The sequence below is a fragment of the Lolium perenne genome, chromosome 5 (assembly GCF_019359855.2).
Source record: "Lolium perenne isolate Kyuss_39 chromosome 5, Kyuss_2.0, whole genome shotgun sequence".
NCBI lineage: Eukaryota > Viridiplantae > Streptophyta > Magnoliopsida > Poales > Poaceae > Lolium > Lolium perenne.
The window spans coordinates 57,039,881-57,111,969 of NC_067248.2; the positions used below are offsets into that span (position 1 = coordinate 57,039,881).

The 72,089-nt window shown below is 44.4% G+C and overlaps 2 protein-coding genes across 2 annotated transcripts; one reads left to right on the plus strand and one right to left on the minus strand.

Annotated features, from left to right (window-relative positions):
- Positions 1–486: 486 nt before the first annotated feature.
- Positions 487–8,422, minus strand: LOC127299230 (protein MODIFIER OF SNC1 1). The gene is made up of 8 exons (XM_051329167.2): positions 8,296–8,422; positions 7,130–7,207; positions 7,005–7,049; positions 6,515–6,878; positions 6,340–6,430; positions 6,031–6,111; positions 4,368–5,935; positions 487–3,322 (listed from the first exon to the last, which is right to left on the minus strand). Exons 1-8 carry the CDS (start codon positions 8,325–8,327, stop codon positions 1,046–1,048), a joined length of 4,536 nt encoding a protein of 1,511 aa, XP_051185127.1. The 5' UTR covers positions 8,328–8,422; the 3' UTR covers positions 487–1,045.
- Positions 8,423–23,763: 15,341 nt separating this feature from the next.
- Positions 23,764–25,290, plus strand: LOC127299231 (tryptamine hydroxycinnamoyltransferase 1-like). Its single transcript, XM_051329168.2, has 2 exons — positions 23,764–24,135; positions 24,358–25,290. The coding sequence occupies exons 1-2, from the start codon at positions 23,764–23,766 to the stop codon at positions 25,288–25,290; spliced, it is 1,305 nt and encodes a 434-aa protein (XP_051185128.1).
- Positions 25,291–72,089: the final 46,799 nt, after the last annotated feature.

The window sequence follows — 72,089 nt, forward strand, 5'->3', positions numbered from 1 at the left end:
GAACCTCCACGACATAACGCCATTCTTGACATGGAAAAAGCACCTAGAATTACACCTACCACTACACTTACCTATACAAAGAGGACGGCTTCCCCTCACCTACCCACTCTCAGACATGGAAAAATCACCTAGAATTACACCTACCACTACACTTATATATACAAAGAGGACGGCCTCCCCTCCCCTACCCATTCCAGCAGGCGAGGCCACCGGAGGAGAGGGGGAGAGGAGCCAGGGCGACTCTCTCAAGGTAGAGAGAGAAAGGGGACGGGAAAAATGAGCCGGCTCACCCTGGGTTGTTAACCTGTCACCATCTTCTACGGTGAGTCCATGATCATGCGAGGTCAGATGGAATGTTGTGTCGGAACAGTTGGTCACATATAAACAAGCAAGCACTGCCCACTCTATCAATTAAAAGATTGAGCGCGCCCAGCACAAGACACTATTCTTTACTTGTGCAGGGAATTGTCAACTGCATCAAGATCATCAGGGATCGCTCCATAAAATCAGGAGCTCAGATTTGATTAAAAATAAGTACTAATATATATTGTACAAGGGCTTCATACCCATAGGATACCGAGCATGTAACCCACAAAAAAGAGTGAATTATTCCTGGCAAACCTAAGATCGCTGTCACCGCAAATACAACATGACACTAACTTTCATCTTCAGTAGACACCACAAACAACAAAAGCAAAATACTTCCGTTGCCATTAGCACATACTACTACTAGCGTTTAATCCAAGTACGTAATCAACTCCGTTAGTACAAATTCCAGCATCACATCTCACCGAAGCAAGGGATGTTCTTCGCAACAATTAACAATCACACGTGATGGCCCAACGGCCCTGGTAACCAAAAACAACCTACTACTGACCTCCAACCGACCATCTTGCCAATCACATTCGACCTGTAAGCCTCTCAACATGTTGGGCATGAGGGTATCAGATCACAGATGCTCCCTGTGCAGGTAGTACACTTGAGTGCAGACATATTTCATTCGAGCGAGTTCCTCAAGCTCAAAGAACGTGGGGTTACTTGAAGATCATTCGTCTTGGTAAGAATTAGGAGCTGGGGCTGATGGAGGGTTCCGCTTGACAAAGTGACCACCAGGGCGGTGGCTCTTGCTGTGGCCACGCTCCCTGTACACCGGCCCAGGGGCTGGATGTCCCGTGTTCTGTTCATCAACACTTGGGTTCTGCTGGAAGTCTGCAGGTTTACTGTGGGAACCGACTGGCTGGTATTCAAGATGAGTGCCACCCCTCCGCCTTTCTGCATTCACGTTGTGGCTTGGCTGCCCAGCATCATAACCCCTTCCCCTCTGATACCTCCCGTTGTGATGTCCCTGGCGACGGGCTGCATGATTAAGCTGCTGCTGTTCTGCATTTTCCTGGCTCTCGCTCTTCTGGTTATCATCTACATGCACCGCGTTGCCTTTACCTTGATTTTGTTCATCCTTCTCACCATTTCTGGAACTGTTCCCAGCAAGATTTTGATTGTTGCTGTCTTGCAGGGTAGTGCTATCAACTTGACCTTCCACATTATTATTGCCCTGTGAGTTGTTCTGGGACTGTGAAGATTTTGGTTTCCAGTGTGCTCTGGCATGTGTAACTGCTGCGCTGCTCTTCACCTCAGATTTCGACATATTCCTATGTTCAGAAGAGTTCGAATCAATTCCCCGTGTTGACATGTGATTCACATCTTTCCTGCCTTGCCTATCTCTGTTCTCATTTGAATGGTTACTTGCCTCGTTTTTGGGGGCCTTGACATGCTGCCTCCTTTGCCTGTTAGCTGCCGTGTGTTCCTTAGGGGCACTGACAGGTAACTCAACTATTTGAGTTGGAGCCAAACTGTTCCCAGCAGTATGATCTGCTTGCTTGTCATGTTCAAGCTGCTGATGCTTGTCAGAAGGCCTCTGAACTTGGTGTGATTCTTGACAGCTGTCTAGTCGCTCAGAAGGATCTGGTACCACCAAAGCTGATTCATCTGTATTCCTCTTGCGCCAAGAAGGATGCGACTTCCCATTCCCATGCCCTCTACTAGTTTTCTTGTCCTCCCATTTCTTGTGCTCAGTTGCAGCATCAGATTTATCATTACTCTTGTTCTCCACAGAGGATTTCTCTGAAGGTAAAGTTTGTTCTGTATTCTGCTGTTGAAGCTCTTTGGACAGTGGCTTTGGCACATACCTTTCCATTTCGGCTCTCTTGGTTCTTGTAACATTGTCCCCGTCGTTCGCACACTTACCAATTGGTTTAGGCCGCGCTGCCACAGCCACATCGGCTTCCTCAGATACTTCATTCCACCCTGATGGCTTAACTGGTGCCCACACAACACCCTCATTCCCATGTGGCTTCTCAACAGGTCGGACAGCATGATTAGTCTTTCTTGATCCTTTTGCTTGCTGAGGTCTTGGGCGGCTGTTTGTAGTATTTTGAACTTCCTCTGGTGATTTCAGGCGCTCCTGGTTGAAAGATCCAAATGAAATACCACCCACAGTTATACTTCCCACAGTGAGCACAGTATTTGCAGTAGGAAGTATAGAACTACTGATAATAACACCAGCTGTTTTTGGTTTTGGCTCACTGGATAAGCTCGGTATATTCTGCTGATTAAGCACCTCGGGTAGATTTTTAGAAGTAGCTGGAGCATCATCTAGTTTTTTCTTATTTCTCGAGTTCCTGGCACTCTTCTTGTTGTGGGCTGGGGGATCATCATACGATCTAACAACAGCAGTTGATGTGTCCAAGGAAGCTTCAGCAGTTTTCTTCAGATTTTCAGTGCTTACTACCAAACTAGACTTCTCACCAGGAGTTTTATCCTCTGGAACCGCGTGCCTTTTTCTGTAGCCCTGCTTAGACTTGGGAACACCAGCATCATGTGACTGTGACACACTTCTATGTGCTACATGCTCCACTGTGCTGCTCTGTGCGTTCCTGCCTGAGGATGATGTGTTACGAACAGCAAGATCTTTCGCTATACCTGCAGTATGTGGTAGAGTAGACATGGGCTGTGCAGGAACCGCAGTATCCTTGGGATCAATTGGTGGCTGAAGAATACTAACATTACCCATTGCAGTAACATTGCGCGATTCAGCAGTTGAAACCGCAGGATCAGCAGTCCCATCAAGTCCAGCCTTTTGCTTATTCTGCACATCTGCATTTTCTGGTTGTGGATCACTGGAGTTCTTCTGATGTACTGATGAACGCTTGTTCAGTTCCTCCAATTTTGCAAGAGCTTTTGCCTTTTGTCGCTTTGTCCGTTCTTCTTCCTCAGCTTGCAGCTGTTTGGCACGTTGCACAGCCAACTCCTTCATTTTTACACGCTGAATAGAAAATGCAACAAAAAAAAACTAGTTAGTGACCAACATGCTTTTGTATACCTGGGAATCAAGCTGCAGATGTGCTGCCTTTTAATCATGCATAATAGAAGATTAAGAAAAGTAACTAGATGAAGCAAAGCTGCTTGATCTGTTCTGGTATAATTAAGGTAAACATGATGTGCCTATCTAACAGCATAAGACTAGTGAGCAGACAACATATGACACAACCTAATGTCGGGCTAAAGAACTTTAGGGCATAAAATGGTGTGAACCTACAATAGAAAATCATGTGACAGGCACAACAGCAACAGTATATGGTACAAAACTTTGTGTTGTTTGCAATATTTACACTTGCAAGGTTTGAAACTTTGGATTAAACCTGGGTTCACAACAATATTGAAAATACACACCAGCATGTTATGTGGTAACAAACAGCACTAACCCTGACCTAACAACTATTTTACAGAAAAAATTGTGAAGTGAAATGGAGTCCAAACAATACCTATGATACAAATATACACAATAGGACAATCTATCATATACACTAACAATGCCAGCATGACCAATTACAGCCTCTGGTGAAATGCACTTGATAAATGTGTAAATGATTCATTCAGGGTATTAATGACATGTTTGGTTGACAACCACTAGTTCGTTGCAAATTGCAACCTTTCAAGTTTTCACAAAAGCACGAGTTACACATGGGCTGCACGGCCCAACTGGTGTCAATTAACGGATATGTGAAGAGAAATTACTGCAAGAGCTCACAGCTTCGAACCCCTCTTAAGCATAGGTTGCTGTGGGACAATTGCAGTCAAACTTTTCAAGTACTGACCATCTATATGCATAAAGCTACATAGATTATCTACATGGAAATAATTTCACTGGATTTTTCTAGCAGAAAATACTTTCCTACCATGCATAGTTGATTCCCTTTGCTAGTATTAGTATATCCCAAAATACATAACCGAAGTATTGCAATGGAGGTGGCACTATGTTTACTACATGAAACAGAAAGTATTATCAGAAGAAATCTGCAAACACATACCTGAAATTCATAATCGGGTGAAGCTGGCATATCATCAGTGATTGTCACAGGTGGCAGCTGTGAAGCATGCTCAGGAGGCTGGTCATGCTGAATATTCCTCAATTGAACTACTGATGAAGATTCAGTTGTAGAATTTTCTCCCCGCCCATGTACTGCAGAGTTGTTGGTTGGCATGTCTTTAGCAGGACCATGGTGGCTGTTTCTTGAAGAATCACCCCTCCTACGTGTGCGATCATGAGTTGATCCAACCAGCTTTCCAGCTTTGCTTGCTTCAGCAACATGCGAGTGTAGCGGCCCAACAACCGCACCATCACTGGGCTCTGTCGACAATTTCTGTACCACGGGAGAAATAGGAGAAACACACGCTGCCTGGCTAGATGCAGAAGCAAAACCAGTGATGACAGGAGTAGATGAAACACCTTTTACCACCTGATCTGCTTTTGAATCAGCACTTTTTAGCTGCTTCTCTTTAATGTCCTTATTACTTGGAAATGGTTCTACAACATTGTGTGCATCAAGATTTCGCGCTTTGTTGTTCAAACTCCCTATTTTCTCTATCAAAGCTGCATTCTTCTTTATGATAGGTTGCTGATCAAGCGGAAGATTATCATCCTTGATCTTTTTACGGAGGGCAACATCATCAGTTCCCCTGGGATGGGAATGTGCATTTTCCGAAACAGATGAATGACTTAAACGATCTGGGCCTCTCTCTCTCTGGTCATGCACTGACTTCATAAGCACCATGTTCCTTTCACTAGAGGTACTCCTTGTATCCGCCCTCAAGTTCACATCGTTCCGATTTCCATCTGGATGTGGAAGAAGTGGTGGTGCAGGTTGAATCTTCCTTTCAACTTCACCGGGACCTACTCTATCAGGATTATCATGCAAAATCCTAGTCTGTCCTCGAGGAACCAAATGTACTCTATCAGATTCCAAGAGCTCCTTGGAAACTGCTTCATGTTTTACTGGTCTGCTCTGAGAATTTCCAGGCTGGAACTTGTCGTTATGATTTGGGAATTGATTCAATATTCCTGGTTGATGAGAGCCTCCAATGAATGGCACATCTCTTACATTGGCATTATTGAAATTTGCTCGTGGAGGGCCATAATATCCATCGTAAGGCATTGGGCCCTGGTAAACTGGTCTGACTGGAATAACAGGTTGATTCATAACATAAGAATTAGGGCGCATAGAATGATATGCATCTCCATTTTTAGAGTGATATCCACCATGTCCTGAGCCCTGCCTTGCAGCAGCTTCTGAGTTGGGTGGGAACTGACCATAGTAAGGGAATGGTTCAACAGGGAAACTGCTCGGGGGTCCTACTTGTCTGTATGGGCCACCTGGTCCTCTATGCCACATTCCCTCAGGGGGGTGACCAGGAGGTGCACGCCATGAATCAAACTGCGGAGGGGGCATACCATAGTTAGGAGGGTATGGCTGTGGCTGCTGAGCTTCGCTTGGTGGAGCAGTGGCAGGAAAGGGAGCACCTCCATCATGTGCATGCTGATCTGTCTTCAAGATATCCGCAGGTTGATTATTAGGTGATCGAATTACCTCGCCAGATCCTAACACACAGAAACAGCATCCCATTACATGGTAAGGAAATAGCAAAGGGAGTAGAGGCAATAGCAACTACAAAACGATGTGGAATTAGTAATACCAGCAGTTGGGCTCTTCCCCTGATCATTTTGGGTTCCATCTTTACCAGAGCTAGAAGTTGGGCGCCCTTTTGAACTGTGGCCTAGAATAAAAGGCTGAACTGTCAGACGAATCATCTTGTATAAGAACTGATCATGTAACATTCGAATTTGTAGCATCAGAGCAGTCTGAACAGAGAACTAAGGTTTGCCAAAAATAGGTCTAACAGCTATAGCATTGATCCGCATTTGCAGTTAAGAATTCCAAATGTTAAGTTAGAAGTTGTGCCCATGTAACAAAAATCATAAAGTAAATTTTATTTGCACATTACCTCGTTGACTGTTTGAGTCAGAGGTTTTCTCAGCACCAAGTGTTGGGAAATCACCAGTACTTAGAGTAAACCCATGCCCATGTGAAGATCCCTACATAGTTGAGACCAATGATATTAATAAATAGGCTCAGATTGCTGACCCGCAAGCCATCTAAAATCTGGTGTGGTGCATTACCGGTTTCTCGAGGGTCCTTACTGATACATTCATATGCTCTGAGGGATTATCCGCAAACCGAGAAAGTTGTGAGCTTCCTGGTCTTGTCTCTGCACTTCGAGGACGATTTGTGACCACTGGTAAATGTTGTGACGGTAATGTGCCAGATGATGAAGACGGTCGAGAATTTGGACCCCAAGCATTGGGAGAGTCAAGGGATTCACTTCCAGCTGTCGAGGGTCTTGAACCTCCCCCAGAAGAGGGACGACCATTGAATTGGCTCGGAGCACCAATACTTCCGTCCTTCTTGGGAGAGAGAAGTGAAGATGAATTCCATGCATTTGGTGTCGTGGGTCCCGGTTTGCTACCCCATGTGTGGGTGCCCCTAAAATCCAAATCATAAACCTTGGTCACACCGCAATTATTGAAAATATAGAGAACTCTGAATGAGTAGCATCATGCATATCTAGAACGTTGAACAAAAAAATTGTGCATGAGAGTAAGGGCTCACTTTGGAACAATTTCCACGTTGGGGTCAAGACCTTGATTTTCCAACCTTCAAGACAAATAATAAATCAATTTACATAGAAGTATATAGAGTTTGTCTTTATATAAATATAGTAAGAGAAGTGTTACCTTTGACTTGGCAAATTAATGGGCTTTGGGATTTTTCCAAGAACAGTCATGCCAGATTTCCTTGTAGGAGCAGCCCATCTGCACAGAATAGTAAAGTAGACACATGATACATCATCAAAAGCGTTGTCCGGATATACATGAAAAATATCTATATACAATATTTATGACGTCCGGATATACACGACAAATGTCTATATACGTTATTTATGACACAGAATGTTGTTCTTTAGCAATGCTATAGATACTGTTTAAAAAAAGCAATGCCATAGCTATGTAACAATTATTAAGAGCGCTAACGTGACAGTGTTTGTTGAAATACCAGTTGCCCAATGCAAAAAGGGCTGACAGAGAAAAGTGAAAACAAGTGCACCCAAAAGGCTGGACACTAGTATTGAACATGATATGAAACTGAGCTTGCATCTTGATAAACACCGTTTTCAAAGCACTCAAAGCATACTGCTGAATATGATTAACTAACTAGGGTCCAGTGAGTGAAACAACACACAGACCCGAGCAGAGCAGCCTGCCCTTGGACAAAAAAGGCAACTCTTTTTTATTACATAATATACCAGGTAACTGACATTTGTAACCTTGAGAAACAGATAAATACTACGAAGGGGGTGAAGATGCAGTTTAGAGCTATAATTAAAACAACCCAACAAGAGGCAGTTGCTGTGTGCTACACTTGAAACGGGGCACCAAAGCTTTTGATGCCTGAAGCTCCTCATTCACAAATCGCAAATGAACACATAGTACAATTCACTTGGTCGATCAAACAGCACAGGCTAATTTTGCAAGCATCGCAGAAATACAATTACCACACAACTGGATTGCCTACCCTTGGAACAAAACATAATTGAACGAAACAAACCCCGCTATGGAGATACAGGTGTCTTGGGTCATACTTCCGATCCGTAAACTACCGACCGAGAACGAGACGAAAGGTAATACTGCCGTACGCCATCGATGACAAGAAAAAAAAAGTGGTGGTTTTTTTTCGATGAAATAAGAATCAGCAGGCGTCACCAGAATCAGCGCACGGGGCAATGCACGGGCTCTCCTACGCATCCGGCCGAGAATCGCGAGCGGAATTGCAAACGACGAGGGAGGGAGGGAGAGGAAGCCGCATCGCGCGGGCGAGGGGGGTATAGGGGGTTGTGTCGAACCTCTTGTCCGTGGTGAGCAGGCTGGAGGCCATGGCCCCCCTCCTCCCGGGCGAGCTCGCGTTCCTTGTGCCGAATCGGGCGTCGCCGATCGACGGGGCGGAGGAGATCGGGATCTTTCGGGCGGCCTCGGAGGGGCCTCGGAGGGTGAAACCCTAGAGCCGGACGGACGGACGGACGGAGACGCGATCGGCCGTGGGGACCAGCCGGCCCGGATCGGCGGCCGGCGGCGGCGGAGGGCGATGCGGGGAGACTGGCGGCGGGGGGGTCCTGCCGTCCGGCGAGCGGCGGCGGCGAGGGGAGGCTGGCAGGTGGGCCCGGCGCGTCAGACGGAGGAGGCGGGGGAGGACGGGAGAGAGAAGAGAGAGAAGGCTGGAGAGGCGCTCGTGAGAGCGATATAAAGGGGAAGGTGGCGGGGACGCGTGGCGGTGCTGCGATTGGTCGGCTCGTCAGGGACGCGTGGCGCCGTGCCAGTGGCGGGCTGCTGCGTGTGTCCGTCTGCCGCAGAGGATCCGGTCCAGGACTTGCGTGCTTGGATTTGGTGGCTTTTTCGTGGGAGCCAAGATTGCCACAACTGACGGTTCCATGAGGTGGACAGACATGTCCCGCGCCTATCCGCTCTTGGTAAAGTGGTGTACGCTGACATGCGAGTTGAGATTGATTGTGTGTAGGAGAGTAAACTTGAATGGTGTTAAGAGGGCAGTGATATCTTAGTTACTCCATAGTTCAATGCTAAGATTCAGGCTTGGTATCTTATAAAGGTGAAAATATTTTTTAGTGGCAGGCGACGTTTTCGTCGATTGCGAGACGCAAACGTTTGCTTCTGTATAAACGTTTCAGCGCACATTAGCTGAAACAACATACATATGCCTTTTCTACTATCTTAAAAAATTGAGCGGGTTATGTGTTTCACTTGTAGACCAAGGACTTTGTCATGCAATGTGGTGTTTTGTATTTTAGTCCCTCGATCCTCTCCCCGCACTATTCTCTCTTATATTGTCTCGTGCATCATCGACTCCACACCACCATCGGCTCCTCCATGAAAGTCGCAACCGCCTTCATCTTGGCCTCCATGAAAGGAGTGGCCTCCATCAATGGTCACCGATGACATCGGATGTCTGTGTCAAGTAGCAAGCGATGATGTCAACCGCACCCGCCACAAATCTGATTTAGGTTTCCACTAATGTGCGCTGACAACTACGCTGCCATACAACTTGAGATTCATCTATATCCATGCCAACATAAAAAAGAGCAAAGGGGGCATTTCAAATCCTAGCCATGAAATTATCATACAACACTTCAAAGACCACCCGTCATTTCGACAATCCAATCGCTAATCAAACCCCTTATTTTTTCGAATCTCATAGCCTCACAAGACGAACCTAGCGCCACCGCCGACTCAGCCACCCATCCCCGTCCCCGTCCCCAACATCGTTGCAGCCTGTCCCCAACTCCGCCGCCCGTCAGCAACGTCGCCGACCTGCCTCAAATGCTGCCGCATTTCCTGCACGATGCCATGTTAAAGGGGCCTCCTCCCCGCATCTAATGCCACCGCCCGTCCCCAATGCTGCCGCCCTGCCTCCAAGTCGCCTCGCTACCACGACGCCATCTTCCAAGATGATGCCATCCTCTACTATGTCGCCTTCCAGGACGTCGCCACATGTCCGTCACGAGGACGTTGCCGCCATGCAACTGTTGTCCGGCGACAGATCCACGACACCCGCCCGTCCCTGCACCGAGGTCGACGGCGTATTTCTCCTCCAAGGCGGCGGGATCCTTGACAAAGGGCCCCGAATCCCTACACACAGATTCGACACAGAAATTTGAAGGTATGATCATGACATGATGTTTTCTTACCAAATCGGTTCATGCTCCTCCATGGCGTGGTTTTATTAAAATCGTTTTTTAATGAAGCATTTGCGACCACGGAACCAATGATCATGACATGATGCCTACCAAATCGGTTTTACTACAACTTATTTTATGTGTAGGAACTGAGGCACGGAAGGAAGTAAGATATGACCTCATATGTGATTCCCAAAAAGAAAAAGAAACTGTTTCCGGAAGGAATTGGTACGATTATTGAAAAGGCTGGAGCACCTTTATTTTACTTTCCTTTTATTGTTTGACCAATAGTGTTGTGCGATGCTTTTTAATCTCATTGCTTCATATACATAAATGTGTACTTCTGTTCTGTTGTTCAAGTGGATTCATGATGTAAACTTCTGGATCCAGCAAACTATCGTTTTAAGGTGTATTATCAACACAATGTGCTCTTTTGGTCCGTGTCCTGTTTTTTGCTGCTCACGGATTGCTTACTTGGCTTTGCAGAAGAATGGTTTATTGAGGCAGCAGCGTAAGGCAAAACCACCACTTACTATTCCTATTCCTGTGTGAAAACTTAGATAAACATCGAGGATAGTTTTAACCAATAGATGGAGCGGGAAAACAAACAAAAACACGCGCACAAGTGACACGATGATTTACGTGGAAAACCTTCTCAACTTAAGGAGGGAAAAACCACGGGTGTGGACCAACCGGTCCAAGCAAGCTTCATTATAAGAAACATTGGTACAGAGTTTTCTTTAGAACATCTAAAGATTACAACACACTTCACCTCGTTGCCCAACGGCAACAACAACATCAACCACAAGAGGCAAGCTAGATACAACGAAGCAGAGATATCAGAGATTCTGTCCTCTTCGGTAATCAGCAAACTGCTCTTAAACCGCATATCAAATCAGCACCAAACTTGGTAGATAAGCAGACATATGAGTTTCCAACATACTGACCAAAAATCAGCTCAATCAGACACTGTTTGCCTGCCCAAACTGTTCATCTCCCAAAACTACTCTATGTTGAAACTGAAGCAGTCCGAACTGACTTCACCGCTTTCAAATCTGATTCTGCTCTGACCCAAATCTCAAACCAGCTATCCAGATTGAAGTACTTAGAGTAATGAACAAGCTCACCGAGTTTGGAGCCAGTCCAAGTACCTTTAAGTCCTCAAACACTCAGAAATCTGGAAAGATATCACCTCTCCTTCTTCTTCCTCTCTTCTCACTTGGTTGTGGTGTTCTAGTATGTTCTCTCACCCTCTCACAGCAGTAGCGGCTTGCTCTTTCTCTCTCAGTTACAGCCAACAAGGGTGGCTATGGTTTTCTGCTTATCTATCTCTCAAGGAGGCAGCACAACCGTTGGATGCGAACCTCGATCAACGGTTGATACATGCTGGGCTTTCTAGGCTGATGTTGGGCTGCCAACACACCTCCATGTGGAGGGACATGGCCCAACAAACTCCTCCTCCCGACATCATGGAGGGTCTCACTGCCTATTGGCAGTCATGCCGATGGCCGACGACATACCTCGAGCTTTCCTTTTGTCACCACCTTGGTCAACATATCAGCCCCATTGTCATCTGTGTGCGCCTTCTCAATCTGCAAGATTCGCCAACAACAACCAGCCGACGGACGTTGAATTCGCCAAGTGGTGGTCGGCGACGCGTTGTCATTGAGGTCAATAGCGGCAAGTCTAGTGGCTTCTCGTTCTCTTTTTGGGATGAGGACGCCGACAGCTGTGACAGCGGCACCGACGGCCTGGACTAGAGCGACTTCAACTGCAGCGACTAGACTAGTTTAGTGAAATTTCGTTCAAACCATAGTAAAAACCCCTAATGTTTAAATAAATATATATTATGTTATTTTGATTTTTTTGTAGACACTGGGATTTAACGAAGGCCCCGGGAGTCGAGCGGAAGGGGAGGGGCGGACGCCGCTGCGCTGCCGCCCGTTATGACGCCGGGCTCACCTTTGCGTGAAGAATTTCAGGGGCATCGCGAGGAAGTTGTGTGCGCGAGGAAGCTGTGTGCCCATTATAAGCCGAGCCAAACTTCACTTTTAGCTCGCTAACGAGCTTAGCGATCCAAGCCTTAACGATCACGAGTCTTAATGACCTGAGCCTTAACGAGTTGAGCAGCTTGTTAGTCCAGCCCTGGTGTGCACGTTCCTTGGCTTCCTTCTCTTCGCTCGTTTCTTCTCTTGGACGTTCTACGGACAGAGAGCAGCATGCATAACTGACTAACTGACACGGTGATACTGTATTGAGAGTAATTGGGATGCCGTATTGAGAGTAATCAGGATGTAATGAAAGAGAACTTTTACAGAAAGTATACAGGAGACGCGTCTCTTCGGGGAGACGCAGCGAACCCTGCTGTTGTTCAAAAATCTGCTTTACAACTGCTAATGTGAGACCATGTCACTTGCAGCAACCCCATGAATGGTTCATGTGTGCAAACAAGAGACCATGTCACTCTGACTCTAGTCACAAAGCTCACAGCACAATTTTGCCACTTTAACCTTTTTGCGTTAGCAGTTTCCAAAAGATGGTATGGGAAGATGTGTTCAAATCGAAGATGATTTCTTCCGGGACTTATTGCGGAAAAGGTCAAGAATCATTACCGTGAGCGGAAGTTGGTAGGCAACGGTTTTAGAGAGTTAGGGTGATTTACCATCTGGTCTGGTAGGCGATATGCTTTACAGATTGCATCTATGAAAACTGTCAAGAGATAATGGAAACACGGTTGGATAGATGAGTGCGAAGGGGCCTGATTCGGCTCAATTGGTCGCAGGCATGGGTGGAGAAGAGCTTCGGGGGTACAAAGCCCCCTAGTAGGAAATAAAACCAAGGTTTTAAATAGCACGCAATTTCGCTGGTTTTAGCGCGCAATAGCGGATTCGGACCCTCCACGCTATATTTGACAGAAAATGGTCGCTATAGTGCTAAACATGAAATATCACGCTAAATCGTGCTAAATCACGCTAAAACGCATAACACGTAGCGGCGCTAAAACGTTTGGCTGCAAAAAGCAAAGGTCCAAAGCTGCAGGCCAACGCATCATCCCAAAGGTCCAATTTCTCCACCGAATCTAAATACCTAAAGCACATATATGTACAGCAAAACCTAGCCTAAATCTCAGTTTAGCAGTTCCCCACGGAAGCGACGGCGGCGCCTGCTTCTTCCAGCGTGACGTCGGCGTCCGTTGCTTCCTCCCACAGGGTGCCGTCGGCTACTTCCTCCGGCTTGGATGTCGGAGACACCGCAGGCAAATCACCCACCAGGTTAGAGCTGACTAGAACCTCCTCATCCTGATTTGTAGATGCGTCGATGTATTAAACTATTGATCTGTAGATAACTGGATTGGTAGTGTACAAGCTATCTTCCTATTTGTAGATGAAGCCATGCATTCTTCTTCCGATTCTAAATGAGTGCTTTCATCTCTGTTGTTGTTGCCTCCTTGGCTCTTAAATCATAATGTTAGTATGTCTTAAAAATGTTTTTTTTTTGATTTGGTCATGGGCATCTACTTACTATGTTGGACAAGATTTTCGTTGCTGAAATCCTTAACATTTGCATGTCTTTTTGCAAAACGCTATTTTATATATATCGTGCTATAGCGCGCTATAACGTGCATAGCGTTTGGGGAAGGTCCTCGCTAAATGAAATAGCACACTATTTAAAACCTTGAATAAAACCCTTCGGAGTGTAGCTGGCACGTCTTCGGTATATCGTCGATGGTGTATGTCATCCGCCACGCCACTAGTAGTATATATATACTCACGGCATGCCACTTAGTACCATGCCATCGGTGCAAATATGACAACCAAAAATTATGGCGCCGAAGCACATCACAATAATTATCTGACACTTGTCCTCCAAACTCCAAAGGAGAAGCACATCATTTCTTCTCATGTAAGACGGTTCCGCGGAAGGAGCCGGTTTCACCAGGCACCTTCCAAACGAGTCTGTTTGAATTTAGTGGACATCAGTGTTGTATGTCTGCTCATGTACGTGGAATGACACACTATCTTCTGTAAGCTAAATTAACATGCAGCCTTATGTTGCATGGGATTGTCTACATGCACATAAAACACATATTACACAAATAATGGATATGCACTAAAAAGGGCACACTTGTGCGAAAAAGACTAGTTTGTTCTACCAGTGAATTCTCGAAATGACTAGGTGTCATACGCAGACTGAATTCGGAGCCCGGCACAAGAGGGCCGCGCTGCTCTTGATCATTGATGCAAACTCGGCACGGTGTCATATCCGGTGTATAAGAAAACATAAATTTCTAATCCGCTACACAATATAGGAACACTAGTGGTTACACCACAAAAGCCCCCCATGCCCGGCGGGTTTGTGGACAGCACAACCATAGTGACGTGCAAAAGGTTTTTTGTCTGGCGGATGGGCATTCTCGACGGCTAACAGGGGGAGGGGCGGATAGATATGCGCCTTGATAGTAGATTCTATGCCAGCACATATTTGTGTCATGGTAGGTGCCTGGCAAGGCTGACACATTTTAATGCCATGGTAGATGGACAAAGGCATATAAAAGTGTGACGTGCATTGTACGCGATATTTGCAGCGAGTCCCTGGTCAAGCACCTTGCGTTGACTGGTTAGTCACGTCTCACTGATTAGTATGACCCATCGCGTCGCCGAGCCCTTTGTTTCTCCATTATTATTTTGCATATAATGTGTCTCTCGCTACTACACTTATTGCTCCCAACCTCTCACCACAACTCTCACTACCACAACAACATGAACCGTAGAAGCGACAACGAACGACAATAGAAGCAGACGGTGCCGAGTGCAGCGATGCCAACGAGATGCAGGATCGTAGACGTGTTGAGTGGGGCGGCGCCGCGGCGGCAACATTCATCATCCTTATGTATCTGTCGGTATTTTACCTCCATATCTGAAATACTAATTTGGTGTTCTCTTTCTCGACCAAGGCATCGGGCCGAGGTGGATCGACTTAAAAGTAGATGAGTGGACCGGCATTTTCAAAATAAACTCTGATCTACTTTACAAGTGTAGCCTACGGCCACATTGCGCCATCGCACTTGAGGGCGTGAACACCCGCCGCAGGTTCCTTGGGTGTAACCACCAGCAGGTGAAGTACGACTTCATGTTATATGCGAATAAAGAGCACTCGCCGAAGTTTGAATGTGTGTTGGCAGAAATTTGAAAGGACTCCGTCGACAACTTGTAAAACGACTCCAACAATGAAGACATTGTGAAACAAGTAAAGAAGGAACCCAAAAAAGAGATTGCTCCTGGAGTAAGCGCGATTAAGTCAAGTCACTTGCAAAAACCTCACCTTCCTTGTGAGTAAGGGATTTTTAGTTGAGGCATCAATATGTCCATTATGTATTTCGTCCCCCCCTGATGTATGGTTATTTAGGCACTAATTTAAGCACTATGTATTCTGATGAGTATTTCAGTCATCGATGTTCATTTTCTTAATCATGAATCTGGTTATCTTAGTAATTCTAGTTTAGTTCACACGATTATTTCTCGTTCACACGCTGACCGGTGTGGCCCACATAAAAAACCGCCGGATTAGCCAACTATGGACCCGCCCCATAGCAATCGCGACCCATAAAGTTGTGTTGCGGGTCTGAAGGGCCCATAAAAACCCTTAGACCATCTCCAACAGGCGCTGGAAAAATCGGCGCGCTATACGTAAGTTTCAGCGCGCTGTAAACACAAAGCGCGCAGCGGTGAAAGGTGCTTAGGTGCCCCGCCGGAAGCGGCATTTTGCCGTGCGTGCTCGGGCGGAAAAAGTGCTCCTCCGCCAGGCGCGCCATTTTGCAGCGCGCGGCGCGGCGCGAACGGCTACTGCGACCGTTCTTGATTCAAAATAAATCAAACAATTCAAATAAAATATGAAATTTTAATGGAAATACGAAATATATTAAAAGTTCGACGATACGAAATACATTTTATTTGAAACTACTCTATCCTACTCCGAATCCCACGTGAAGTCGGAGGAGTGGCTGCTCGGAGTCGTCTCGGACACCGGCGTCGAAGTCCACTCGAAGGAGGAGGAGGAGGAGAGAACGATGGTGGACGGCCCGGCGCCGTTTTTCCTCTCCTCCTCCTTCCTTGCCTCCTTCTCAGCCCTCGCCGCCTTCCTCGCCGCGGACTCCGCCCGGCGCTTCTCGCGGCTCGCCTTCTTCACCGCTGCCGCCGCCTTCTCCTCCTCTTTCTGATTGTAAAACGCCTCCATCGCGGCGACGTCTTCGGGAAATTGGCGCGCCCACTCGAGGCGGAGGCGTTCGTCGCGCTCGGCGATGAGGAGCCGCTGCTCGAGCTCCCGTCGGCGGCGCTGCTGCTCGCGCGTGATGGTTGGCGATGGCGGTGCGAGCGCCTCCGCCTGCTCCCGCGTCCAGACGTCGCGGAAGTTCATCGCCCGACGGGAGCGGCCGAGGCGCCAGGCGACGGCGTTGTACGCCCGCGCCGCCTCGTGCGCCGTGTCGAATGTCCCGAGGCGGATCCGCTCGTCGCCGAAGCGGATCTCCGCGTCGAAGCGGCCGCTTGGCCGCGCCCGAACGCCGAAGTAGCCGGAGGCGGAGCGGCGGCGCGGAGGCATGGTGCCGGAGATGGAGGCGGAGCGTCGGCGCGGGAGGCAGAGCGGTTGGGGAGAGAGCGAGCAAGGCGGAGCGACACGCGGAAACTTCAGACGGTTGGCGCGTTCGCACGTGTCGCGTTTATAGCGCGCGTGGCAGCGCACACGACAACTTTCCCGCGCGGGCGCGGCAAACGCGCGGGCGCGGCAAACTTTTTACCGCGCGCACCTTTTTCCCGCATCCACAGGAACTTCGCGCGGGCGTCCGCGCGCGCCTAGCTGGCGGGCTTTTTTGCCCCGCGCCTTTTGCAGTGTCCGTTGGAGATGCTCTTACCCCCGCTCCCAATCCCAGTTTCTATACAAGGATAATCCTTACCCCACAATCAAGAAGTGAGTATATTCTCAAAAAAGAAAAAAAGAATCAAGAAGTGAGTCTAGCTTTTTATGCGAATCAGAACTGAGCTTAGCTCATGGTTAGGAAAGATGGTTCATCTAAATCCTTTTTATCTTTTTCTACACCTCAGGTGTCCGCTAATTTACATAAAGTTGGCGTCTCCTTAGGTAGTTCTTTACACGCTATTTCTGTTTCGATTAAGGCTCTCAAACATATGGAGTTCGATAGACTAAAATGCACTCCTGTGATTGAAAGTAAGTCGAATACCACTCTCAATATGGATGAGGATGATGAAGCGTACGCCATTTCGGATGGCCGGCTTCTCACCCACCTTGTTGGAGAGGTGTTAGAGGTAGGATCGGATGATGCGATGCTTGGTTCATGCTTCGAACTGAAAGCAACCGAACGCAAATCCAGATCCTCCAATAGTAAAAAAAGTGCGTGGCCTAATAAAAAGGCTAGGGTGTCAAAATCTACTATAGTTTCCAAATGAATGGCATGTTTAGAAATAGCAGAGGACTACAAGACTTGGCTAAACATTTACACATTGCTGAATCCATTAGGGACTATGATTTAGATTTTGTTGCCATCTCCGAGACCGGCAAACGAAATTACTCAATAAATTTTCTAAATCGCCTTTCAGGCGGGGAAGATTTTGATTGGGTATCTCGTCCGCCACGGGGACGTTCTGGTGGCCTATTAATTGGAGTCCGAACTTCGACCATGGAAATTCTTGATAACTCGGGAGGTGATTTTCATATAAAACTCCACATCCGAAATAAATCAGATAATTTCATTTGGAGTTTGGTTTCGGTTTATGGGGCTGCGCAAGATACTTTTAAGCCTGCTTACCTTCGTGAGTTGGTTAATCTAGCAAAAGATAATCCATATCCTATCATTATAGGTGGTGATTTTAATTTGCTAAGATATCCCCATGAGAAGAGCAAAGGCAGATTCGACAACCATTGGCCTTTTTTGTTCAATGCTGTTATAGACAGTTTGGACTTAAGAGAGGTTGCAATGGTTGGAAGACAATTTACTTGGGCTAATAGTCTTCCAGAGCCTACTTACGAGAAATTAGATCGCGTACTCATGGACTCGGAGTGGGAACAAAAATTCCCTCTAGTCACTGTACGAGTTCTACCTCGTATTGAGTCTTTGTCGGATCATGCTCCTATATTACTAACCACTGGAACACCATCTCCTCAGCGTCGAAGACCGTTCAAATTCGAACTTGGTTGGATGCTTAGAGATGGTTTTGCAGACATGGTTAAGAATATATGGGAGCAACCAGTTGCTGGATCTACCCCCATCCAAAGATGGAATAACAAACTCCGGTCTCTACGGAGACACCTTGGTGGGTGGGCGAGATACATGGCTGGGATGCTTAAGCAAGAGAAACTCTTTCTGTCATCGAATATAGATGATCTAGAGGCAATCGCGGAAGTAAGGCCGCTGACTACGCAAGAAATTGACCTTAAAAGTCAATATAATGCGAAGCTAGCGGGCCTGCTGCGAGAAGAGGAACTCAAATGGTACCAGAGATCCAAAGCCCAATTCATTCTTCAAGGAGACTCGAATACGAGATACTTCCATAGTGTAGCCATTGGCCGGCACCGGAAGAAACTCATTCATTCTCTAACGCAAGAAGAGGGTTTAATTGAGGGCCATGAGCAGCTTAAAGCATATATTACGACCTACTACAAAGGTTTATTCGGTGCACCGGAGGAATCAGAGGTGACCTTGGATGAGTCAAGAACCGATGATATCCTCTAAGTTTCTCCAGAAGAGAACGCCATTCTTACTAATCCTTACACAGAAGAGGAGGTGAGAAAAGCGGTCTTTCAAATGGAGCATAATAAAGCACCAGGACCTGATGGTTCTCCAGCGGAGTTCTATCAGAACTTCTGGGACATCATCAAGGTTGATTTGATGGGTTTATTTGCTCACCTTCATTCTGGGCAGCTGGAACTATTCCGAATCAACTTCGGGGAAATTATACTACTCCCTAAAGTCAATGATGCGGAACGGATTCAACAATATAGACCTATATGTCTTCTAAATGTATGCTTCAAGATTTTCACCAAAGTGGCTACAATTAGGCTAAATTCAGTGGCTGATCATGTGGTGCGCCCCACTCAGACTGCGTTCATGCAAGGACGATATATCCTAGATGGAGTCGTCACGCTGCATGAAACAATCCATGAGTTGCATCGCAAAAAGTTGAATGGGGTTATCCTTAAGATCGACTTCGAAAAAGCCTATGATAAAGTTAAATGGTCGTTCCTTCAGCAAACTCTCCGGATGAAAGGTTTTTCTGAGGAGTGGCGCGCTTTAATTAATAACTTTGTTTTTGGAGGAAGTGTCGCCATCAAAGTCAATGATGACATTGGTAGATACTTTCAAACAAAAAAAGGTTTAAGGCAAGGTGATCCCCTATCTCCAATGTTATTCAACATTGTGGCGGACATGTTGGCGATTTTAATTGAGCATGCAAAAGCTGATGGTCAAATTGAAGGAGTGGTACCTCACTTAGTTGATGGGGGTTTATCAATTCTTCAATACGCCGACGATACAATTATTTTTATGGATCATGACCTTGTAAAAGCTACAAACCTCAAGTTAATCTTGACAGCGTTTGAGCAATTATCAGGGCTAAAAATAAACTTCCATAAGAGTGAATTGTTTTGTTTTGGCGAGGCCCAAGACGAGGCCAGCCTATATGCCGAATTATTCGGATGTGGGCTAGGTAGTTTTCCACTTAGCTATCTGGGCATTCCGGTCCACCATCGGAGGCTCACACTTGCTGAATGGAAACTCGTTGAGGAAAGACTACAGAAACGGCTTAGTAGTTGGAAAGGCAAACTCCTATCTCTTGGGGGAAGATTGGTACTCATTAATTCAGTACTTACGAATATGGTACTCTATATGATTTCTTTCTTCCAGTTTTCTAAAGGAGTCTTGCATAGATTGGATTACTTCCGATCAAGATTCTTTTGGCAAGGAGATTGTGAGAAGAAAAAATACCGGTTGACAAAATGGAATGTTGTTTGCCGTCCAAAAGATCAAGGTGGACTTGGTGTTCATGATCTTGAAGTTAAGAACAGAGCTTTGCTAGGTAAATGGCTAGCTCGGTTACTAACTGAGGATGGTGTATGGCAGGACCTGTTGCGAAGGAAGTATTGTGGCTCAAATGCAATCTCTCAGGTTATATGGAAACCGGGGACTCGCATTTTTGGGCCGGCATTATGGCAACAAAGAAATACTTCTTCCCTTTTGGTTCATTTTCCATTAGAGATGGGTCGGAGATAAGGTTCTGGGAGGACAAATGGTTGGGACCAACCACACTCCAAGAACAATAACCTGCCTTGTACAATATAGTGCGTCATAAACATGATACCTTACAAAAGGTGATGGAAACATCACCTCCGAATATGACGTTCAGGCGTGATCTCATTGGACCTCGTTTGGTTGCTTGGAATGAGCTAATACAAAGATTAGCTTCAGTCCACTTATTACAAGGTTCAGACGAGTTCCGGTGGAGCCTAACCAAGAACGGAATATTCACAGTTGGGTCAATGTATAAGGCTTTAATTGAACCTATTCAGCCGGTTGTAAATAACAAATCAATTTGGAAGATGAAGATTCCCTTGAAAACCAAGGTTTTTGCTTGGTACCTTCGGCGGGGTGTGATTCTTACCAAGGATAACCTTGTAAAGCGGAATTGGCATGGTTGTACAAAGTGTGTTTTCTGTCACGAAGAGGAGACAATAAAACACCTTTTTTTCAATTGCCAGTTTGCGAGATCTATATGGTCCATCATTCAGATAGGCTCTACCCTATACCCACCAAAAAGCATTGCAAATATTTTTGGCAATTGGCTTAATGGAGTGGATTCTAGGTTTAAAGTTCTTATCAGAGTGGGAGCGATAGCCATTATATGGTCGCTTTGGCTATGTAGAAATGACAAGGTTTTTGATAACAAAAATCCGTCTCTTATGCAGGTCATCTACAGGTCTACAGCTTTGCTCCGTTTATGGTCGTCGCTTCAGCGCCTGGAGGACCGCGACCTCTTTACGGAGGTGTCTACACGGTTGGAGGAAACGGCCAAGGATTTTACTACCCAACATGGGTGGCTGCATAATCGAAGAATCCTACCTCCAAACGTCTAGGATTTTGTTTTTCATTTCAGACCAAACCTTCTTTTGTGTAATTTTCTTTTATCACTGTGTGCGAACTTGAATGGCTGTGTGCATCTCAGTTATGCAGAGGCCGGGTGTATTGCTTAAACTTGAGTAATAAAGCGCCCTTTATCGAAAAAGGAAAGTGCACGTATAATCCACTCACCCAGCTTCAAGTCCTCATTAACGCAAATATCTCTACTGTATTTCTTAATTTTTTTAATAAACACCATCATACGAGCCAGAAGTATAATAAATTGTACTTGATTAGTGTTAATGGTCTTACATATTGGTAAAATGTATTCCTAATAGTGGCTTTACATATAAAACCGGTGAGAGTAAGTACAAATTTTAAATCAACTAAAATATTTTCTAATCAAACTCCACATTTACTAATTCAAATAGGCACAAATTCTAATTGAAATAACATATTTTCTAATGTACCCATTTTCTAACACATTTACACTAATATATAATTTTTATCTAACTAAATCAACAACAAATTTGGGGAGGTGGCCCGTGACCGAGGCAATGCGGCACGGCGGCGACAATGAAGCGGACGGCGCAAAAGCGGCGAGGTGGATGACGCGTATGTGGGGCTACGACAAGGCGGATGGCGCATATGCTGGCTACGGTGCAAAGTCCAGGCGGCGCGCCAACGTGGTTCGGTTTGGAGCATGTGAGTGTGGGTTTGTGTGTGATTTGAGAGTGAGGAGGGACAACCGCTCGCGTCGGTTGGGCTGGGCCACGTGGAACTTGTGGCGTGGACCACTGCGCTATTTTGTTGGTTCGAAAAATACCAGTGGTGTAGAGAAGTAGGCCACACCGCATGTTCTCGGCAAGCGAGGCCACTTGTGCCCACAAAATCGATAGCGCACCACTTATTTCACATGCCATATGTTGGCGCGCCGCCGCTATTTATACCAGCGGCGTGGAATTTTGCTAGTACGCCACTAGTAATGCGTGGGATATTTTGGCGCACCACCCGTATTTTACTTAAGCTATTTTCTACTAGTGGCCTTCGATGCTAATTGCAGTTCATTTCTCTCATTTCTGCTAGGATTAGGAACCCCACGTGTGTCCATCGCTCGTGCTGGACTCGCCAATCCGCCCTTCTCACCGGTTGTCAGCTTGCAACACAAACATAACGCATGAAGTAAAAGTACTAAATATATCGTAAAAAATGCAAAAATAATAATTCTAAAACAAGAGTCACGCGCAAGATTTTATCTTGCAAGAACAACCAGGGTTTTGGCTATGGGTAAATGGGTTTCCCAAGCACCCCCGGTAAATTTTCATGCCAAGCAAAAAAGACGATTGTTTTTGAAATTTTGAATTTTAATTCTGAGAAGGCAATCTTTTTTTCCACCATCACCGCTCTCCAAGTCTTCTGCAAAAATACAATTAAAAGAAAGGGATTTGCTAGGTTTAAAACCAAGTCAATTCTTAGTTAGTTTCTACACCATCTGATTGCACGCACATATGAGTTGTAAGTTTGATTGTAACTAAGTTTTTTTAGTTACAAATGTGGTTGCAAAATATAGTAAGGCCTAGGATAATGCCAATTAACACTGAATTTTTCCTATGACGCGTAATAACTTTTCTATGAAGAGGGCGCACGTTCTGACACGGTAAAACTAAAATAAAACCCATGCGTTGTCTTTCACCTTCTAACCTTATTTAATTACATGCACCTCTACCTACTAGTATATTTCTGGTCTTTAAATATGCTCGTACATATTTGGTCAACTAGTTTTGATAATTTAGAAGTTTGACTCGTCACAATCAAACCCGGCCTTCTGCTGGTGTAGATCTCGTCTCCTGGCCATTAACTTGTACCAGCAGGTGGTTTGGGTGGTACTATGTAACATGATAGAAACCAAAATGGAATAATAAAATAATTTTTTTTTGGATCTATTTGTGCAGTCAACTGACATTTACTTATGTCTAAGTCTATGGTTCCTAGCCTCGTAATCTAATCTGAATTTCTTCTCCCCATATCAGAATAAATCCTAACACATAGACGTTTGATGCCTTAGGGCGTCGACTTAGTCCTTGAAAAAGTTATAAGTCCACTTAGATCCAATCGCAGTTAAAAAAACTCACTCGGAAGTCGAAACACACCGAACTTTACACTAGAGGACAAATCTGAAAATGGAAAAGTGTAAAAACAACACGAAGGAAAATATCAAAGTGGACCATGGCCTACAAGATTAGGTTAGAACTAGAGAAAATAAGGAAATTTTCAAGGTCAGCCAATTTCAGTGTTGAATTGCGCTTTACTATTTTTGCAGAATATACAGCGCAGAACCTCTATATAAACGCATGAACACCCGGATCTATACACCAGCTAACTCACACAACCGCGCGCACACACACATACACAATTGATCATTCATCTTCATCTAGCTAGCTAAGCTCTTTTAAGATCTAGCTAGCCAGCCAGCGTCCGACCTCCAAGTAGTCTGTAGTCCAACAATGGCAGTGATAGTGGAGATCACACAGAGGACGGTGCTGAGGCCTTCATCAGGGTCAGCGTGGGGCGACGGGAAGAAGGTCCCTCTCACCGTGTTCGACTGCGCCTCCACGGACGGTTACATCCCGACGGTCTTCGCATGGAACGCGCCTGCGCCGGCCAACAGTGCGCTCATGGACGGTCTCCTCGACGCCGTTGCGAGGTTCCCGCACCTGGCGGGGAGGTTCGCCGTCGATGACCATGGCAGGAAGTGCATCCACCTCAATGACGCCGGGGTTCTCGTGCTCGAGGCCACTGCCGCAACGGACCTCGCCGAAGCGCTGCCGCAAGACGTTCCCGCGCATATCAGCGAGCTATATCCAGACGCGGAAAATGTACGTACTTACTCACTACAGTCCATGCATGCAAAGTATGCCTCCTTCCTAGCAGTCCCTATGTCCAAAATGTTGCAGATTTTTCTAAATTTAAAAATATCTATATAGTAAAATGCGCCTAGATATATGCGTATCAAAATCTACGACATTTTTTTCTGAATGGAGAAAATATTTTTACATGTATGAACAATGTTATTGACATGCATGGTTGAATGCTTGCAGGGACGTGCGGGCGAGCCCCTCTTCCAGGTGCAACTCACCCGGTACACGTGCGGCGGGCTGATCATCGGCATGGTCAGCCACCACCAGGTCGCCGACGGCCAGTCCATGAGCGGCTTCTCCACAGCCTGGGCCACCGCCGTCCGCACAGACTCCACGGTCCTCCCGTCGCCGTTCAATGACCGGGCAACCACCGTCAACCCACGTAGCCCGCCAGCACCAGTCTTCGACCACCGGAACATCGAGTTCAAGGGCGAGCACAGCTCCAGCCACTCCTATAGAGTCCTCCCCATGGACAGGATCAAGAACCTCGCCGTGCACTTCCCGGAGGAGTTCGTCGCCGACCTCAAGTCACGCGTCGGCGCGCGTTGCAGCACGTTTCAGTGCCTCCTCGCGCACGTGTGGAAGAAGGTCACGGCGGCGCGGGACCTGGACCCGGAGGATTTCACGCAGGTGAGGGTCGCCGTCAACTGCCGCGGCCGCGCGGAGCCTCCGGTGCCCATGGATTTCTTCGGAAACATGGTGCTCTGGGCATTCCCGAGGATGCAGGTCCGGGACCTCCTGTCCTCCGGCTACCCCGCGGTGGTCGGCGCCATCCGCGAGGCTGTTGCACGCGTCGACGATGAGTACGTCCAGTCGTTCGTCGACTTCGGCCGCGGTACCCAAGATGGCGGCCAGGAGCTAGCTGCGACGGCAGCTACACCGGGTACATCGTTTTGCCCTGACCTAGAGGTGGATAGCTGGCTCGGGTTCCGCTTCCACGACATGGACTTTGGCCACGGCCCGCCGTGCGCGTTCCTGCCGCCAGACCTGCCCATCGATGGAATAATGGTCTTCGTGCCGTCGTGCGCGGCAAAGGGCGGGGTCGATTTGTTCATTGCCCTCGATGACGAACACGTAGAGGCCTTCGAGCACATTTGTTACTCCATCGATTAGGTGACCCAACCGTATGTGTAGATGTGTAAAAGTGTAAGTATGTAAGCACGTGTAATAATATTTAATAACAATAAACTTAGCGGCACTGGTAGAAAAAAGGCCTTCCGTCCAGCCCCATTAGTCGCGGAAATGCAAAAACCGCGACCAATGGGGCCTTTAGTCGCGGCTCGGTTGCCCAACCGCGACCAAAGGCCTGGGCCCAGCGCGCTCGGTGGCCAGCTGGTGGACGGGAGGGGCTTTAGTCGCGGTTGGCCAGGCCAACCGCGACTAAATGTCCTCAGGCCTGGCCCAAAGGCCTTTAGTCGCGGTTGGCCTGGCCAACCGCGACTAAAGCCCCTCCCCTATATATACCAGCCAGCCCACAGCACTTAGCCATTTGGTGCCCACTTCTCTTCACAAACTTCACAAGGGGGTGTAGGTTTGCTTTTGGCTCTTCTTATGCACACAAGGTGTTTGATGAAATGTCCCAAGAGCATGAAACAAACATGATATGAAGTGTCGGAGCCACACTTGATCGAGCTTCCTCATTTATTTTTTCCTCCTCGATCGCGGTTAGCAACAACACTTGAACCTTTTCATATGTATGTGTCATTGATAAAATATGCATATGTGTGTAGTTCATTGTTTAATTTCTATTTAATTAGTTTAACAAATGCATATGCGATGGTTAATTATATATTTTGTATTATAATAATGCAGATGAATCGGCAATGGATGTACGCTAGCCGACTCTCCGGCGAATTCACTACGGGTTTGCAAGATTTCCTCGTAGTGGCTAATGCGAACAAGCAGGGGGGTTTTGTTATCTGTCCATGTGTTAACTGTAAGAATCAGAAGGGTTACTCTTCCTCAAGGGAAGTTCACGTGCACCTGATTCGGCATGGTTTCATGCCAAGCTATAATTGTTGGACCAAGCATGGAGAAAGAGGGGTTATAATGGAAGAAGATGAAGAAGGAGATGACATCGATGAGAGCTATCTTGATCATTTCGGTGATACTTTCATGGATGATGCTGAAGGTGAAGGGGAAGGTGAAGGGGAAGGTGAAGAAGAGGCACGTGATGATCCCGTTGATGATCTTGGTCGGACCATTGCTGATGCACGGAGTCGCTGCGAAACTGAAAAAGAGAGGGAGAATTTGGATCGCATGTTAGAGGATCACAGGAAGGCGCTGTACCCCGGATGCGATGATGGTCTGAAAAAGCTGGGCTGCACACTGGATTTGCTGAAATGGAAGGCACAGGCAGGTGTAGCTGACTCGGCATTTGAAGACTTGCTGAAAATGTTGAAGAATATGTTTCCAAAGAATAACGAGTTGCCCTCCAGTACGTATGAAGCAAAAAAGGTTGTCTGCCCTCTAGGTTTAGAGGTTCTGAAGATACATGCATGCATCAACGACTGCATCCTCTACCGCGGTGAATACGAGAATTTGAATGAATGCCCGGTATGCACTGCATTGCGTTATAAGATCAGAGGCGATGACCCTGGTGACGATGTCGAGGGCCAGAAACCCAGGAAGAAGGTTCCCGCCAAGGTGATGTGGTATGCTCCTATAATACCACGGTTGAAACGTCTGTTCAGGAACAAAGAGCATGCCAAGTTGTTGAGATGGCACAAAGAGGACCGTAAGTCGGACGGGGAGTTGAGACACCCCGCAGATGGAACGCAATGGAGAAAGATCGACAGAGAGTTTAAAGATTTTGCAGCTGACGCAAGGAACATAAGATTTGGTCTAAGTACAGATGGCATGAATCCTTTCGGCGAGCAGAGCTCCAGCCATAGCACCTGGCCCGTGACTCTATGCATCTACAACCTTCCTCCTTGGTTGTGCATGAAGCGGAAGTTCATTATGATGCCAGTGCTCATCCAAGGTCCGAAGCAACCCGGCAACGACATCGATGTGTACCTAAGGCCATTAGTTGATGAACTTTTACAGTTGTGGGGCAGACCTGGTGTCCGTGTGTGGGATGAGCACAAAGAAGAGGAATTTGACCTACGAGCGTTGCTTTTCGTAACCATCAACGATTGGCCTGCTCTTAGTAACCTTTCGGGACAGTCAAATAAGGGATACAATGCATGCACGCACTGCTTACATGAGACTGAAAGTGTACATTTGCCAAATTGTAAGAAGAACGTGTACATGGGGCATCGTCGATTTCTTCCCAAAAATCATAACGTAAGAAAGCGCGGCAAGCATTACAACGGCAAGGCAGATCACCGGCCGAAGCCTGCGAACGACTGCAGTGCTGAGGTATTTGATATGGTAAAGGATTTGAAAGTCATCTTTGGAAAGGGTCTGGCGGACAATCAGTTCCGAAGGAGGCGACGGGCACGTAGCCATGTGGAAGAAGAAATCTATATTACGGGAGCTAGAATATTGGAAAGTCCTAGAAGTCCGCTCTGCAATCGACGTGATGCACGTTACGAAGAATATTTGCGTGAACATCCTAAGCTTCTTGGGCGTGTATGGGAAGTCAAATGATACAAAGGAAGCACGGCAGGACCAGCAAAGTTTGAAAGACCCTGATGACCTGTATCCGGAACGGTTTCAAGGTCGTGCCAGCTACGCTCTGACCAAAGAAGAGAAGGTCATCTTTTTTGAATGCCTGAGCAGTATTAAGGTCCCGTCTGGATTCTCGTCCAATATAAAGGGAATAATAAACATGGCGGAGAAAAAGTTCCAAAACCTGAAGTCTCACGACTGCCACGTGATTATGACGCAATTGCTTCCGATTGCTTTGAGGGGGCTCCTGCCGGAAAATGTTCGAGTAGCCATTGTGAAGCTATGTGCATTCCTCAATGCAATCTCTCAGAAGGTAATCAATCCAGAAGTTCTACCACGGTTCTGAACGATGTGGTCCAATGTCTTGTCAGTTTCGAGTTGGTGTTCCCGCCATCCTTCTTCGATATTATGACGCACCTCCTGGTTCACCTAGTCGAAGAGATTTCCATTCTCGGTCCTGTATTTCTACACAATATGTTCCCCTTCGAGAGGTTCATGGGAGTATTAAAGAAATATGTTCGTAACCGTGCTAGGCCAGAAGGAAGCATCGCCAAGGGCTATGGAAATGAGGAGGTAATTGAGTTTTGTGTTGACTTTGTTCCTGACCTTAAGCCGATTGGTCTTCCTCGATCGCGGCACGAGGGGAGACTAAGTGGAAAAGGCACGATCGGAAGGAAATCAACGATATGTATGGACGGCCATTCTCTGACTGAAGCACACCACACAGTTCTGACCAATTCCAGCTTGGTGGCTCCGTACTTTGAGAAACACAAGAATATTTTACGCTCAGACAACCCGGGGAAGCCTGAATCCTGGATTAGGAAGGCCCACATGGAGACTTTCGGCGGTTGGTTGAGAAAACATTTCATGAGTGACAATGAGGTTGTAGATCAGCTGTACATGTTGGCCAAGACACCATCTTCGACTATAACGACTTTCCAAGGGTACGAGATAAATGGGAATACATTTTACACGATCGCCCAAGATAAAAAGAGCACCAACCAAAACAGTGGTGTCCGCTTTGATGCAGCAACCGAGAATGGGCAAAAGGTCACATATTATGGTTACATAGAGGAGATATGGGAACTTGACTATGGACCCTCCTTCAAGGTCCCTTTGTTCCGGTGCAAATGGTTCAAGCTAACAGGAGGTGGGGTAAAGGTGGACCAGCAATACGGAATGACAATGGTGGATTTCAACAATCTTGGTTACCTTGACGAACCATTCGTCCTAGCGAAAGATGTCGCTCAGGTTTTCTATGTCAAGGACATGAGTAGCAAACCGAGGAAACGGAAAGATAAGAAAACGATCAGTACATCATGCGATGATCCAAAGCGCCACATTGTTCTTTCAGGGAAAAGAAACATCATGGGAGTGGAGGACAAGACAGACATGTCAGAAGATTATAATATGTTTGGTGAAATTCCGCCCTTCAAAGTGAACACCGATCCAAGCATTAAGTTAAATGATGAGGATGCTCCATGGATACGGCCCAATCGTAAGCAAGCAGGGACACAAGGGAAGAAATGATGTGTAATAATTTATTGTACCAAACTTTGTTGAATGGATCATGTGAATTATATTGCCCGTGATGTGTTTGGTGTCCATTTTCGAATGATTCGATTGATTCGAGAGATAGCACTGATGATACATGAAATTTGGAGTGATTTAGTCATACTCCTGCCTAGGCGTATAATATGCATACTCGTAGTCTTCATAGTCGCCGCCGTTGTACTGGTAGTCGTCGCCTTCTAAGTTACCGCCGTCGTCGTCGCTGCTGTCGTCGCTGTCGTCGGGCGGCGCTCGTGGCTCGAACTGAGGGTAGCGCAGGCGGGGGATATCGCCGGCCGTGATGTAGTCCATGACGCTCTGCAGAGTCCGGCCGTACCACCATAGCCGACGGCCGGCCTCGTGGAAGTTCCCAGGAGGCAGACCGTCCTCCTCATACCTGGCGAGCGCCCTCTCACGCCGATTGATGAAGAAGGCGTCCCAAGTATGCTGGTTATCGGGATGCCAGCGGGGATTCATCCGCTGCTCCGGCGTGAGGTCGAGGTAGTAGTGGTTCGTGATGGCTGCCCGGCGCGCAGTACCCTGAGGGAGGGGAGGGACCGGCACGCCGCCGGCGCTTAGGCTCCAGCCGGCGGGGACGCGGTAGCCCGGTGGGCAAGGGTAGTTCGAGGCGCAAAGCTCCTCCACCTGCTGGTAGGTTAGAGTGGGTGCGGTGGAAGCCATGAGAGAGTGATGAGAGATTGGAGAGATGTGATAATGCTGGCCAAGCCGGGCAACATATATGTAGTGAGAAATGGCGGGAAGAAAGAGGCGGGAAGAAAGAGCTGGCGGGAAGAAATTGGCGGGAAGAAAGAGGGGGGAAGAAAGAGGCGGGAAGAAATTGGCGGGAAGAAAGAGGCGGGAAGAAAGAGGCGGGAAGAAAGAGGCGGGAAGAAAGAGCTGGCGGGAAGAAATTGGCGGGAAGAAAGAGGGGGGAAGAAAGAGGCGGGAAGAAATTGGCGGGAAGAAAGAGGCGGGAAGACAGGGAAGAAATGGCGGGAAGAAGAGAAATGGCGGGAAGAAATGTCGTCGGTGCACACGCCCTACGACATCTTCAGAAGTTGCTCCTCGGAAATTTTTCTGCAAGCCCGTGAAAGAGGGGTGCGGGAAGACAGAGGCGGCCGGGAAGAACTGGCGGGAAGACATTTTGAATTGAATTGGTTTTATTTTTATGATTTTTTGATATATTATTTGTATTTTTAACATTTTGAATTGAATTAGTTTTATTTTTCTGATTTTTCTAATATATTATATGTATTTTTAACATTTTGAATTGAATTAGTTTTATTTTTCTGATTTTTCTAATATATTATATGTATTTTTAACATTTTGAATTGAATTAGTTTTATTATTCTGAATTTTTTGATATATTATTTGTATTTTTAACATTTTGAATTGAATTGGTTTTATTTTTATGATTTTTTGATATATTATTTGTATTTTTAACATTTTGAATTGAATTAGTTTTATTTTTCTGATTTTTTTGATATATTATTTGTATTTCTAATATTTTGAATTGAATTAGTTTTATTTTTCTGATTTTTTTGATATATTATTTGTATTTCCAACATTTTGAAAATGAAAAGAAATTTTGAAAAGGACCTTTAGTCGCGGTTGGCCTGGCCAACCGCGACTAAAGGTTAATTCCGCGGGAACGCTGGAATTCGGGCGAAAACGCCTTTGGTCGCGGTTGGTGTGGCCAACCGCGACTAAAGGGTACCCTTTAGTCGCGGTTGGCCACACCAACCGCGACCAAAGGTCGCTCCCTATATATAGCGCGTCCGAACCGCCGCCGCCCATCTCTTCTTCTCCGCGCGGTTTCGTCGAACTCTCCGAAGGGCTGCCGCGCGCCAACATCGCGCGCCAACACCGACGCCTCCGACGACCGCGCGCCTCGACGACCGCCGACGTACGACGCCGCCGCCCGCCCTTCGACGCCGACGCGCACGTGTGCGTCTCCTCGCGCGCCGCCGGCCGCGTCGTCCGCATATGCATATGCATGCGCGCGCCGCCGCCCGCCCGCACGCGCCGCCGCCCGGCCCGCAGCGCCGCCCGCGCACGCGCCGCCGCACTCGATCGCCGCACGCGCCGCCGGCCGGCCACACACGCGCGCGCACGACAGAGAGGGAGAGAAAGAGAGATCGAGAGGGCCGGCGCCGCCGGATTTTTTTTCTTTTTTTTTAATGTTTTGTTTGTTATTTTTAATTTTAACTAATGCTTAACAAAAACTTTGTAATTAACTTCAGAAAAACTTAAAACTTAAAACTTTGTAATTAACAAACTTAAAACTTAATAAAATTAACTTAACTAAAAAAATTACTTAACAAAAAATTAACTTAACTTAAATTTTGACTTAATAAAATTAAAACTTAACAATTTTGTCTACAAATTTTTGACTTAATAAATATATATGACTTAAATTTTACAAGAACTCAAAATAACTTAACATATTATTTGTATTTTATCACTTTTAAAAGAACTCAAAATTTGACTTAAAAATTTTGTCTTAAATTTTTTGACTTATCTAAAATTTGACTTAACCACCGCGCGTATATGGAGGGGGCCGGCAGCGCTCGTCGCCCTTCCGTATACGCGCGGTGTTTTTTTGGGATCGAGAGGGGGCGGCGAGGGTTATGTGTCGTCGGCACCGCCACCGCCCTTTCGCCACCGCTTCGCCACCGCCACCGGTCTCTCGGTCACGCGGTCACTACGAGGTCGATCGTCCGCATATACACATCTAATACACGCGTCCCCCCTCTCGCCTCCCTCGTCGCCCTCTCTCTTTATATGTAGAAGAGATGTGATAATAATGCTGGCATATACACAATTACTTAGTTTTTACTACATGTTTTCAGGACTGACATATGGCGGACGATAGAGCTGACCCGATTATGGAGAACTATGATCCAGAAATTGAAGAACAGCTATTTGGCATCATAAAAGGCGATATTCCTTATGTGCCGAGCGAACAAGATGAAGAGGATATTTCTTCTTATCTGAATCTTGACGGTCAAGATGAAGGCCGTCAGCAAGATGATGGGGAAGAAACGTCGATCAACGACGATCTTCAATTGCAAGTAGCAACTAGCTCCGGCGCCGAGGTATATATATATACATTTTTCCTCTGGTGATACAAACTTACTGATTTGAATAAATATGTGTATTAACACGCGCGACTCTCTTTCTTATTTTAGCCCTCGGCCGGATCGTCGAAAAAATCGAGTACGTCGTCGTCAAAGCGTGGCGCAACCAAGACGCTCAAACCAGGAGAAACATATACCATCGAGGTTGTCGACAGTGCAACCGGCAGGCCGCTGGAGCCCCCGAAGTACGCCACCAAGTTTATCAACCAATGCGGAGCCGTTGTTAGAGACAACATCTCGATCACCCTCCAGGAGTGGAATGAGCCAAAGAAGGCACGTCTTGGTTTCACTTTTGTTGACAAGAGAACTAAAAAGGATTGCTTTCAAAAGCTTATGGAGCATTTCATCCTACCTCCGGAATACCACAAATTCGATGAGGCGGGTAACAAGATTCAGGAAAACAAGGAGAGGAGGAGGCTACTCAAACACTTCGCTCTTGGTAAGATGGCCGATACATTCCGGAAATTCAAGCAGAATCTAGCCCGTGACTATGTCAACCAGAACAAGACTCCGGAATTCAAAGGACAGTATGAGAGACTTGAACATGATTGGCCAGAATTTGTGAAGCAGAAGAAATCGGAGCATTTCATTGAAATATCGAAAAAAATAAGGAAAATGCGGCTAAGAAGGAGTACAATCATGTTATGGGGCCAGGAGGGTATCGCTTTTGGGAGCCTAAGTGGGAGAAGATGGAGAACGAGCTGAGGAGGCGAGGAATCCGTCCAGGTACGGAGGGATGGGACCGAAGGGCCAAAAGCTGGTGGTACGGGCATGGGGGAACGCTAGACCCGGAGACAGGGGCGTGTGTTTACGGGAACAAAATGTTTAAACCCACCCAAGCCCTTATTGACGCAATGAGGGATGCTCAAGAGGGGAAGATCAAGTTCAACAGAGAGAACGACGCGCTGACAAGAGCCCTCGGGAATCCTGAACACGGAGGACGTGTACGAGGCATGCCCGGGAACATTACGTGGAAAGAAGGGTTCTCCCAGGACGATGACCCGTACGGTTACAGAAGCCGTAAGAGAAAGTCGGATCGGGATGACGATGTTGTGGCGCGGTTGGCATCGGATCTCGATGAGATGAAGAAAACCCTGTCTATACTAGTACAGGAGAGATCGGCAGCTGGGACGCATGAAGATCATCCAGCGGATCTCGGAAGCCAGCAGCGGAGAAGCAGCGTGGCTTCCACGGAGGTCCAGCCGGCTACTGATGCACCGGAGATCCAAATTACTGCACCGGAGCCTCCTCGCTACCCCGTGGACGATGTAAAGGAGATGAAACAATGTCATCTGCATTATCCTACTGGGAACATGTCCACGAAGGTAGCCATCGGCAGTGCTTTGCCATGTGAGCCTGGAGCACTCCACCACAACAATCCCATTGCAGATGGCTATGCTCGTGTCACGGTGGAGGAAATAGTCCCAGGGTTTGAGGACCTGGAGATTGACATTGCTACACCCGAAGGGGAGAGAAGACTTGGAGGTGTCAAGCGCCAGTTTATTCTCTGGAAAAAGAAGTTTATCAAGTTTCCAGACGAGGCGCCAAGGCGAACAAGTCCACCCCCCTCCGGTGGTGGTGGCGGAGGCGGCGGCGGCGATGGTGGTGGTTCACCTACACCTCCTTCACGTCAGCCGACGCCGCCCCCCAATTCACCTCCGGCGGGTAAGCAGACGCCGCCCCCCAGTCCACCTGCGGCGAAGAAGCAGCCGCCCCCGGCAAAGAAGAGGAAGCAGTCCTGGACTATTAACCCGGACCCTTATGTACCTAGGACCACAAAGATACCGGGGCCATCACTGAAGCCTCTCACCCCGAGACCTTATGACCTTAGTGTGGAGGAAAATGCAGCGGTCGTGGCTGCTCAGCATGAGAAATGGCAGGCGGACTGCAAGAAGAAAAGAGAGCCCGAGCCCAAGCCAGTATATTCTGACAAGCAAAAGAAGTGGGCTAAGTCATTTTTGACCGAACCGTCCCAAGCCGCGAAGAATCTGCCTGACTACTATTCACATGAACTTCGTAGGCAAGCATTCATCTTGAAGGAGAAGCAAGAGTTGGCGGAGAAGCAGGAGAAGAAAGCCTCTCATAGTGAAAGTAAAAAAGAGGGGAAACAAGTTGCCCAGCTCGGGGCACAGAGTAAACAATCCATCGCCCCTCTCATAGTGAAAGCCGCCGGTCCGGATGACCCCGAAATCATAGCAGCTGCGGCAAGACAGGGATTGACTGTAGCGAGTGCCATAGAACAAGCGGCCAACTTAGGTCTGACTCTTCGTGCAGTGTTAGGCCTTGATGAGGCAACAATGAAGGACGTAGTAATTACATATGTGTCGAATGGGCCTCTCGTCGAGCCTGCGCAGGAAAAGGATCTACCTCCGCAAATGACAGGTCTGCTAAATTGGTACAAGGCTTACATAAAATTAAAAAACGCCAAAGACTATATTTATGCGGAAGTTAGACCTGAGCATCACTTCAAACATTACTATGTACAAATTCATCGGAGTGAATTGTTCCAGCTTTTCAATCTGCGCGAGCTCGACAAATCTATCATCAGTTGCTACGTTCTGTAAGTGATTTATTTCTACCCCATCTCGTTCATTGCCTGCACTATATATATATATATATATATATATATATTGTCCTAATTAACTATCTTGTTGTGTATGCAGAATGAAGAAGCGGGAATGCATGATAAGGAACATCCATGATGTTGGGTTCATTGACCCACATATCGTTAATTCATATGTGTTACAACATTTTCCCGCCGACATGGAGGCCGACCTGTGGATGTTTTTATCAAGTCAGGAACTCAAAAGTGATATTCTATTTCCTTACCATTTTGGGTGAGTGTTTCTGTCTTGAGCACATTCTCTTTTGTTTACTATAATCGATGAGTTAATTATGCATGACTGTGCATGTATCGTGTCCGCAGGTTCCACTGGATTCTGCTAGTAATTCAATTTGACGACTCCACAGTTCTCATCCACGACTCTCTGAATCTGAATGCAAAGCTTTGGGCCGACTTGAGAAAAATGATGCAGAAGTAATTATATATTTTCATTCACTTGCGCTCTATATCGATCGGCCTATTTTGTTCATTTCCTAATATCAAGTAACTAATAACTCTCTTGTTCATTTAATTTTCTTTGCCTCGTAGGGTTTGGACACGGTTCGTAGACACAAAGATCGGTGAATTCAAAAAAGAGCTACAGTGGAAAAGGGTAGTGTCTGCGACCCAAGATATTCAGCCAAAGGGGACCAATCTATGTGGATACTATGTTTGTGAGATGATCCGGAGATACACCTCTGAGCGGATTTCGTGTCCGAACAACATTAGCAGGAATAACCTTCGGAAGACGCTTAGTCTAGAAGCTCGCTTCCGACCACTTCAAGAGGAACTAGCTGGATGGATCGCGAAGCAAGTCATCGATCCTAGTGGAGAACACTATGTAGAGGATGTAGAACTTCATATGCAGTAAATCATATGTATGGAAACTAGTTCAAAATTGTATATGGTCATCGATATTGAATATATATTGTCAATTCCTCTTGAATTCTTTTTGGTTCTAATTTCAAATTTGTTTGAAATTGTACGTTCATATGCATGTATATGTAGTACCGTAGAATATGTGAAACTCCTTCAAAATTAAAATAAAACAGAAAAGAAAATAAAACAATACAAACTAAAAAGAAATCAGGTTGGGGGGGGGGGGGGCTAAAACCCTAAACCTGCGGCGGCCTTTAGTCGCGGTTGGCCAGGAGGACCGCGACTAAAGGTCCTCCGCCCCGAAGGAGTGCTGGCGGCCACGTGGAGGCGCCTTTCGTCGCGGTTCGTAAAGAACCGCGACTAAAGGGTGTGGGCTTTAGTCGCGCTTGCTTGGTCGCGGTTGCGCAACCGCGACCAATGGCAGTTGCGAACCGCGACCGAAGCCCTTTTTTCCACCAGTGCGGTAAGCGATTCTTGTTTGGAATGTATGCATATACCTTCGTTTATTTTGTTGGGAGCCCCTACGTCTCAGTCGACTGAGAAATTTCTACGTCTCAGTCGACGCCTTAGTAACACGCAGCCAGGCAGTCGATTGAGAACAAAAGTATGTCTCAGTCGATCGATCAATGAGCTGTCTTTCTCTGTCTGGGCTTATGTGGGCTGTCACCTGACATTAATGAGCTGTCTTTCTCTGTCTGGGCTTATGTGGGCTGTCACCTGACATTAATGTGGCCTGTCACCTGGGCTTCCTCTTGTCTTCCTGTCACCTGGGCTTCTTCTTGTCTTCCTGTCACCTTATGTGTGCGTGGGCTTCCTGTCAGCTGTCAACCAGCACAAACCCCTTCTGCAAGAAAAGAACACACGAGCATCTCGTGATCAGTTCTTCCCCATTCATCGTCCTCACCATCGTGGCCATGGGGGAAAGAGAGTGGAGCAAACCCTAAGAGGAAAACAGCATCTCCCACGAAAAAAATCCCAGAAAAAGATAGAAAAAGGAAGATCTGCTCTGTTCTCCCCCTCCCTCTACCCCTCCCTGGACAGGAATCTTGCTGAATATGGAGTATGGATCAGGATCTTACCTTGGTATGAAATTTCTGCTCCTCCCAGATCTTCTCTGTGCAATTTCTGCTCCTCCCAGATCTTCTCTGTGCAATTTCTGCTCCTCCCAGATCTTCTTTGTGCAATTTGTCTCATATCAGTTCTTCCCAGAAATTGGACATCTATTCTTGTCTTACTCTTTCATCCATGACCAGCACTGTAATCCATGACCAGCACTTTACTTTCACTTCATGATAGCTGGACAAGAAAAGATATATCAGCAAACAGCATTCTCTCAGAGGCTGTGCTTTACCAGCATATAATTTGCATACTCAAAAATGAACCAGGATCAATTAGATAAAAAAACAGAGCATATGTGGTAGATCACTGGCTCAAAAACTGATGAAAAACAAAGCACAATAACCAAGATCAATTAGATAAGGCATATGTGGTAGATCACAAGCTCTGTTTGACGGGTTACTGTGGTTAGGGCACGCACATTATGATGTTATAATGATAAAATGATAATCACCGATATAATATCAAAAATAATGGAATAGTGTATGAAAATTTCTGATTTACCTTTCGCATCAGATGGCTAGTTGTTTTTTCCGTTTGTCTCCTGCTGAATAACAATTAATATGGCTAGCACTTGTCACTGATATTTTTTAGTACAATAAGTCAACACATACGGTGATGACATCGGAAAAACACCTGAGCTTGTGCTTGCTATGTTGTGCCTTTGCTTGGTGATATCAGTTTTGCTTTCATCACGTCGGATTCATAAAAGGTCTTGATCAAAAACAAGAACTAAAATCAGGATTCAAAAAAAAAAGGGGAATGATTTACAGAAAAAGAAAGGGGAATGATTTACAGGGTAATGCATTTTGCACTTGCATTATGACCAAAAAAACATTGCATGTAAAATAAGGCAGAGAAAATTGACAAGCACAATCTGCCAAGTCTAGTTGTACTCAAACTATGTTCGATGAGTCACTTTTTCAGTTGATTAAATAAAATGAAATTGACTTTAAATTTACAGGCAAAGACAGATATCAAGAGGAAGCAAAAAAATATGGATCATACAGTTCACAATTAAAAGATAGAAGTCAGGTGATATTTCTTAAACTTAATGCTTGTTAGAAATTCAGAATGGAATAGCATGACCTATATTCAATGATTACTTGTCAATGCAGGTTCCATATTACATACCTCTGAATGGGCAGCCTCAAGAGAATGATGTTTCAACAAGAAATTCAGAGAACATTGGTTTCATCAATCCTACTATGGGCTCTTCATCTAGTTCACGGGTAAGAAAGAAAAGTTAAAAAATAGCGATGAACATTGCATACTTGTGATAAGAAAAAGCTGATGATGTTGGTTTTCTTACATTCTTAAATCTTACAGATAAAATTGAGATAAAAATCAGATAAAATGTGTAAAAACATACAGCACATGGTTTATTTTGGATTTCTTTCTTTGCTAGTACTGATGTTGAACATGTTTTCGTAATGCAGTTTGAATTCTTTGAAGGCATGCAAAATGTAGAATGTACACAGGTGAGTTTGTAATGTAGAATGTAGAATGTAGAATGCAGTAGCAGTTGATAGAATGTACAATGTAAAAATGTTTTCGTAACACTTACCTTGTTGCCTTGTAGTTTCTAATGTATTGAGCAAGAATTGATAATAAATGATATTCATATATGTGCAGGCTCCTCTGCCCTCACACTTAGACCTAGAGCCTGCAAGCGTACACATGGATGAATTTGCGGTTAGTTTGGAATTTCCATGCTTTAACAAATGATACGGTACATTTTAAATAATAAAAATATTAACTGATTGAAAAAACTTTAAAAAATGCAGGTTAATTTATCACAAGGCAGTGGCATGTCATATTCTCAAATGATGCAGAGCATGGATGCAATGCATTTTTCACAGGTTAAATTCAGACAAACATTTTTAATTCCTACACTTATTCAGGAAAAATGCATGAAAAAAAGAAAGGAATTGAACTGATATGTTTATTATTTCAGCAAGGTAATTGCAGTTATATGGATTTGCTAACTGGACCAATGGGAGATGAGGTAAATTTATAAAAACTTTAAAATATGACAACATAAATAAAAAATCACTGTTTCACTCATGTTGTTATGTTGTTTTCAAATTTGCAGAACAGAATGTTCATGATAACGGGCAGAAGTGAATATGTTCATAATAGTGAGGAAGATTATCCTCAAAGAGACACCGACAACTGTGGAAATATGTTTGAACCAGAAGAGAATTCAGATGCTAATGGAGATAGTGCATACAAGTACAAGGATACATGGGTCAATCCAGAGCAGTCAGATCGGATTTCAGAAAAAAGTTCATGTGATGAACAAGAATGCTCTCAGCCAGATAAACTTGACAGTACAAATGATCAAAATGCTGGCAGCGCAGATGATTTAGCAGCAGATGCAAGTGAATGTGAAGTAAGGTCAGTAGAAGAAGATGGAGGTGTACAAGAACTGTGTCAGGAAGATATAGAGATATACCTTGAGAATGAAAGTGTTAAAGCCGCTCAAACATGCAGTCAGGAGGTCCGCAGTCATCATGTACCACATATAAATCAAGTTTTTGATACAAAAGAGGCTGCATTTGAGTTCTACAACTCATATTCAGATATTATCGGCTTTTCAGCAAAAATAGCTGGAAATTATCACTGCAGGAAGGATAATAAAGTTACTAGGTGTACTTTCAAATGCAATCGTTCTGGAAAAGTACTAGATGAGAAAACAAAAGAAGAAAGGAAGAAGAAAAAAGAAGTCAAGAGGCAGGAGACAAAGAGAAAGAAGATGCTAGAGAAAGGAGAGACTGTACCTTTGCAACCTCAGCAACCTCTGGAACCAGAAGAAGATAAACCTAAGGATCAACCTAAAAAGAGGAAAAGTAACAATGTGGAAATTCAAGGACACTATTCATTTTTCATTGACAGTAGCAGAGTTTGAATCTTCATGGCAAGAAATGATAGAGAAATATGAAGTGAGCAACCTCAAGTACTTGAAAACAATGTGGGAGAATAGGGCGAAGTTTGTACCTGTATTCTTCAAGAACAACTTCTTCCCCTTCATTCACAGTACAACTAGGAGTGAAGGCACCAATGCTATTTTCAAAGACAATGTTTGCTCTACATACAGTGTCAGCAGCTTCTGGAGTGAGTATGACAAGATAGCAGAAAATATTGAAGAAAATGAGAAACACGAAGATTCCATCACTAGGACAACAACACCTAGCTATTGGTGTGGAAATGATATGGAAGTGCATGCTGGAAAAAAGTACAATCGCAAGATATTTTACAGGTTTCAAAAGCAGCTGAAATTTACTGCTTATCTACATGTTCAAGAGGTTGAGCCAAACAAAAAATATGAAGTGTTCAAATCTGGCCTGGCTGCAGCTAGAGATTACAGGACAAGGAGATACTTAGTTATTGTTGATTTAACAAGTGATGATTTCAATTGCATTTGTTCCAAGTTCAACAAGGATGGAATTTTATGTTCTCATGTTCTCAAGGTTCTTGTCCATCTAAACATTGTGCACATTCCAGATAAGTATTTCATTGCTAGATGGATGCCAAGAGAGAAGAAAGATATAAGGGATTTGAGATACAATGTACCTTTGGAGATGACTGGAGAGTGCAGCCAAATGAGATTCAATGTGCTATCCAAAGTTTGCATCAATATAGCATCTGATGGATCAAAAAGTAATGAGAAATATTTGTTTGTCACTCAAGAGGTTAAGAAGATTGCAGAGAAACTAGATGCAATGACATTAGCTGAGGACGAAGCAAAAGAAGTTGATCCAAAAGAGAAAAGTAAGGAGCAAGTTGTCGAAACTGAATATGGTTACTTAAACGACCCCAAGGTTGTAAAGTCCAAGGGGAGGCCAACTGTTTTGGGAAAGAACAAGTTAGACAGAAGATACATGACATTTTCAGAACAGTTTTTGGGCAAGCAACAGATTACATGCAGCCACTGTGGGTCACATTACCATAACATTCAAACATGTCAAAGTTTACACTTGGATGAGTCATTGTTTGCAAACAACAAGAAAGCGAAAAATAACCCTAGAGGTACATACTATGTGCATGAAGAAGATTGTTTAGTCATGTTGTATTTATTTGTACTTTTCTAACCTAGTTGTCAATTCATTATATTTTAGGGAAGAAAAAGACTATAGATGAAACTAGCAAGAAGACGAAGAAGGAAAAAGAGAAGTGATAGAAGACTTACATCAGATTGTCAGGATGAGTGCTCTGCATGGTGTAGTGTTATGCTGCAAAATTCAGATTTTGAAAAAAGGAAGAGTTAGAATAAGTGATATAAGTTGTAATAAAATAGATATTTGAACTATGCTTGATTTGAATTGATATTTGTAATATTTACCTCGTGTTTATTTCCTAGAATTTTTGCTTTCTTGTACAAAAACTAGTATCTGCAAAAGAAAGTATCCTATGTCTACTTTATGGTGAATGATATGCATACTGTAAAATCTTGATCTTGTGCTTCTCTTTTTTGAACAAGTGCAGTTAAAACTAGATTGGCAAATTGCAAAAATACGAATATTTTAATACTTGGATCTGTCGCTTAACAATGAAAAAGAAGCATATATACAAACATATATAATTACATATAACGAAAATTCTACATATATAATATCAAACATATATACCACAGCAACCGTCCAACTTAACTCTGCAACAAGATGCAACTGGAAAAACGAACGATTGTTCGAATCTCTAGATAACAATGTAGACAGACACAAAATACCAACTTATATACCTAGAAAAAACTAGAACAAAAACAGATTGTCCACTGAGCCTAACTGTTATCTTCCATTTGGCTCCCAAAATCTAACTTTGACGCAAAATTCTGTTTACACAAAAGCAAAAAACAAACTTGGAACTACTAATGCTTTTTTTCTCTCATATCTACAAGACACAGGAGCACTTGACTTCTTTGATCACCCCATTCTTGCATATTTCCCGTGAACCTGCGGAAAAAGAAAGCCACATGAATCAAGTTATTGCACTTGAAAAAATAAAAAAATAGTACAAAAGATTTCAGTGAACTGTCGAAAAGATTTATTGAATTATCAGCTACATCACATATGTAAGACATTGTAACAAATATGAAAAATGAAGTTTAAACAAATAATTAGGCACATTATATCTTACATGTGGTTTAAAGGTCATGACAGCTTCTTGGATTTCATGCATCTCATTGTGTTCACAGAACATCATGTCATTTGCTAATTGAATTCGATAATTTGGCATATCTTTGTACGAGAATTTGCCCATCAAACTAGTTCTTGGCTTGAAGAGTTCAATACTTTTCATCAAATGTAGGCCACAGTCTTTGCTGAAAAAGTCAGATTATAGTCAGGAAAAGATACAGAAATTAAAGATTCAGTAATTAAAGACAATCAGAAAAAGAACTTTAAGTTTCTGGAAAAAAATTTACCCATTGTTTTGCTTCGATACAGGTGGGTATATAACTTCAAAATTTTGGAAGTCAATTTCTTTCAATCGGCATTCATTCCAAGTTCTTTCAAAGTTCATAATCTGTTAAATAAAAAACATGGTAAAAAATGATACAAAAAATCATTAGACATAATGGGAGTTAACACCAAAAGCTTGCTACTGAACATGACAGTAAAAGACATTTAACAATTCAGAGTTTCTGCAGTACATTGTCAGATATAAAGATGAAAAAGCAAGCTGTTCCACAGTAAAAAAGGAGGGGATGAGCATTGGCAAGTCTCGTTTGCACTAATGATCTGTAAGTGGTATGTTTAGTAAGAAGTAGACAAATGATATTCCACACAATTGTTAAAACCACAAAAGTTAAGAGTGGCTTGCTTGATTTTTGGTGTTAAAATCAACAGAGTTAAAAAAAACAAAAAGTATGTCTCATAAGCTAAAAATAGAATCAAGGCTAGTTCTAGTAAAAAATGTACTTCCTCGCGCTGCCTACCCTGGCTAGTTCTCTCTCCGTCTCTGAACTGAAACGGATGAGGAAGACAAGCAGTACAAATGAAGGAATTTAGGACACACGAACAACTCTCTCTTCTTCTTCAGCGCGAGCTCTAACTCGTGGTGTTCTAATGGAGATATGACCGCAAGCTCACGCTATCACCACTAGTAAATATTAGCGCAGACACACACGCACTAACTATTCACGCTACCAGACGCCTCAACTCATGTCCATGACCGCATGCTGACATTTTCACCATGGTCTACCTGTATTCCCATGACGTGCTCTTTTCCCACCTATCTCGCTAACTAACCTAATAAACTTGAAACACCGCACGCACACACCCCAAAAACACACAGTAGCCACTCTCAGACATGGCTTGACAACACAAGAAATAATGAAACAGGTATACATTAAAAAGAAGATAAATGCTACTAAGATTGGCCACACAAATAATATTAGATCATAAAAAGACAAACTGACAACCTAGATTTCATTAAGATAAATAGAAATGAATTTTATAGTATACCATTCTGTTATCAACTTCTCGGTGTAAATCAGAATCCTTGTCAAATAGGGAGTCCATAAAGATGAATTTTTTGTCCCTTATGTCGACAGTGAAAAGGAACCAGTGAAAGTTGTACAGGGATGGGAAGTGTAGCTATTGAAACAAAGAAAGTGGTGTTGTTAGAAAAAAAGAACATGAAAAATATATATGAAAAAGGTTTAAAACTAGAAGAAAATTAAATCATGAAATATTTTTAAAAAATACCGAATCTGTCAAGTGTAGTTTCCTTGCTTTTCCAGCACCTTCAAAAGCTTTAATTGCTTGATCTTTCATATATAATCTTCTTGATTCATTCTCCCATTTTTCAAGAAAATATTCCTATTTAAAGTAATAATTCGAACATGACAAGAAAAATATCAGTCAGGACTGAAAACGGACAAAGATATACACATCCAGTGTAGTTACTGCAACAAACAAGACATAAAATTAGAAGTAAAAATTACTTACACTTGATGTATGGAAGAATGTGTGTCTATTAGAGTTCTTTGGATGGTTAGACAAGAATAGAATACGACAATACAAGTTTATGACCCAAGCTTCAATTGTTCCTCCTGGTTTTAAAGAATTCCCGAATGTATCAAGGCTGACCTTACAGTTGCCAATTTGTATTGCCTTCTTGCTGTTTTAGATAGTTAAACAGAGACATATAAGCAAAATTGAAAAAAATGTTGAAGAACAATCAAATATATTCAAAATAAGGTTGGAAACATTTAAATTGATATACTTACTGCTTGAATCCCTCCATATTTGCTAGACGGACAATTGCCTGATAGTATTTTTTCTGGTCTTCATCTTGTTCATAACTGGATATGTTGATATCGTAAGGAGATGAAACATATCTGCTAGGCATTACTATACGCCTTGGTGGCAATATTGATGAGTAGTTGGCTTGTGATTTCTGCTTAGACAAGTTGTTGCTGTCATACATTGCATCAATGTCTTCAGATATATTCTTTCGAATTGGGCTGAGTCGATGTTGTCCAATGTAAACATCGTCAGAATTATCATGGGAGTTCATCATTTGGCTGCCTCTGTTTTCCCGGAGAAACACAACCTCTGGTGATTCTTGTGAGCTCTGGTTTTGTAAGAAATAACAGGATTAATTCTAGTAGACAGTAAGCATATAGAACAAAAAAGATAGGAAGGGCAAATTAACAAAAAATAAAGATAAAAAAGAAAGCCAAAATAAGAAACAGATAAAACTTACTATTGATATTATTTCATTGCCTGCATTCCTAGCTGGGGAATTGGGGTTGGAAGGATAATTTGTCCTCTGTGGAGATGTTTTTATTCCAAACGAATCAACCATTTGAGGAGAAGGAGGTTGAAAAGCATGTACCGAGGCTTCTTGTGGTTGCAATTCTTCTTTACTTATACAGAGAGACTTCCTTTCTGCTAACTTTTTCATATATTCATGTCTAAGCACCTGAAAAAAAAAATGCATGTTATATAGCTTACATACAGAGAAAAAGAAAGTCGTAGTTGATTATAAAATATAGCTAACCTGTGCTCTTGGACTTGCAAGCCAACTTTCTTCAAGAGATAATGATGGTCTACCATCGTCAGTCTATTATAGACAAATACAAAGTTCTAAAAATACACATTTGCATATATGTCATAAAGAAAAATGGAAAAGCCATACACAAAACATGAAATCAAAAAAATACAAGTCATGTTTCTTGATGAAAATTGTGCAAGCCATTTCTATAAATGTCTATTTGACAACATATCCAACACATGTTTGAATTGCGCATTTGTTGAAGAAAAGTGCAAACGGAAATGACTTATGAGTACCTTGTAATTATTTGCATGTTTCTCGACTAAAAGGTGCAACCCATGTTGAGTTGCACATTTCTTTGAGAAACATGCAACCCTATAGGAAAAAGATGTTCCTCATTTTACAAACTAGCTACTAGTTGCATATTTCTCGAAGAAATGTGCAAGTGCACATTAGTTGATAGAGTTATAGTTGCACATTTCTATGAGAAACATGGCCCTGAACAACATGCACGTATCTTGACAAAAGAGGTGCAACCAAAAAGAAGAAAAAGATGCGCCTCATTTTACAAACTAGACACTAGTTGCACATTTCTCGAAGAAATGTGCAACTGAACATTAGTTCATAGAGTTAAAACTAGATATGCCTCTTTGACAAAATTTCTAACATGTTTGAATTGCACATTTCTTGAAGAAACATGCAACCCATGGTGGTGCAAAATGGACATGAGCTATAGTTGCGTGTTTCTCGACGAAAAATATGCAAGCCATGTCGAGTTGCACATTTCTATGAGAAACATGCAACCCCGAATGGGGTAAGTTGCACGTATCTTGACAAAAGAGGTGCAACCAAAAAGAAGAAAAAGATGCGCCTCATTTTACAAACTAGACACTAGTTGCACATTTCTCGAAGAAATGTGCAAGTGGACATTAGTTGATAGAGTTAAAACTAGATATGCCTCTTTGACGAAATTTCTAACATGTTTGAATTGCACATTTCTTGAAGAAACATGCAACCCATGGTGGTGCAAAATGCACATGAGCTATAGTTGCGTGTTTCTCGACGAAAAATGTGCAAGCCATGTCGAGTTGCACATTTCTATGAGAAACATGCAACCCCGAATGGGGTAAGTTGCACGTATCTTGACAAAAGAGGTGCAACCAAAAAGAAGAAAAAGATGCGCCTCATTTTACAAACTAGACACTAGTTGCACATTTCTCGAAGAAATGTGCAAGTGGACATTAGTTGATAGAGTTGACACTAGTTGCACATTTCTCGAAAAAACATGCCTCTTTGACAAAATTTCTAACACGTTTGAATTGCACATTTCTTGAAGAAACATGCAACTCATGGTGGTTTTTAAAAAGTGCAAAATGGACATGAGTTATAGTTGCGTGTTTCTCGAAGAAAAATGTGCAAGCCATGTCGAGTTGCACATTTCTTTGAGAAACATGCAACCCCGGATGGCTAAGTTGCATGTATCTCGACAAAATAGATGCAATCAAAAAGAAGAAAAGGTGCACCTCATTTTACAAACTAGACACTAGTTGCACATTTCTCGTAGAAATGTGAAAGTGGACATTAGTTGATAGAGTTATACTAGATATGCCTCTTTGACAAAATTTCTAACACGTTTTGAGTTGTACTTTTCTTGAAGAAACATGCAACTCATGGGGGTTTTAAAGTTGTAAAAATGGACATGAGTTATATTTGCATGTTTCTCCACAAAAATGTGCAAGCCATGTCGAGTTGCACATTTCTTTGAGAAACATGCAACACCCGGTTGGGTAAGTTGCACGTATCTCAATTTAAAAACTAGACACTAGTTGCACATTTTCTGCCTCTTTGACAAAAAATTCTAACACGTTTGAATTGCATATTTCTTTGAGAAACATGCAACCCATGGAGGTTTCTTGATGAAAAAGCTGCAAGCCATGTCGAGTTGCATATTTCTTTGAGAAACATGCAACCCCCGTGTGGGTAAAACCAAGAAGAAAAGGGGCAACCAAGAAAACAAAAGATATACCTCATTTTAAAAAAGTAGACACTAGTTGCACATATCTCGAAGAAATGTGCAATTGGACATTAGTTGATAGAGTTATACTAGATATTACTAGTTCACAAAATTTCTTGAATAAATGAGCATTTCTTGAAGAAAAGTGCAAAATGAACATGACTTGGGAGAACCCCGTGTTTAGTTGCATGTTTCTCGACGAAACGGTGGAAGCCATGAAGACTTGCACATTTGTCTGAGAAACATGCAACCCCGTGTGGGTAAGTTGCACTTATCTCTACAAATATACATACTAGTTGCGCATTTCTTGAAGAAACGTGCAACCCTGGGTTTCGTTGCATATATCTCGATAGTGAGGAAATGAACAAGACAGTAGTTGCATGTTTCTTCAGAAATGAGCAAAACAGGAAATGGACAAGACAGTAGTTGCATGTTTCTTCAGAAATGAGCAAAAGAGGGAATAAACAAGACAGTAGTTGCATGTTTCTAGACTTTACAGAATTAACAAAGATAGTAGTTGCATGTTTCTTCAGAAAAGAGACAGTAGTTGCATGTTTCTAGACTTTACAGAATTAGCAAAAAGATAGTAGTTGCATGTTATTGAATAAGTGCTACGCCTGTTCTAGTTGCACATTTGTTCAAAAATAAAATGTAGCTACTCTGTCTACACTTTGTTTGAAAAACAGAATTAGAACAGAAATAAACAAGATATGATACCTCAAAATCATCAGCACCGATCTTCTCAAAACCATCATAATCATGACTCGAGAAACTTTGAATCCTTGATTCTGAACTTAATTCTGGAGTTGTTGTTGTTGTTGTAGGTAATATGTTGTTAATATTTCTGCCTGATGATAATTGATTTTCAGAATTATGAGTTCTTTGACCACATTGAATTGAACTGCTCTTGCAACCAGATGAGTTGTCTATCAATGTTGTTGAGTTCTCTTTTCCTATTTTAAAAACAAAAAATAAATAGTTAGATATAATAAATTTTGAAAAATGTGATCAAATTCAATCAAGTATATAGGTAAAAAATGAATCAAATATTTTCTTGCTTAGAGTAGTGTGTGTAACTTCATGCTAGTTCTTACCCATGTTATTGATTCCTGAAAACATTGCATGAAGCTTCTATGGAGTGGTAAACTCTGAGTTGATAGGTTTTTCCGTTCCTTTCTTCTTGTGTGATAAGTCATGATCTGTGTGAACTGGAAAAGAACATGTAAAATAGATAAACTAATCAGTCTAGAGTAGCAGAAAAAAACTGTGGGGCGAAAAAAGAAATGGTTTGCCAGATGAAAAATACCTATGGATGTGTGGGTATCACAATTTAAGCCTACAACTTCTTTTTCATTGTTCAACATGTGATCCAAGCTTGCGCTACAACCGTATGATTGTTCGGCAACAATTTTTCCTTTCCTTTCATCCTTACGATAGTAAAAAGAAAAAATCAAAATACAAAAATAGGAACATAAATAGAATTATCCAGAAAAAGACATAAAAGAAGAGATGTTCTTCTTACATTTCTGTCGTGTTCTGGTAGCTCTCTGTCTTTTAATTGTAGGTTACACAATGCACTATTGACATAGTGCATAGGTTCATCAATAGTTTTGACGAGTTTTTCAGGCTCTACAAGTCGTGCAATTATCTGTTGATATTATTTAGAAAAAGGAGAATATATTTAAAAAATAGCTGGTGGAATGAATTTTTTTAACAATAGACATATAGTGGTATACAAGTTAAATAACCTGATCTGTTGACGCAATCATTTGATCTTTTTGATGTTCGTTGCTCCCTTGTAGTTGTTGTTGGTGATGCTTGTTGTTATTAGCTGCATTAACTGAATTGTTGGACTGTTGGCTGCCAGAACATCTTATTGAGTTCCCTGTCATAAAAAACATACATGATCAGGCATAAAAAATCAATAATTAAAAATGAAAAAGATTTATTTATCAGACTAAAAATTAAATAAGGTGAAATCAATGTGCAAAAAAAAACAACCTTGGTTTCCTTCCAGGTGTTTGCTTGTATCGGTTGAGGGCAATTTCAAAGTGTCGCCAGACTCCATATTAGTACCGACTGATATGTTTTCATCTTGTGAAGAGCAATTCAGTTTCTCGGTGCTTTGTGAAGATAAGCAGTTATTTTGTACTAGGCATTGTAGAACATTTATGAGCAGACCTTGCACTTTGGAAGAAATTGAGTCTGTTTCATTAACAGCGAAGTCTTGAAACATTGAGGAGATACTGTCTTTAACCTGCTTTGAAAATAAACAACAGAAAAAATGTAAGTGCATCAACAACATAACAACTAAGTAAAAAAACATGACAAAGACAACTGGAAGAAAAGTGGAACAAAAGAGTAAGTAACCTTTTCACTCAAAGTGCACTGCTGAAAAGAATCGAGAGACAATCTGAAACTCTCAATATTGAAGCCACTGTTAGCAGCAGTGTCTGATGCTGCTTGTCCATAACATGTATCCTTAATATCCTTTATCTGTTTTAACAAAAAAAAGGTAATAATAGGTTAATTTACTGTCCAACAGTAACTGAAGATCATCTTTGCAGACAAACAAAAATGACCACACAAAAAGAAAATGATGTACTTACTTCCAGCTTGCCATAAAAGTTGTCGTCATCCATGTCCAACTTGATATATTCTTTGATCATATCTCCTTTCCACACTGATATTCTTGGGAGGGAAGAATGAATTTGGACTGATCCAAAGTCTAAGAAATCAAGATAGCGAACCTGAAGAAAGCAAACTTACTTATGTTACAAAACAAAAAGAAGAACTAAAAACTGAAGAAATTAAAGATAAAATAGTACAAGTTCAAGTTAAGAGACTAACCGCCATGTAGTAGTTGCATACAGCTAAGGTTGATGTAGAGTTCTGGTACTTCTTGATATACCATAAATTCCATTCTTGAAAGAATTTAGCCCAATTGTAGCTCTTGATGTTTTCAATATTGATAAGGGCACCAAGATAAGCTGTGCTTGGTTTTGTACTTGAGGTTGGACAGTAAAAGGATGAAAGAGCTACAATCATGAAGCACCTTAAGAACTCAACCTTCTCTTGCCCTTTCTTTATCTTGTCACGGAAGAACTTGATGGTTGGCATTTCTGATAATCCAAAAAATTGCAGGAATTCAGCTGTTGTGATCTTGGACTCATTAGGGATAGGGACTCCTATAGCTGGAACTCCAAGGACATGGGCAAAAGATTCTGAACTGATAGGAATAAACTTCTGTTGAAAAGCAAATCCTTCGTTCTTTATGTCGACATGATCGGCTAGCCATTGAACAAAAGACCATGGGACAGTACCACTAGTGAGATCTAGTATGGAACCAAAATCTATGTCCCTTAGATACTGTTTCTGGTTTTCATCCAATTCTTGCAATTTCTGAACCAGTGAACTGACATTGTATCTACTTTTAGCTGATACAACATCTTTGTCAACAAGATGTCTTCCTTGCCTTCTATCTCGAACAATTTTCTAATAATAAGAAAAACAGGACACAAAAACCTATAAGATCAAATCGTCCAGATGAATCTAAAAACAAGAAATGTACTGTGATGAAAAAAGGTTTAGTATATATTGAGAACTCACCGTTCTCTTTTGTTTCTGAATGTTGCTAGGTCTACATTTATGTTTCAGACTTCTTTTTATCTGAGCAAAGATTTATTAACATCAGCAAATACATTACTGTTCCCCTCGATTAACATCAACAAAAAAAAGAGTACCCATACTTACAATTGAACTAACCGCCTCCAGGACAATTGTTTCTTCTTCGGAATTACAGAAATCCTGACAAAGCCAAAAATAAAAGAATATAGAAAGTCATGAGCAAATAAACAAAAGGCAGAGACACAAAAAAGCAGAGTTCAGAAATTGATGACACTAAGCACTTGTTTACCTCCTCACTACTGTCAGAGTTATGGTTTTTCTGCGGAAAATCTCTGTCGTTCATATTGATGACACTAAGCACTTGTTCCGTAGATTTTTCCATTGGTCTAGTCAAAAAATGAAAAAGTAAAATGCAAGTTAGGGCACAAATCTAAGAGAGACAAAGCATACTGAAAAAGACCACACAGATATAAGAGGGGAAAATTTCACAGTTCATAGCTAAGCTTGCGAAATTTATAACTGCAGGAAAACAGGCCTTTATCAAAAGTACAAAGTTGGTTACTCAAAAAAAGCCAACCAAATGCTATGTAGATTCAGAAGTGCATTGCAGAACAAAACTAAAATTTAAATCAGAACATCCACTGGACTCCACCAACTATGTTGACTAATACTCTTTAGAGTTGTAGCAAAAGGCAAACATTGCAGTACATAAAAAATTCATGCAAGACATAAAAGAAACATTTGCTAGTTCACTACTCGTGGAAAAACACTACTGTAAAAATGTCTAAGGCTGCTATCTACATGTTGTCCTACAACTTCTTATCAGACAACATTTCATTGTCATATTACTCGGCGACAAAAAATCATGAGTACCGAAATATTTCATATGAAAATTCTAACATAATTGCTAGAAATGCATATCATATGTTCAAGGAAGCCATACATAATTGCTAGTAAAAAAATTAGTGTAAAGCAATAGTACACATTCAGATTATCTCGATCACGGTCATTATGTACTTCTATATTTGCTTCAAATGGTTATGATTTGGTCACACGTACATATGAAAACACCCTCACTAGCTAACAACAAAACTTTGCATTGGTAGTGAAAAGCAAAAACAAGATATAGGCAGATGACAGTAAAATTGAAACAGGACAAACAGGAAAAAATCATCAAAAAATACTTGAGATTCTCTACAAACAAGGGACAGAGCAAGCAATTGACATCAAGGAGTGTAATATTGTGTAGTGAACTGATTAGGAGAGGCAAACCACACTAGAGAAAGCCCATCTCCAGATGTCCATACACTACAACTTACCTCAACAATAGCCTACAGGCACACAAATAACCTCTTAGATCTCCCCTACACTGCAACTTAGCTCAAATCAAACACTTAAAAACAGCGCACAGTATTTGAATCAGGCAACCCTAACACGCGAGGGCATTCAAAATCGCCTAACATACACGAAGACATTGAAGCTACACAAGCAAAATTAAGAACACACAACAGATTTTCGTAACATAAAACTGCAGAAATAGGAGAATATGATAGTTGATTCGAGAAAAACCTGGTGAAATTGGGCCTGCTGCTGACGCACGGGGACGACGCGCGAGCTCCTCGACCTCCTTGAGATCTACTACACCAGCAGCGCGAGGACGACGACGGAGGCGAGCTCGCCGACCGCCTTGAAACCTCCGCTTCGGAGAGGAACTCTCCAAGGCTAGGCGACGACGACGACGGCGGCGAACTCGCCGACCACCTCGCGGGCTCGTTCCCCTCTCCCGGCGAGGACGACGACGGAGGCGAGCTCGCCGACCGCCTTGAAACCTCCGCTTCGGAGAGGAACTCTCCAAGGCTCGGCGACGACGACGGCGGCGGCGAACTCGCCGACCACCTCGCGGGCTCGTTCCCCTCTCTCTCGCAGAAATGAAACGACGACAAGCAAACGGACAGATAAGGCGAAAAAGACACGGCCCAAAAATAAACGGGTAACGGGCAAAACGGCAAAGCACAGACAAACGGGTGCACGAATCTCAAAGAAAAACGAACGGCTAAAAAAATCGACTGAGAACTGGACTTTTCTCAGGCGACTGAGAAATAGCAAATCCGTATTTTGTTTATGTATACATGCAATATGTAATAGTCATACTCAACAACATAGCGATACTTACATGTATACATATATATACCGTTCAAAAGAAACATGTGCATATACTTTCGTTTATTTTGTTTCGAAAAGGAAATTCCCCGATGTCACAATGTGAAGCAAAGCCAATTCCGAGCAAAACTGGCTTACAGTTAAAAAAAACCAATAAGGTCATCTTTTCCCTAACATCTAGATTCTAGCACAAACTATCGCCGATGACAAATCACCTTGACAAAAGCACGCTACTCTAAGACAAAGACTTCAAGTTCAAGGGATTACCATTCGTGGGTCGATGTTGATTGGTCCAACCAACTTAAGATTGAACTTGGGACTGTCATCCCTAAAAACAAAAGCTTCAAGCCAACACTTGCAACAAGACATAACACACACACACATCCACAATAACTGATCTACTTGAAGCCAAGATCATGTGTTTTTACCTGGAGAATCTGCATACTTGGTGGACCTCGAGTAGGACTGTGGGCAGCGAAGAACTTGCTTACAAAGGTGGTCACTAGGGAACCCAAGAAGTGGCTGACCACACACCAACCACCAGCTATATTGGTTGAGCAGGTACTCTTGTTTTGTTCACTTCAAAAGCAATTGAGATTTTTGCTAATGTGCACTGTCTCATGGCTTTTCGTCCGTGAAACTTGGCTGCAGGCCTTGAGTGGATGCATGTGGGCAAGCAACAAGCCACCCGAGGTTTGTCCTCTTAAAACTGGTACAAAATAATTTTCGGCGATGAATAATACCAAGAAGATGGGTGTTATATTGAGTGTTTTCTCCAAACATCAGTAATGAGGTCCAAGGAGAGGTAGGTAGGTGAGCTCCGCCTTGCGCCCCTGGCAGCTGTGCGCCGCCGGCCGTCTCGCCGGCCCCGTCCCCCGTCCCCCCTCCCTTCTCCCCCCTTCCCCTTCCCCACTCCTTCTCCGGTCATGGTGGGGCAACCTTCCTCCCCTGGCCGCGGTCTCGGCGTCATGGAGCCAGTCTCGATCTGGCGGCGCATCCCCTCTAGCCCGGAGTCTGCTGCGTCTGGGCCTCGCCGGAGTGGCGAGAAGCTGGAAGTTTCTGGGATGGGGCTGTCCAGCGTCTCTTCTGACTCCGGGAGTCCAGGAGTGGATTCCCGTGAAGTGCAGCGCGCCGCCCTGGACGTGTCCCCTCCTGTTGAGGAGCTGGCATGGGAGGGGCCGAAGCCCTCGCACAAGATGCGCTGGCGCGGGAGGGTGGAGAATCGCGGCGCCGCCAGCCTCTCGTCTAACCAGCAGGTGGCGCCGGAGATGCATGGGCTCTGCTTCAAGTGTTTCAGGCAAGGTCACCACAAGCAGGATTGTCCCAATGATCCCGTTTGTTTCAGGTGTGGGAGCGACGGACATGAAGCCAAGGCCTGCAAGCGACCGCGCAGCCCGCCGTCGGAGGACGAGCTCAGGCGAGCGGCCCTTGCTAACTTCGCGCGTCAGGCCCCCAGGGGCATCCAGGATCCCCGTCACCCACGTCGTCAGGCGGGCGCGGGGCCTCCGCCACCTGCTGCCCCAACCCCCCCCGCCGCCGCCCTCGGGCCCTAGTTGGCCTAACCTGCTGCGGCCGGCGAGTCCCGCGGAGCCTCAGGCACAAAGGCGTCGGCTTTTGGCTCAGATCGACACGGTGGAGGAGTCCCCGGCGTCACTCTGTGTTGTGAGGCGCTCGGCCAGCATGGCAGACCTGGAGCGTCGCCTGCAGCATGCGGTGGTCGCCCGCGCCGGTGGAGACCGGCCGGAGATCACATGTGCTCAGGTTGCTCAAGCACTTGATGTGCAGTTGGGGATCTCAGCGGAGGGGTGCTCGGTGCACCCGTTTCATCCGGATGGTTTTCTCATCGTGTTTGCGACGGCGGATTTGCGCTGGAGTGCCCTGTCGAGGCCGTCGGTGGAGCACGCCGACTTTTCCCTGTTCTTCAGACCGTGGACATGACTGGTCCAAGCAGACAGGGTGTGTCAAAGGACGAGAGTTCAGTTGGTCATGGAGGGGGTGTCGCCGCACGCCTGGAACCGCGAGACGGCGGAGGAGTAGCTGGGCACGTCATGCGTGGTGGAGGAGCTGGCGCCGGAGACGCGCGCGCGCACTGACTTGGCCTTGTTTCGCCTATTCGCTTGGTCAGACAGTTTGGAGATCATCCCCTCGGTTCGCGTGTTGGTTATCCCGGAGCCGGAGGAGATCGATGGTGGCACGGCGGCTCTCGCGCTTCGCCACAGGGAGGAGGTTAGCACTCTGCGCTACAGAGTGCTCATTCACATCGACAGCGTGGAAGAGGACAGAGCTCTGCGTGAGCGTGCAGATTCTGGAGATGATCCTTCCTCGTCGCAGGGGAGGTTGGACGGCGGTGGCCGTGTGCGCCATCGGTTGGCCTGGCAGAGAGGAGTTCCGGACCGCCGTGGCGGTGGCGGCGGCTCGGCCGGAGTCGGGGAAGGCGCGGGTTCCCGCTCGTACAGACAAGCTGCATTGAGATCGTTGGATTGGATGCTCCCAGCGATGGACGATTCGGATGGGCGCCAGGTGGCCCACAACTTGGACACGCCAAACTCGTCGAGGCTGTTGGAGCCGCCTGTTTCAAACGCTGCTCAGAAGAAGACAACGACAGGCCTGGCACACGACAAAGGACCTGCTGCAGCTTTGCAGGATGGGCAGCTGGGAGCCTGCTGGTGGCCAGGGTCTGATCGCGTACCAGAGCTGTGGAAGGCAAACTTGGGTCAAAAAGCAGAGTCAAAAGGTTTCTTTGGACACGCGGGAGACTGCCGTTGGAGAAGGTGGTGCACCTTCCGTGGTGCACGCCTCGGATACCATCAATCAGGCTCATGATTTGGTGTTAGAGGATGGCGCTGCCTCTAATGAGGACAGAGAGGCAGCGGTACGCTGGGTGGATGCATCAGATCTGCTGCCTGTCGGAGAGGAGTCTGATGAAAGTGGTGGTCGCACGGGCCTAGGTGATTTCTTTTCTGTACCTTTGTCGGAGGCGGGAGACATCGACAACACAAGAGCTTCCCCCACACCGCCCTCCCCCTTGGTCTCTGCTTCGGGATCGTCGCATGGGCCCCATTCGGAGCAGGAGGTGGGATCGCTGGAAGGAGAATCTGCCTCGGGATCGCTTGATAATCATGAGGAGACACGTGGCGGGTGCGAGGAGCAAAGGCTTTGCGCTGGGTTTGGGCCGGTCATGCCGGAGGCTGAGGCCCAACAGGAGGAGGTCGGCCATCCCTAGACCCAGGCCCATGAGTGTGCTAGGCTGGGCTCGGACGGTGAAGACATGTCTCGCTGTTACCCTCCAAAACCCACCGACGGGCAATGGCTGAGCAACACGAAGAGCCGGGAAGCTCCCAGGGCCGCTTAGTGGACCCTGGCACCTCGCGTCGTCCCGCAAATCTTCTAGCCACGTCCTGGCGGTTGCTAGGGCGTGCCACCTGACCTAGACCCGATCAGGAAGGTGTTAGAGTGCTTCGATTGTTCCTGCATGGTAGACACGTAAACATTAAATACGAGCCCTATCGGCTCTCAGGTTTCCCTGTGGATCGGCTCAAGGAGCCGATCGCCCCATGTTTCACGTTGGATTTACAATGGCATGGGGATCCTGCTTGATCAGGACAAAGCTAAAACGATCCACGACAGTTTAGGGTTTTCACCGCATAACCGGAACGTCCTACGTGTGATCGGGCCTAGCAGCTACGGAAGATGATGCAAACTACCCCTACGAGAGGCCTAAAAACCAACATAACGTCGATTCCCGGAACATCCCTCGCAGGGACGGTGAACAACATCTAACGCACTACCGGATCCTCCGACCCCAGCGTAAGGCCTAACTATGCAGATATTAAACTAATCCCTGCGGAGCAAGGAGCAACTATAACGGATCGGATCTACTAAGTAACGAACAAGCAAGATGCTGCCCTTATGTCTGGATAGACGTAAGGGCAGCTAGGTGTCGAGGGACGGCATCGCCACACAGATATGCACGTGAAAGCATCAATGCAAGCCCCTAAACACCTAAGGATAAAATAGTACTGCTCGCCATCAACAAGGCTTCAGCACGAGCAGTACAAGGTTGACGAATAAACGTATGCTGCCTAGATCGCTAGATGCGATCTAGGCAGCATGGTGCTTACCCGGGAGAAACCCTCGAAGAAAGGGGTGGCGATGCGCCTTATTTGTGTTGGTTGAACGATGATTGTCCTCCTTTTCCGATAACCCTAGATACATATTTATAGTCCAAGGGACTTTCTAATTGAGGCGTGCACCTAACCGTGCACGGGCCAGACTCTATCTTTTTTAATCTAAATACAACACGATCTACTAAATTACAGATACACGGGCAATATAGCCCAAACTCTCAGCGCAAGGCCGCTTCGAAGATGCTCCACGTGTACGTCCTTCAAGCCCATCTTCACTTACGGCCCATCTCCTGATTTGGCCAAAATCGGGTGGTAACACATGCCCCCCTGGTTTTGATAATGATAATTGCAAAACCATCTGTCTCCTTCGAAGGGTCATGTCGTAGCAGAACCGTCGCAGTTTTCTTCATGATGACGTCTTGCCTTCTCGCCTTCTCTGCACGATCTGACGGTTCTGGCACCATGTCCTCGGGAACTGCTTAGGCATTAAACCATATATTCCCCCTTTTATTCGGCCACATCGAACAGTTCTCCTCTTCCTCCCTCTGCGTCAGCACTTCCAAAAACCCTCCTCTGCCGCCATGTCTTCCTCTTCGTCTTCTCCCTCATCGGGTCTTTCCACCCAATCCTCCACCTCCCGCGAGCCGACGCCTGAATGGGACCCACAGGAGGCCCACGCGGCCAACATCCGCCGCGCCATAGCCGACGGGGACGAGTCGACCCACGACTCCTTCGTCTGGTCCGAAGACGACCAGTCCTTAACGGACGGGGAGAGCGACCTTCGCTTCCTTGCCATTGGGCAATCGGAGGAGGAAAGCGACGACGACGGCTTCTCCTGGGACGGTTTCTCCTCCGCCGAGGAGGTGAAGGAAGAGGAAGAGGAGGAGGACAACACCTCCTCCGACGAACCGTCGGCCAAGCGTCTCTGTCCCTGGCCAGGCAACATCAGCGACTTCGACAGCGACTATGGCGATGCTAGCGAAGAAGATGAGGACAATGAAGGTCCCGCCGGTTGATACGTCTCCAACGTATCGATAATTTCTTATGTTCCATGCTACTTTATTGATGATACCTACATGTTTTATGCACATTATATGTCATATTTATGCATTTTCTGGAACTAACCTATTAACAAGATGCCGAAGAGCCAGTTGCTGTTTTCTGCTGTTTTTGGTTTCAGAAATCCTAGTAAAGAAATATTCTCGGAATTGGACGAAACTTTCGCCCAGGGTCCTATTTTTGCACGAAGCTTCCAGAAGACCGAAGACCTAACGAAGTGGGGCCACGAGGCAGCCAGGGGGGTGGCCGGCGCGGCCCAGGTCTTGGCCGCGCGGCCCTGCCCCCTGGGCCCCTCGTGTGGCCCCTCGCGTTGACCTTCCGCCTACTTAAAGCTCCCGTCGCGAAACCCCCAGTACCGAGAGCCACGATACGGAAAACCTTACAGAGACGCCGCCGCCGCGAATCCCATCTCGGGGGATTCTGGAGATCGCCTCCGGCACCCTGCCGGAGAGGGGATTCATCTCCCGGAGGACTCTTCATCGCCATGATCGCCTCCGGAGTGATGAGTGAGTAGTTCACCCCTGGACCATGGGTCCATAGCAGTAGCTAGATGGTCGTCTTCTCCTTGTTGTGCTTCATTGTTAGATCTTGTGAGCTGCCTAACATGATCAAGATCATCTATATGTAATTTTATATGTTGTGTTTGTCGGGATCCGATGGATAGAGAGTACTATGATTATGGTGATTATCAATCTATTGTTCATGTGTTGTTTATGATCTTGCATGCTCTCCGTTATTAGTAGAGGCTCTGGCCAAGTTTTTACTCTTAACTCCAAGAGGGAGTAATTATGCTCGATAGTGGGTTCATGCCTTCATTGATACAGGACGATGTGAGAAAGTTCTAAGGTTGTGATGTGCTGTTGCCACTAGGGATAAAACATTGATGCTATGTCTAAGGATGTAGTTATTGATTACATTACGCACAATACTTAATGCAATTGTCTGTTGCTTTGCAACTTAATACTGGAGGGGGTTCGGACGATAACCTGAAGGTGGACTTTTTAGGCATAGATGCAGTTGGATGGCGGTCTATGTTCTTTGTCGTAATGCCCAATTAAATCTCACTATATTTACCATGTCATGTATATGCATTATTATGCCTTTCTCTATTTGTCAATTGCCCGACTGTAATTTGTTCACCCAACATGCTTTTATCTTATGGGAGAGACACCTCTAGTGAACTGTGGACCCCGGTCCTATTCTTTCCATAGCATACAATTTACTTGTTTTACTGTTTTCTTTGCAAACATCTTCCACTCGATACGTTTAATCCTTTGTTACAGCAAGCCGGTGAGATTGACAACCTCACTGTTTCGTTGGGGCAAAGTACTTTGGTTGTGTTGTGCAGGTTCCTAGTTGGCGCCGGAATCCCTGGTGTTGCGCCGCATCACATTTCGCGACCATCAACCTTCAACGTGCTTCTTGGCTCCTACTGGTTCGATTAAACCTTGGTTTCATACTGAGGGAAAACTTGCCACTGTGCGCATCATACCTTCCTCTTGGGGTTCCCAACGGACGTGTACATCTACGCGCATCACCGGTGGTCGCTACAGCAGTGACGACGAGCCGGCCGGGAGCAGCTGATGACCCACAAGTATAGGGGATCGCAACAGTCTTCGAGGGAAGTATTACCCAATTTATTGATTCGACACAAGGGGAGACAAAGAATACTTGTAAGCCTTAACAGCGGAGTTGTCAATTCAGCTGCACCTGGAAACAGACTTGCTCGCAAGAGTTTATCAGTAGTAACAGTTTTATGGCAGTGGAAATAGTGAAATAACAGCAGCGGTGAAACAAAGACAGCAGTAGTGATTATAGTAAACAGCAGGATTAAAATACTGTAGGCACAGGGACGGATTTAACGGGCGTTGCATGGATGAGAGAAACTCATGTAACAATCAAAGCATGGGCATTTGCAGATAATAATAAAACGGTATCCAAGTACTAATCAATCAATAGGCATGTGTTCCATATTTAGTCGTACGTGCTCGCAATGAGAAACTTGCACAACATCTTCTGTCCTACCAGCCGGTGGCAGCCGGGCCTCTAGGGAAACTCTTTTGGATATTAAGGTACTCCTTTTAATAGAGTACCGGAGCAAAGCATTAACACTCCGTGAACACATGTGATCCTCACATCACTACCATCCCCTCCGGTTGTCCCGATTCTTGTCACTTCGGGGCCATTGGTTCCGGACAGCGACATGTGTATACAACTTGCAGGTAAGATCATAAACAACGAATATCTTCATGAATCAATAACATGTTCAGATCTGAGATCATGGCACTCGGGCCCTAGTGACAAGCATTAAGCATAACAAGTTGCAACAATATCATAAAAGTGACATCTACGGATACTAGGCACTATGCCCTAACAATCTTATGACTATTACATGACCAATCTCATCCAATCCCTACCATCCCCTTCAGCCTACAGCGGGGGAATTACTCACACATGGATGGGGAAACATGGCTGGTCGATGGAGAGGCGTTGGCGGTGATGGCGGTGAAGATCTCCTCCAATTCCCCGTCCCGGCGGAGTGCCAGAACGGAGACTTCTGGCTCCCGCGACGGAGTTTCGCGATGTGGCGGCGTTCTGGAGGGTTTCTGGCGACTTCGACTTCTCTCTGTGCGTTTTTAGGTCGAACCCGATAAGTAGTCCAAAGGGGGGCGTCGGAGGCCAGCCGAGGGGGCCACACCATAGGGCCGCGCGGGCCCCCCCTGGGCCGCGCCGCCATATGGTGTGGGGCCCTCGGGCCTCCACCTCCTTTGCCCTTCTGGCTCCGTCAATATTTTGGTAAAATAGGGCCATCTGAAGAAATTCCGAGGATTTTCCCGAAAGTTGGATTTCTGCACAAAAACGAGACACCAGAGCAGTTCTGCTGAAAACAGCGTTAGTCCGTGTTAGTTGTATCCAAAATACACAAATTAGAGGCAAAACAATAGCAAAAGTGTTCGGGAAAGTAGATACGTTTTGGACGTATCAACTCCCCCCAAGCTTAGCTTATTGCTTGTCCTCAAGCAATTCAGTTAACAACTGAGCGATAAAAGAACTTTCACGAACACATTTGCTCATATGATGTATATATTCTCATGCTATGGCTAATACTCAAGCAGTTCATAATGAGATACATGCAAATAAGATCATCCAACAGCTATGTCAATCATGGAGAGGTACCAACAATTAATAATAAGCATCATGAATCATGTATATAAGCAGGATTGCAATGTTCATAAGAGAATATGATAAAGTGGTATCTCGCTTGCCTGTATTTGATCGGCAAAACATAAATGCCGAGGCACCTCTTGAGTTCATAGAAGGACTAGAAGCAGTGATTGTCAAAGATAAAAGTATCAAAGTTATACCACAATCAATCATATTTTGAGACAAGCATATTATACTAAGAATGACAGTTGTGCTCTCAAGATAGTACTCAAAGAAAGAATGGAGACACAACATAAAAGTAAAAGATTGACCCTTCGCATAGGGAAGCAGGGATTAACATGCGCTAGAGCTTTTCATTTGTAAAGCAGGAGTAAAATTATTTTGAGAGGTGTTTGTTGTTGTCAACGAATGGTAATGGGTACACTAACTACCTCATCAACCGGACTCACAAGAGCGGCTCCCATTTATTTATTTTTGGTTGGCACTCCTTCCAACCTTTCTTTCACAAACCATGGCTAACCGAATCCTCGGGTGCCAGCCAACAATCACATACCATGAAGGAGTGCCTTTTTATTTAAGTTTTATTATGATGATGACACTCCCCCCACCCTTTGCTTACACAAGCCATGGCTAACCGAATCCTTCGGGTGCCGTCCAACAATCACAAACCATGGAGGAGTGTCTATTTAAGTTAATTAATTTGGGACTGGGAATCCCATTGCCAGCTCTTTTTGCAAAATTATTGGATAAGCGGATGTGCCACTAGTCCATATGAGAGTCCGTCAAAAGTAAATGACAAGGTTGAAAGCTAAACACCACATACTTCTTCATGAGCTATGAAACATTAACACAAATTGAGAAGCATTTTGAAAGTTTTAAAGGTAGCGCATGAGAATTTACTTGGAATGGTTTGAAATGCCATGCATAGGTATTTATGGTGGACACTTATGGAACAACTTGGTTTTCAGGTGTTTGGAAGCACGAGCGGCGTCACCGCTCAGTACAAGTGAAGGCTAGCAAAAGACTAGGGAGCGACAAATCAAGAGAGCAGTAACTGTCATAATCATGCTTGCGGCAAAATAAATTAACGGAGGCATAAAAGTGATACAAGAACTCTGAAGCAATATAAATCATCGAGGCTTAATTGAATTTTTGTTCAGTCATATGCATGCGTGAGCATGTGCCAAGTCGATATAAATGAATTATTCAGAGGAGGATACCACAATGCCATACTTACTTATGAATAAAACAATGCAAGCAAACATCCATGACATGCTACTCATATTAATAAATTGGAACTAAACATGAGAGATCATGAGCTACTAGACTTTCTCAAATAACATATACCTCACATGAACCAACTAAGCATGCTCATATGGATGAGTATATGTACAAAAATGAAAGCAAATAGAGTTCATACCAGCCTCTCACCACAATCAGATTGTCGTAGATCGTCATTATTGCCTTTTCACTTGTGTAGCTTGGATAATATGAAATGAAAACCACGCTCCAGCCACCGAAGACCATTGAACTCATGATGAACTTTACAAACCAAAGAAGAACAGCAAATATTTTTGGTGTTTTCGAATTAGAAACAAGCACGAAAGAAAACAAGCAAACAAAGCAAAATCTTTTTGGGTTTTCTTATAGCAAACTAACGGTAGCAAATAAAGCAAACTAAGAGCAAGGTACCAAATAAACAAATGGTGAAGAGAAACAACAGAAATATTTTTGGTCTTTTTGTGTTTTAGGAAAGAAACAAAGTGAAAACAAAAGAATGCAAACTAACAGAAACACAGAAAAGCAGGATGACAGAAATCTGCCAAATCCTGACAGCAGTACAGAAATCGAAATTAACAAAAATCTTCCGTTGCTCAGACCAAAAAGTGTTCAACTAATGAAAGTTAGATAACAACCTGGGGAACATGCTCAAAAATTGGCAACTCAAAATAACGTTCTGGCTGGGCGTACGAATTTTTTTGGTAACAGCACAGAATCTGTTTTTGGACAGCACTTCCCCAAATATCATCTCCCTCTCATTAGAAAACCACTCTAGAGACTAAACAAGTATGTACAAGTATCCAGCAATCATAATATGCAAAGAATGAGTGGTGCCGGTATACCTCCCCCCAAGCTTAGGCTTTTGGCCTAAGTGGAGTTCATTCCCACGGTCCCCATGAAGTGGTGTCTTCGTAATATGACGAAGAACGACCCGGTTCCATGTATGTGCTGGAGGAAACGTCGGGGTACGTGACGGTGTAGTCGTAGGAGGGCTCGACGTTCTCGGAGTCATGTTGCTGGTGGAATTCTTGTATCTTCATATGTTCCTCCACCACCTCCTTTGTTAGCGACCATGATTGCCTGTCAATATTAAACAAACCCTGCTGGGGAAGAGGGATTTCTTTCTCATTCCCATCAGCAAACAACATTTTATAGACCATATTATCTATAGTGGAGTCAGTAGTAACAAAACGATGGCTCTTCATAGCAGCAATATCTAGTTTCCTAGGGGTTAATGGTACATCATTAGAATCAAGAGGAATATCTAGATGTGTTAAAATGCGCAGTGCAATAGTTCCTCCAAAAATAGGCCCCCTGCTAGACAGGCGGCGAGCAATAAGAGAACCAAGATGATAAGGTGTCTCTCCAGTAAGTGCAACATTCAAGAAAGCAAGATGGTAACTAGAGATGTTACTAGTATTTTCTCTACCCAAAATGCTAGTACCAATGTAATATGCGAAATACTTAATAGCGGGGAGTTGAATGTTTCTTATCTTCCCTCGCTGGATGGTGCGGCAATCATCCCCGGTGATCCCTCGGTAGAGCTCCAACAAGTCCCGGGGGTTGTCATCAATCCTCCTTGCTGTACCTACAGGGGCAATACCCAATGCACCACAAAATTCTTCCAATTTCATGGTAACAGGAATATCATAAATTTTGAATGCGACTGTCGGCTCATATTCCGTGTTGTGGAACTTGAAGCTCTCAACGAAAATTTTGGTGAGCCTGTAATATTGTCCCCTTTCGTCTCCCACGTAGGTGGCTAGGCCTGCCCTGTTGACAAGGGTGAAGAAGTCATCCAATATCCCTGCATTGGTCAGAAACTCATAACAAGGGAAGGATGAAGCATTAGGAGCCCCATGGTCCTCCTCGGGCGCGAAGCTAGGCGCGATGACATCCTCATTGTAGGATCGCCTAATTTGAGTAGACGCCCTTGAGGGCCTACCGGTGCTGGTTGTTGCTTTCTTGAACAACTCTCCAAACTTGAATTTCTTCATCTTCCCTTTCTGAAATTTTCAACAATCATTATAAAATTTGATTTCAAGGTGTGTAATTGAAGGGAACTACTATAGGAACTTGCTAGAGTACTACACATGCATCAAAACTAATTTCTACCACTTAGAACAAGCATGCAAGCCCACTAAACATGTTATCTACAGCAGCAAAATATTCAATATATACTCAACCAAATAAAATTCTAATTGGACAATCAAAGGAGTCACATACCAAGGAGTAAATGTGCCAAATTTCAGACAGAAATCTGGGCTGAGCAAGGAGATCGAAAAATCGCGAGTTCTTGAGCAGAAACACGAGTGAGAGAAACTTGGTACGAGTTTTTTCGGGAGAGAGAAGGTGCTGGGAGGAAGAGATGGTGTAGTGGGGCAAGGGGTGGCCCACACCACATGGTGGCGCGGCCCCCTTGCTGGCCGCGCCGGCCTATGGTGTGGCACCCCCTGGTGCCCCACAGGTCATCCTCTGGTGCTCCCAGGTGCCTCGTCGAAAAATAGGACCAATGGTGTAATTTTTGTAATTTTTAGAGAACTTTGAAAAATGCACATTTCTGGGTATTAAATTAATGATTACTGCGCAGGAAAATGATTTCTAAAATCTTAAATGACTAAAGCATATTGCAAAACAAAAGTGCTACAGCAAATAAAATAGGTGTAAGGAGAAAGAAAGAAAGAAAGAAGTGTTGTTTAGCTCTTTTATGCAATAAAATATACTTGTTAACATGGTTGATCAAGTCTTGCTACCAAATAAATTTTATATGACATAAGAAGAAATAAACCTCAAATCAATCATGTTACCTTATATTGAATTGATATGGATCCAATCACAAGAGTTTGATATTCTTCTTTAGGCTCATATATAGGACAATCAATGGATCCCACTTTGATAGTTTTCACATTAAAAATTGTATTGACTCCACATACTTTATCAATCCTCTTGGGAAAATAGACAGTGTGTTCCTTATTATCAACATTGAAAGTAACCATGCCTTTATTGCAATCAATAACAGCCCCTGCAGTATTAAGAAAGGGTCTTCCAAGAATAATGGACATATTATCATCTTCAGGCATTTCCAACACAACAAAATCAGTTAATATCAAGCAATGCTGAGTAACTTGAACAGGAACATTTTCACATAAACCAACAGGAATAGCAGTAGATTTATCAGCCATTTGCAAAGATATATCAGTTGGTATCAATTTATCTAAATCAAGTCTCTTATAAAGAGAAAAAGGCATCACACTCACACCTGCTCCCAAATCACATAGAGCAGTTCTAACATAATTATTCTTGATGGAACAAGGAATAGTTGGTATACCTGGGTCCCCCAACTTCTTTGGAATCTTACCATTGAAGGAGTAATTAGCAAGCATAGTTGAAATTTCCTCATTGGGGACTTTCCTTTTGTTAGTAACAATATCTTTCATATACTTTGAATAAGGAGGCAATTTAATAGCATCAGTCAAAGGGATTTGCAAAAATAAAGGTTTCATCCAATCACAAAATTTATTATAATGTTCCTCTTCCTTTGATTTTAGTTTCTTAGCAGGAAAAGGCATTTGCTTTTGAACCCAAGGTTCTCTTTCATTACCATGTTTCTTTGTAATAAAATCTTCTTTAGTGTACTTTTTATTTTTAGCATGCTTTTCAGGTTCTTTTTCAATTTCTTCTTTATCAGGAGTATCATTCTTATCATTATCTTCCTCATGTTCATTACCACTTTCAGTTTCAGCATCAGAAATAGAAATACTATTAGGATCATTAACAGGTTCAGAAGATTCTACAACATTCTTATGTTTCTTTTTCTTTTTCTTAGATGGAGCACTAGTTTTAATTAATTGAGAATCTTGTTCAACTCTTTTGGGATGCCCTTCAGGATATAGAGGATCCTGGGTAGAAACACCACCTCTAGTTGTTACTTCATAAGCATGTTTTTCTTTAGAATTATTTCCCAACAAGTCATTTTGCACTTTAGTAAGTTGATCAATTTGAGTTTGAACCATTTGAAAATGTTTAACAAGTATCTTAACATCATTGGAGGTTCTCTCCACAATACCATGCAATTCACTAATAGCTCGGGAATTTTCCATTAAATGATTCTCTACTCTCATATTAAAGTTTTCTTGCTTAACAATATAATTATCAAATTCATCTAAGCATTGAGCAGGAGGTTTTGAATACGGAATATCTTCCCTAGTAAAGTGTTGAAGCGAGTGTACCTCAATCATGGATGAAGGGGGAATTGTCTCACATATATCTTCAATAGGAGGTAAATTCTTCACATCTTCAGGTTTAATACCCTTCTCCTTAAGAGACTTCTTGGCTTCCCTCATATCTTCATCATTCAATTTAATCATACCCCTCTTCTTCACTATCGGTGTCGGGGTTGGTTCAGGTGTAGACCAATCATCATGATTCCGGCCTATTTTAGCCAATAATTCTTCAGCGTCTTCTGGAGTTCTTTTCCTGAAAACACAACCAGCACAACTATCCAGGTATGCCCTAGACTCAATGGTTAGTCCACTATAAAATATATCAAGTAAATCATGCTTTTCCAAATCATGGTCAGGCTGAGCTCTAATAAGAGAACAAAATCTAGCCCAAGCCTCAGGCAATTTCTCTCCATCTTCCTGGTCAAAATTATAAATTCTCTGCAAAGCAGCATGTTGAGCACTAGCAGGAAAGTATTTACGGAAGAAAACATCAAGCAATTCTTTTGGACTTTTAATAGAACCAGGAGGCAAATTATTATACCAAGTTTTAGCATCATCCTTTAATGAGAAAGGAAAAATTTTAGCGACAAAATAAGTACGCATCTTAATATCATCAGAAAACAAGCCACTAAGGGTAGATAACTCAGTCATGTGTTCAACAGCACTTTCTTTTTCAGTACCACAAAAGGGTGTTTTCTCAACAATAGCTATATGAGATAGATCAAGAGAAAAATCATAATCTTTATCCCTAATGTTTATAGGAGATGTGGCAAATTTAGGATCAGGAGATGGTGTATATCTAACAGCATGTTCTGCAAGCAACTTTTTAATTTTTCTTGCATCAGTAGTAGCCTTGCATTTTTCAATAAAATCATTATCAAGCTCTACATAATCTTCATCAAGATCATCACTAGAATATTCAACAGACTCAGGTGAATTAACAGGTGTAGCAGCATTAGGAGTTTCAGTATTTTCAATTTGTCTAGACTTAGCAATTATAGCATCTAGAAAAGATCCCAATGAACCACTATCATCAAGCACAGCAGAAACATTATCAATATTATGAGAATTTTCAGATTCAGCAGAAGTACCAGCACGCGAAGCATGTGGCGGTGAAACAAGTTTATCAATCACAGAGGGTGAATCAAGAGCAGCAGAGGTACTCAGAGTTGTACCTTTTCTTGTAGTGGATGGTAATATGGCGATCTTAGTATCGCGAGGTTTACCCATAATGGAGAATTTGCAGCGAACAATATCAATCCAAGTGAACTTCCAAATAAAGCTATGCTCCCCGGCAACAGCGCCAGAAAATAGTCTTGATGACCCACAAGTATAGGGGATCGCAACAGTCTTCGAGGGAAGTATTACCCAATTTATTGATTCGACACAAGGGGAGACAAAGAATACTTGTAAGCCTTAACAAATGAGTTGTCAATTCAGCTGCACACTGAAACAGACTTGCTCGCAAGAGTTTATCAGTAGTAACAGTTTTATGGCAGTGGAAATAGTGAAATAACAGCAGCGGTGAAATAAAGACAGCAGTAGTGATTATAGTAAACAGCAGGATTAAAATACTGTAGGCACAGGGACGGATTTAACGGGCGTTGCATGGATGAGAGAAACTCATGTAACAATCAAAGCATGGGCATTTGCAGATAATAATAAAACGGTATCCAAGTACTAATCAATCAATAGGCATGTGTTCCATATTTAGTCGTACGTGCTCGCAATGAGAAACTTGCACAACATCTTCTGTCCTACCAGCCGGTGGCAGCCGGGCCTCTAGGGAAACTACTGGATATTAAGGTACTCCTTTTAATAGAGTACCGGAGCAAAGCATTAACACTCCGTGAACACATGTGATCCTCACATCACTACCATCCCCTCCGGTTGTCCCGATTCTTGTCACTTCGGGGCCATTGGTTCCGGACAGCGACATGTGTATACAACTTGCAGGTAAGATCATAAACAACGAATATCTTCATGAATCAATAACATGTTCAGATCTGAGATCATGGCACTCGGGCCCTAGTGACAAGCATTAAGCATAACAAGTTGCAACAATATCATAAAAGTGACATCTACGGATACTAGGCACTATGCCCTAACAATCTTATGACTATTACATGACCAATCTCATCCAATCCCTACCATCCCCTTCAGCCTACAGCGGGGGAATTACTCACACATGGATGGGGGAAACATGGCTGGTCGATGGAGAGGCGTTGGCGGTGATGGCGGTGAAGATCTCCTCCAATTCCCCGTCCCGGCGGAGTGCCAGAACGGAGACTTGTGGCTCCCGCGACGGAGTTTCGCGATGTGGCGGCGTTCTGGAGGGTTTCTGGCGACTTCGACTTCTCTCTGTGCGTTTTTAGGTCGAACCCGATAAGTAGTCCAAAGGGGGGCGTCGGAGGCCAGCCGAGGGGGCCACACCATAGGGCCGCGCGGGCCCCCCCTGGGCCGCGCCGCCATATGGTGTGGGGCCCTCGGGCCTCCACCTCCTTTGCCCTTCTGGCTCCGTCAATATTTTGGTAAAATAGGGCCATCTGAAGAAATTCCGAGGATTTTCCCGAAAGTTGGATTTCTGCACAAAAACGAGACACCAGAGCAGTTCTGCTGAAAACAGCGTTAGTCCGTGTTAGTTGTATCCAAAATACACAAATTAGAGGCAAAACAATAACAAAAGTGTTCGGGAAAGTAGATACGTTTTGGACATATCAGCAGCGCCGACAGCGGCGATGGCGACGATGAGGGCAGCAGCGGCCCCTAGATAGGATAGAGCTAGGAGTAGTAGATGATAGGGCAATGTACCCCTAGCAATCCCTTTTGAGAGCAATCAGCTCCTTCCATGTAAGGAATCTGATTATCAACGAAGAAATTTCCCCAATTTGACTTTGTCGATTTCTTTCATACTGATTTAGCCGATCCTCCCCTATCTTGATTTTGCCGATTGTCACCTTGGTCGATGTTCAATGAGCCGATGTCAATGCATCAGTTCTTATAATAAATTGCAAGACAGATCAATCTAACCACCTCCCCAGATGGTAACTTGCAATCTTTGAAATTCAGATCCAAAATCCCAATCGAACACGCCCAGAACACAGCCTTGAGACCCTCAGATCTTTGGACTTTAAAATCATCCGATCATAATGTTTGTCCTGACGGCAAAACTCCTGGATTAATGCTTCCAGGAAGGCTCCTTAGTCCGTTGCTGACAACCTTGATGTTGAAGCTGATACTCCTGTAAAACAGGTGCCACTTGTTCACAGCTTCCCTTGTGATGTTTTGTTTCTTTGCAGCAACGGACTGGTCTAGAGCCTGATCAACGATGATGGCTCCTTCTTCAAACTCCTCCTGTCATCCTGATGGTTTTCCTCTGCAAGAGCTCGCCACCTTTCAACATGGTTACGATGCAGAGACAGCTGATTTCAACAGCATCGGCTCTTCAGAATGAGGAATCTGCCCCCCGAGCCTCGGTCAAGGCGAGAATGAAAGTGCACCAGCCGCATTGGGCCACTATCAGCTTCTCAACTGTGGTGCAACATCAGCCGATTCTAACCAAATCGGCTTTCAAAAGCAGAGAACCTTCAACGTGAACTGCCCCCCGAGCTTCTTCAATCCAATGAGGCAACCTCTGGTGAGAATGCAGTTCAATCCAACTGGACGACCGTCGGTCGTTCTCATGATCCTAGCCTGATCTGCACGTCCATGCTGTTCTTGCTGTTGGCCAGGGCTACGATCCTCCAACTTGCCGGCAACTACCAGCAGCTTAAATGAGAAAAAGGGCCGTCTTGGACGCCCAAACTGATGCTTCTGCTGGTGCTGCCAAGCTTGAAGTCTTGCAGAAGGAGTTGAAAGTCCTTGAAGAGAGGGCCTGAGTCGCCAAGCAATTCCAATGAGGGGTTCCTCCAGTAGATGTTACTGCTCTATTGGGCTTGCTTGTAGCAGTTGTATCCCTTGAGTCGATTGGGTTTTGAATCCTTAAGTCGATGTCTACGCATCGGCTGTGCTCAAAAATTTCTGTATTTTCGATTTTTTGCGGCCGATTTGTTTATGTATCGGCCCCCATCTTTGAGCTGTTCTGCTGGGCGTTTGGCATGCATTCTCAGCTTCGTATCCTCGTGTCTTATCCATCTATGTGCCCCCCGAGCCGATTCTGTCAAGTCATTGATGGCATCGGCTCTTCAGGCATCTGTTGGATCAATGCTGAACACAGACAAAAGGATATTGAGGATAATTTTGGCCGATTGCGGGAATCGGCTTCCTTTTCCGTTGCAATGCTTTGGCGATGGTTTGCAACTCCTTGGATTTCTAATGTAGCTACGTGGCATGCTGGAGATAAGATCCTTTGCTTTTCATTTTTTTTTGAGGGCCGATCTCAGGGATCGGCCTTGCCACGTACGTCCAATGTCTTGGACTTGCTACTCCGTCCGAGTCACGGATACCATGTTTGTATCGGCCGATGCCTCCGCATCGGCATCAGCCGATGCCTGTGCATCGGCTTTCGCCTGTTTGGGCGCCATACTTTCTTTGGCGGGCGCGCCTTCGTCTCCACTGTTTGCTGAATTTTCACGGCCAGATCGGGCCGTGCTCTTCTCAACGTGTACAGGTACTGTGCCTCGGCTTCTTCCAGGTTTCGCAGCCGCTGCACTCTACGCTTCTGAGAATGGCTGAGTCCATCAGGGCACCACCTTGGCCGGTGATACCTATCTTCTTCTCCATCTGACTCCTCGAAGTCTTCTTCTTGAGAGGACTCAGCTCGTTTGTTATGTGGTGGGAGAGGTCCTAGACGCTCGAACACTGAAACTTCGTTTGTCCTTCTCCTTCGCTGTTTGCACTCTGGGCAGTTCTCGATTGTTGGCAATCGGCTCATTCCTGAGTCCCAGCAATGTTTGAAGAAGGGACAGTTCCAGTGCTTATCCACGTTGTCTTGCTCCCTTGACCTCCCTCCAGCGTGGCGTTCGTACCCGTCGTTGCTTCCATCAGACTGACGATACCTCCTGCTTTCCGCATCAGACCGACGATATTTTTCATCGTCTTCGTCGTAGCGTCGACGTCGGTCATACTGCTGCTCATATTTGTTGAGGAGATGCACGGAGAGTGGGCGCTGATACCGTATGCTTCTCACCTCCTCCTCGGTTAGGTACCGTCTATCATCATCTTGGGGCCGGTCGCGTGGAACGGCCTCCTCTTTATCCTTGCCACGAGAGTGGCTGCTCTCGGCTTTATCTTTGCCATGGCGGATCACAAACCCTGCCATATTGACATCAAAAGAGAACCCAGGTTCCCTTATGGAGTGGCTCAGGTCCACCATATTGACGTCCGGAAACGGACGCATGTCTACCTTCATGG

Coding starts and splice junctions, on each gene's coding strand:
- LOC127299230 (XM_051329167.2), bottom strand. CDS start 8,327: ATGGCCTCCAGCCTGCTCACCACGGACAAGAG. Junction 7,208..8,295: donor CTGCTCACCACGGACAAGAG/GTTCGACACAAC, acceptor TATTCTGTGCAG/ATGGGCTGCTCCTACAAGGA. Junction 6,431..6,514: donor TAAGGACCCTCGAGAAACCG/GTAATGCACCAC, acceptor TCAACTATGTAG/GGATCTTCACATGGGCATGG.
- LOC127299231 (XM_051329168.2), top strand. CDS start 23,764: ATGGCAGTGATAGTGGAGATCACACAGAGGACGGTGCTGAGGCCTTCA. Junction 24,136..24,357: donor TATATCCAGACGCGGAAAAT/GTACGTACTTAC, acceptor GAATGCTTGCAG/GGACGTGCGGGCGAGCCCCT.